This window comes from Camelus dromedarius, chromosome 3 (assembly GCF_036321535.1).
Source record: "Camelus dromedarius isolate mCamDro1 chromosome 3, mCamDro1.pat, whole genome shotgun sequence".
In the NCBI taxonomy this organism is placed as follows: Eukaryota; Metazoa; Chordata; class Mammalia; order Artiodactyla; family Camelidae; genus Camelus; species Camelus dromedarius.
The window spans coordinates 49,218,404-49,289,450 of NC_087438.1; the positions used below are offsets into that span (position 1 = coordinate 49,218,404).

The following is a 71,047-nucleotide window of genomic DNA, read 5'->3' on the forward strand; positions in this document are numbered from 1 at the left end:
CACAGGCCTAATTATACCTGTGGACACCACATAATAGAAGCATTAACATGGTGCCCAGTGACCCGCCAGAGAGCCCCCCCTCTCCCCAGCCTGAAAGTTCCCAAACCAGTCAAATCAAAGAGCCCATGAAATTTGGCTGACATTAAGGAATTTATTGTGGGGTTGTTTTAGATGTGATAATGATGTTGTGGGCATGTTTAAGAAAGCGAGAGAGTCCCCAGCAAGCTCTCAGAGGTACACGATGAAGTATTTACAGATGGAAAAGTGGAATGTTTGGGATCTTCGGCAACATCATCCCGTTGGGGGAAGGGGGGTGTGGAGAATCACTGAAGCACAGTCCACCTCGTATTGATGACGCTGAGGCCGGGTGATGGGCGGATGGGGGTCAGTCCACAATGCTCGCCTTGTGCGTGTGTTTGAAATTTTCCATGATAAAGAAGTCCTTAAAATACCACAGGCGTGTTCTTCTTCTTCAGAGATGGCTAGGAAAGTCAGGCTTTTGACACCCAGAAACCCCTTCCTTGAAGCCAGGACAGCAATATAACCGTGCTGGTGTTATCATGTGCTCTCTGTGTTTCGAAAACATCAAATGTTGAACTCTTTGCCTCCAGAGAAAGGGAAACCTAGAAATTAGACCCTCTCTCACTCTGTAAAAATATGCATCACATCAACATTTTTTGCTCACTTCTGAAAATCATGCGTGCCCCCCGCCTGCCAGATGTTAACCAACTGATCAGTTTCACAAGAATTTTTTTAAATCCCACTACTGTCATCATCAGGTACAAGGCCCTGTGGGTAATGCACTCAAAACAGGAGCAAACTGAGAGCCGGTTACAAATTCTGGGCTCAAAATAGCATCTCTGCAGAAGCCACAACCACAACCTCCCGAGAAACCTTCCCTGGGGTGGGGGTGGTTTAAGGAGTTCTCTGGCCAAAACTCAGGCTCTCGAGGTTTCCCTTAAGTGGCTCCAGTTCTCAGGCCCAGTGTCTCCCTCCCCAGCAAGAAGCTGAAAGCACTCTTCTGGAATTTTCTTCCCACCCTTCTGGTTTCTCCTTCCTCTGCAGCACAGCACAGGATAACGTCCTGGGGCCTCCTGCTACCCCCACTATTCAAGTCCAGCACCTGTCCCCTGTTGACTCAGGTGTTCTCACCAATCAAATCAAGCAAAATCAAAAATTACAGATTAGGAGTTTGAGATTAACAGGTACACATCACTGTACATAAAATAGATAAACAACAAGGACCTACTGTATAGCACAGAGAACTATATTCACTATCTTGCAATGAGCCATAATGGAAAAGAAACTGAATATATATATATATGTATGTATGTGTGTGTGTATAAAACTGAATCACTTTGCTGTACACCTGAAACTAACATTGTAAATCAACTACACTTCAAAAAAAATAAGAATTAAAAAGTATATAAATGTAGAAACTTCAGTGTGCCCAGAACTATCCTATGTCCTAAAAGAAAGGGAAAGAGAGAGAGAAGCAAAGAAAGGGGAAAGGGAGGGAGGGGGGAGGCAAGAAGGGAAGGAGTGGGGAGGAAAAAAGGGAGGGGAAGAGAAAGGGAGCAAACAGAAGGAAGAAAAGAAGAAAGACGAAAAAATGACTTCCTAATTAACTATGTTCAGTTACTTTCAGACATAAGAATATGTTTTTCTAGAAAATGCTCTCCTCAGATTGACTAATACAAAACTTCAAGAGCAAAAGAACTAAGCCTGATAGTCAAAATTTGTCTTTACTTTTTCTTTTCCTCCTCAACCACCTTGGGTTCAGAAGGCTAGTTCTGCAGGCTGCATCGTCTGGACCTGGACCATTTGATGGAGGCAGCATCCAACTTGATGATTCAATTGACTCTGCGGGTGACTAGATAGCTTTAAAAGCCCTTCGTGTCTGCACAGGTCATTTGTCTGTAACAGATGCAAAAGGCAGCTCTGCGGCCGCCCCCAGCCGCCCTAGAATGCTCTCCCAAACGGACTGGATGCCATGACTCGTCAAGAAAAATGGAACATTCCCAGGTAAAGTTCTTCCTGAACAATGGGTCCAGATGTTAGCTTGAAAAACATCCCTCGGGCTTGTTTCGTTTTAAAGCGTGTGGTTAAAAGACTTTGGCATGATTTATTCGTTGGTCGGACATGTGGTAGAGTAGAGGGAAGGGGGCAGAAATTATACGACAATTTAAAACGTAACAGATTCTGTTTGGCACTCCTTGGTGGGAACTTGAAATCAAATACAGTAGCAAAGTGATATGTCAAGGGCAACTTACTCTGATGTCCGAGAGAACTCCTTAAAAACCTATCAGTCATCGCTGCAGGAAGTAAATGACATTTTCATTTCTTCCATTCTTCATGTCTTGGGGATGTAAGATGCAAGAACGAGACCTTGGATTGTAAATCATGGTGACTGGTTGTTAAATCTGAGACCAGGCCCGTAGATTCATCTGCATGTTCCATATCATTCATCTCCAGGTCTCTCTCTTCCCACCCCCGTCACCTCCCAGACGCCCCAACCCCCACAGCCTTGTTATCCACCTTCATTTATCTTGGTATAGATGACATAATGGGAAATTGTTAAGGCTTGAAGGAATTGCAAAGAAATGGTCAACTGAAAGACTAAACGGAGTCCTTCCACTTTTTTTGGACTTGAGATAAAACTAAATGATACATTGAGGGGTAGGAACTGAATTAAACCAGCAAGTTTCCTTCCTATCCTGAACAAATGCAATCTAATACAACAAAACGAAATCTTCGTTGTGACTGTGACTTGACATTAGCATCTGCTTGGAAGCTCTTTAGTAATCTGATGGCTCCACCGAGGATAAACTCTAGGCCGTGGGAGGAAAATAGAGGTTGCTTTATTTTACGTAACACCAGCCTTGAGTCCTAGTTAGAGAAGTGTGTGTGTGTGTGTGTGTGGAGGGAATGTAAAGAGAGAAATAAGAAGTTGGGTCACTCTGATCAGACCCTGGCCTTTTCCAGTGTGTGCAATTAGAGCCCTTCTGCCTGGGTTCAAAGTTTCCAAAGTTCTGGAGCGTGTGCTCCCAGAGGCTGCCAGCCCTGGATGTGCAGGTCTCTGCTCCGTTCAGTCCCAGATCCCCTCAAGCCTGAAATCCAGGAGGGGTGGTGGCAGGGTGAGGGAGCAGTTGTCTCCTTCCGCAGTGTGGGAGGGCACACTGCTCTTACACCTCCCCAGGGGAACAAGGAGGGTCAGTCTAACTCCATCTGAAAAGCTCTTTTTTGCAGAAGGGGGAAAAAAAAGTGATTTGAGTCAAGAAACTGACACATTGATTTACATTGGTTCTGACAGGGAACGGGCAGGAGAGTGAGTTTTTACAAATGAACAGTGGACACTGTGGCCCTTAAAATGGCCTATAACCATCAGTAACTCACAGCACCCGCATCCACGTGTGGCATCCCCACGAGCAGGAGCCTTGCAGAAACTGTATTTTCACGTGTGATTATTCAGGTCTCAGAATGATAAGAGAGGGCAAAGGAGGTCAAAACGGTGGGTGGAAAGAAATGGTACTAAATGCAAACATACACGAAACTAAAGCCCAAGCCGGCAGGTGAACGCAAAGTCACTCTCTACGTCCAGCCCATAGAATCAGAGTGGCCGGCAGCCCCCGGGGAGCAGGGCAGCCCCAGGCCCGTTGACGGCCCATCTTCTCTTCCAGACCAGGAAGACTCAGGCTACAGGTCTTGCTGTTTTTTTCGAGTCAAGGAGAAAAGCCTGGTCTTCTTCCTCTCCTTACCCTGGATGCTCTCCTTGTCCTCCTCAGCAAGATCACAAGAGTTGGGCCGGCAGTCCCAAATTCTGGTTTATTACTTCAGGGATAAACAGAATGGTCAAGAGGACTGGACAGCTCATGTCAACCTCTTAGAACCTTCTGTTCCCAGCAGGAAAATCAAAATAATAGCAGCAGCTTACTTGGCGAGTCTAATCAATACCAAGAGAGGTGGACTCGAGGAATATTTTTATCAAGATATTAGAGCTCAGGAAATCACCTTTTTCCTCTAAAGGAATTCATCTGCTACTTGGACCAGATTTGATCTCTCCTTCCCTTGAGTTTACAGCCCGGAGACTTTTAGATTGTCCTGCAGTTAGAACACCCCGGATCGTTGGGCTGAGAAAAGAGTCAGGGATTTGGGGCAGATAATCAATCTATGTGGGGAGAAAAAAGTTCTCTGTCAGAGGACCACGTGAAACAAGAGTGTACAGAAGTATAATTGTGATCGCTGTTAAAGGTTCACACTCTGGGGGAGGGGTAGGATACAGCTCAGTGGCAGAGCGTGTGCTTAGCATGCTCAAGGCCCTGAGTTCAATCCCCAGTACCTCCATTAAATAAATAAACCTAATTACCTACCCCCCCAAAGAAATAAATAAATAAAATTGTTTTGGAAAGTTCACACTCTGAATGCAAATCTAAGCTCCACCACTTGGTAGCTGTGTGACTTTAATCTGGTTATATATCCTCTCTGAGAATAAGTTTCTTTCTATATGAAACGGGATAATAAGGTTGCTGGGAGGTTTAAATGCACTATAACACAATCTACAATTCCTGGCCCATTGTCAGTAAGATACACGTGGGCTAATATAATCATTGGCATCGTCTACTGTTTTGATTTTGCCATTTTCAACTTATACCCTCTCTACCGTGCTTTGTATTTCTATTATGCAATGATCCCTCTATTTTAAAAGATGGGCTTCCCTGACCCACTACACTATCCATAACTTTCTTATCAAAGGTAAAAATAAATTAAATATTCGACTGGAAAGGAGAGGAGAAGGGGCATTCCTAGCACAGTGTTCCCTTTTCCCCAGGGAGGATGCCTACGACCATGCTGCCCATCCCTTGGCTGCTTCCCAGGAGGCTTGGGTGTCTCCCCGAGTGGCATGAAGGCCTTGGAAAACTATCCTCTCTCACTTGCATGTGGAATCTTAAAAAAAGAGAGAGAGAGAGAGAGCTCATAGATACAGAGAACAGATGGGTGTTTGCCAGAAAGGGGTGGGGGTGTGCAGTGGGTGAGAGGGGGAAGGGGGACAGAAGATACAAACTTCCAGTTATAAAATAAACAAGTCATGGGGATGTCATGTAAAGTATGGCGACAAGTATAGTTAACAATACTATATTGTATACTTGAAAGTTGCTAAGAGATTAAATCTGAAAAATTCTCATCACAAGAATAAAAACTAACTATGTATGGTGATGAATGTCTACTAGACTCAACTTACTGTGGTGATTGTTTCACAATATATACAAATACTGAATCACTATGTTGTACACCTGAAACTACTATATGTTAATTATACCTCAATTTAAAAGAAATTTTTAACTGACCTCCGAGTAGGCTCTCCGTGCCTCCCAGGAGCCAGGGAGCACAGCCCTGCCTGCCATCACCTGGACCCACTTGGCTCCCGAGAAGAACACTCTGCCTGACCTGGTCCCACTGTCCTGTCATCTTCAGTCACCTCTGCCAAATCAGAACAGGGAGAGCAAAACATTTTCTGGCTTTCTACAAGTATGATTTTATTCAAAGGAGCTTTGTTCCCAGAGAAACTATTCATCTGGGGGTATCTCTGTACGTTGCTTGGTGTCTTCACTGCTGAGTATCGAAGACTCTATAACGTACTCTTGGGATAAAGTTATTTTGAGTTCTGACGTATTCTTCAGGTGCAGATGAACACAAGTATAACCCTGAAGGGGGCTCAGGAGGAAATGATTATGAAAACAGAAACAGAAACCAGAATCTCTTTTATCACAAAGAAAATAGTCATCACCATGGCAAACATGGAACTTGTTACTACCTTCCCCTTGGTCCCAAAAAATTCTTCATATCCTTCTATCAGAAAATTCCACTTACACATTTGACAAGTATAAGGCTATTCACTGTAGAATTGTCTTTAATGATTAAAAAATTGGAAGTCTGAGTAAATTATAATAAATTATAATAAACTATTCTAGATCTATATTTTAGAACACCATCTAATAGTTTAAGTTTAAAAGAATGACATAAATCTTCATAAAGTGATTTGGAAAGATGTCTAAAATATTCTAAGGGGGAAAAAGTAAGTTACTGAGCAAATATAACCCCATTTGTGTTAAAATATGTACATCCATATACCAACAAAAATAAGATATATTCTTCTACATACATCTAAATGTAAATGCATAGCCAAAGGGGGAAACAGAGGTCTGATTCATTAGAGTGAGAGAAACAGCACAATTTGGCAGAAGGGCTTTGATTTTCCTGTACTTTTCGAATATTTTACAACAAGAATATATTTGTGCATTACCAGTATATTGACATCTGGATTGCATAAGGGATGTTAAATTAGGCAGTTTAACAAAATACATAATTTCAGTTGTATAAGGAGAGTGCGTAGGGCCGCAATGTCATTTACAGCAGAATTCCCTTGGCGTTTACCAGCCCTTTCAACAGTGAAGAGACCATTTTGTTTGGCATAGAGGAAAAGCCTGAGGCAAAGATTTAAGGGAATCAGAGAATCACATCCTTTAATGAAATCAGGTTTAAACACCTGGTCAAGTTAAAGATAACCCATCACCTGTTGAGAGCCGCAAATCATTTACTAAATTTGAATCTACCCACCATGCGGGCAAAGAGTAATTTGCCCAGCCCAGCAGTGATCCAACCCAAATCACTGCTCTCCCACTAACACTGCCTCACTGAATCATTTTCCAGTTCTCTTCTGTGTATAAAGTGGAGGCAAAGAGCATAAGTCACATCTCACACAGCAGGGTAGCCAACAGGCAGGAGGGAAGATGAGCCATTCACATAAGGTTTTCATAAACTCTCCACTGTTCGTTCAGTATCCCGTGGTGGAACATAATGAAAGAATGATTGGAGCTGTAAACACAGAGCTAACTAGTATTGGATGATAACGTTAATATTGATCAGCCACTTTTTCAGCCATTCAGCAGCAAAATCTCATACATATTCAAAGATAACTCTCTGATAAATAAAATGGTAAAGAGACATTCTATATCAAGATCAAGTGTGAAAAACTCTCATTCAAGCCTTGCCACTCTCTTCCCCCAAAAAGAAAAAAGCAGGGAGAGAAGAAACATCACTTCCATAGTGAAGACTGTACTTTTCAAACTCTTTCCCCTAGGATGTTGTCAAGAAAAGTTTGAAAACAGAAACAGACTCACAGACATAGAAAACAAATTTATGGTTACAAGGCGGGGGGAAAGGGGGTCGGAAGGGATAAATTGGGAGTTTGAGATTTGCAGATAAACTAGGTCCTACTATATAGCACAGGGAACTTTATTCTGTATCTTATTAATAACCTATAATGAAAAAGAATATGAAACGGAATATACGTATGACTGAAACATTATGCTGTACACCAGAAATGGACACAGCATTATAAACCAACCATACTTCAATTTTTTTAAAAAGTTTGAGTAAATTCTAAGAGCACAATGGACATAAGTGCTTTCATTATTTCCAAAGCATTTTCACGTCTGTTGTTGGTGATACAACAACCCAGGGGAATAGGCAGCCAGATAATAGTGTTCCCAAATCGCAGGTGCAGCAATGGCGATAGATTTCAGAGTGCAAGTTCACACGGCTAATTAGCCACAAGGCCAGGGTTCAAATCCAGGCATGCTGACTGCCAACCAAGGCCTTGGGAAATTGCTTAAGAGAACTATCAATTTTCCAAATGCCAAAGGCTACTTACTCTCTAAAAATGATGTGAAGGGTCTTAGAGAAATGAGCGTGGCTTAGGGAAGGCCTTGAGCTCCCTCCCCTTAAAGAGGCAGGGACCACCGGATCCAGTCTGGGCCATGCACTTGTGTTTCGGCGGATCAGGTCCATGCTTCAGCTTCCGGCTGTTTCAGATATTTACAGCAAACAATTGTCATAGCCCATGATGTTCCCATCCACATCATTTGAAGGTCAGAACCTGTGAGGTCAGAGCACATCGGACAGTGGGTACCACTTGCTTTCTTGTGTTAAGACCCACGTGCTGCCCACGGGCTCTCCAGCAAGCCTCGGAGTAAGCAGCAGCAGATCTTACTGATGTGTCTCTCAAACTTTTCTGCCAAGATGAGTCCACGTCCCCATCCATAAAACTCCTGAGTCTCCCAGACCTTAGAAATGAGAGCTTCCCAGCTCTGGTGAGGACTGTAGTCACCTGGTGGCACCACTCTTCCCACCACTCAGCAGGCGCTCTCCTTCCCTGGAGAAGTGACCCGCACAGCACCTGAGGCTGTTTCCGCAGGACCAGTCACCTGAATATATGGGAGTAAAACCCCCTCGAGAATCAGATTCAAGAGACTTGAAGCTTCCCCAGAATCTGAAAGAAACGGCATTTGAGCTTTGATGGCCCACTGCAGCCAGTTAAGAGGTCAGAAATAAAAGGTTATTGACCTGGGAGATTTTCTTGGGGGGGAGAAGGGCACAGTGACTATAGTCCCTGGGTTGCTCCAACTCGGGGATCAGAAAGGAACTTGCAGGTCACTGACTCTGGAGAAAACAGAAGCGGGGAAATGGTTGGAAACTCTATTTTGCGTTGAGCATATACCAGCTCTGGAATAAGCTGTATTGGTTTGTCTTGAGTTGTGTATTCCAGTTGCTATTCGTTTAATAATTTCTGCATTGGGACTGCCTGACGTCCACACGGTTCAGTTTCTGGTCTCTGAGGAAGTAAGGAATTGTGATTCTGGCTGGTCCTCTGTTATCTCCTAAAAATTACCCCCTTGCCTTACAATCAGGAAACATAGCAAACATAAAACTCTCCTTAGCTTTGATCAAGACAAAAACGCCGGTCATCTGAAACTGCATTTGACAGAGTGGATGGACAATAGGAAGTGAACTCGTAAACTGGGTCATGAAATTGGAGAAAAGGAAAAAAAGAGAAAGTTCACTGATCAAAAAGCTGTCACAGCCACTAAGATGAAGCGTCTCCAGACATGACACTGGACACCCTTTGGGAAAGACCAGCCTTGCGGAAAGTGCAGCTGTGTATTTCCCTAGCAGACCTGAAACGTTCTCCAGCTCAGAATAACCCAGAGGCCGGGAAAATGCCACTTTCCCTCAGAATCGACAACAACCTGGAAGAGCTCTGTTCCTGGCCATTGACTCGACCTGGCCCAAGCCATTAACATGCAGTTTCACACGCTTCTTGGAGTTTGACACTGGCTGAGCTTGTTTTTCTGGTCCCCTGGGGCGAAAAATAAGCACTAGCCAATAGTAATTTCCCAATTTAAAATGTCCTTTTCTCTCCCAAACATTTCCCCCCAGTCACCTCGCAGTGCCTGAGCTCATGCTCAGGAGAGGAACACAACGGGAGACCCGACACAGCTCAGCAGCCAGTGCTCCCCAGGCAGACAATGGGGCCATCAGTCACGGACAGTTGGCCGCCAATGGCCGGACCAGGACCAGTGAACAACTGCACAGACCTCTGAGCAAGCATTAAGTGGGGGTGATGGGGGCTGAGTTAGGCCTGAATCAGGTGACTTGTTAAGGCATCTTAGTCCACCATCAATCTCAGGGCTTGTAGTTCCCCATGCCTTGTGATGGTTTCTGACCAGCGCAACATGTCCAAATTCAAGCTTTTCCCTTGGGTGCGTTAGAAATGTCAAGGGGCAAAAAGTACATACACTGTGTGGCTAGCAGTCTATCCAGTGTAACAGTCAGAGAGGAGTCCTTCCTACAGCGGCGCCACCAGGAAGCTTTATGAGACAAATCCACCAATGTGTCTGTCTACAGCATTCCTTTTCTCTCCTCCAGGCTTAAAAAAAAAAAAAAAAAAAGTAGCTTTTTTGCCCCTCCAGCTCTGGTCTCTGTTCTTCTGTGATACAGACTGATGGAAATGGATGGAGAACTGGAGAGGAGAAGGAATCAAGGAGACAGAAAGAAAGGAGGAAGGACGGGGCGGGGCACACTGGGTGTGGGAAAGAGTTTGCTTGTTGGTGTTTGGGATTATCTTTGTGGTCAGGAATTAAGAGGGGGAGAGAGACATAAGGAAGGACCACTCCTTTCTGTAAAGTCCCCTAGGAGAGGCTGAAATGGGAAGACGAGACGTGGAAGATAATCTGGCATAAATTAAGGGTGCATTTCCTGCTGTCTTTTGTGGTTTCTCTAGACACAAGTTAGAAATGAAGTTGCTGTTAGTTACATTTTTCTGATAAACAATTGTTTCTTTAAACCACCCTGAGAGAGAGCCACGTGACACCCCACTTACAATCAAGTTACCCTTGAAACCAGGAGGGGTAAAAACAGAGCTCGAAGGGGACTTTATAGTCAGGGCTGATTAGAACACTTTGCAGGACAGAAATCCATTTTTGCCAACATTCTTTTCTACTGATAAGAATGACACCTGCCTGCCTGCTAGCCCTTGATGTACTTGGAAGATAAAAGTATTGTGGACTGACACTGACCATAACATTACCCTGATAAAAGTGTTCAATCAACCAGATGTCTGCCCTTGAGTAAACAGAAGATCTACATGATGAACTGGAGTTTGCTTTTCATCTGGATGTTTGCTGTGAGGGAGATGTGGTCATTGACATCTCAAGTGTCACAACCTTGGTAGGTTTGATGCAAGGCATGCTGGCTTTTCAGCAGAGAAATAACCTAAGACTAAAAGGACTGAGTAAAACAGATGATGGAATGGGTCCCTTGGGGGAAAAATGTGGTCCACAGTCCAAATCGCAGTGTTCAGGAAGCACAGAGAACTCAGACTCAGCATCAAGAGAATCTGACACATTGAGTGAAGTATCTTTTACCCCCCTCCCTCTCTTCGATACAACAAAATTGTTTTTACTAACAATCATGAAATACATCTAAAAAGAAGTGTGGCCAGAAAAGAAACAAAAACAGTGAAAATGCTCTTTTCTTGAACAGCCTGTATATAATTGTGCCTATGAAAAGTAAGGACAATAAATAATAAAATGCATTCAAGTATATTAAAAAGTTAATGCATTAATACTTTCCAGTTTACATTACTGCATTTTTTTTTTTGAAAAAAGAAAAAACTCATACATATGTATCAGTCTGTTTCAGTAATGGATCTCAAGGTTTACACTCTGTTTCACTGTTTAACATTTTCAACACAAGGAAAAACTCCAAGCAATCATATGTTTCTTCTTGTTGACAATCACTGTGCCATCATTTTGAGTTTGAATCTACTCTTTAAATGCAGGAGTATCTGTGCCTGCAGGGGCTGGAGACACTAGCTGGTGCTCTGAGCCACTTCAAACGAGTCTAACTTGTTACAAACTTAGGAAACAAACATACCCCTGATTCCACCTCTTGGAGGCCAGCTGTAGAATGAGTAGTCCTCCGAATTCAATTCCATGCTTCCATGCAATGTGTAGTGAAGGAAGATAATAAAATATGGACTCCAATTGTATTAAAATGTGTATTTTAACTGCATTAAATTACAGTGTGTGTTAAAGAACAGTAACAAAAATGTGCTCATTTGACTCGTACAGTATTAAAAGTCAATTGTTTACAATTTGGAGCATGTAGCCCCTTAACTTTTGGCTCCCTGGAGGAATTGCTCCCCCTACTCTAACCTTAAAATGCAACTATTCGGACTCCTTTAGACCTGATGTTCTCTGTTTTGATGAAAAGAGCCCAGCTGCAGGAATCTGGAGGTGGTGTTGCCATGAGGGAAACAGTCTAAATCAGAAACCGGACAAACACAATGGGAGTTGGAAAGGCGGTAACGCCTCAGGTGCTCAAGACGGACTCCACTCTGTACCTGCTCGGAAGGACTGGATGTTTAATTTCCTGCCAAGTTTGGTCCAGAAGGCTCAGGGTGGGTGGGGTGGGGCTCTGAGGGAAGTTCTTTGATCCGAAGTTGAGTGGGTTCAGACCAGGCAGAGTCAGCTTGGAATGGTCCTTCAGCAGGGGTTTTATCAATGTCAGGTAATGAGGAAGACAGTCAAAGCTCTTCCAATCAAGCAAGGATGTTCACATGATTATTCCAAAGTGTGGCTATTTATAAAGTGAACATTAATTTGGGGCAGTCCTTATCTACCTGTCATGGAAGAACTGAAGAAATAAAAGGAATGAATAAAAAGAGGCTACAGCAAACCACTTCTTGGGCTGCTTCTCCTTGGCTTTCTGATGTGGCCACTTTTGAAAACCTTTCAGAGATTTCCCAAGTTATTATGTGGCAGTAGTTCTTCAAAAATCACCTGCCCAGCAGGTTCCTGAGCAAACCCTGATTTTCAATTATTATAATCACCATTTATTTATTGGGCACAAAGCACGTCCCGGACACTGTAAGCTACCTCTATAAAAGTAATACTAATAGTTGGTCTTTTTGGTGCAGATTTACAAAGAGATAGTCCCCCATCACAAATAAGAACAGACAGAAAATAGCTCAAAGGAATTAGCCATCATCCCAGCTGATAGATATAATCACACCAAAGTATGTCGGAGGCAGGAAATACCACGAGGTTAAGAAGATTACAAAGGATGAAGATGACTATAATTACTTACGTTTAACTGAATAGTATAATTGAATCACATAATTCTTTTCCACTATTTAAGTTCCTGGCTTAGTAGTAGGATGTTACTATGAGTTGGAAATGACCTCTAAGCCACTTCACTCTTCGCTAGTCAAAAACTACTGGGGATTGAGGGGGTGTGGCATTCAATGTGACAAATAAGGCTTTCCTGCCTATCCACGTTCCCGCAAAATTCTGTGACAAGTGAAGGCTCTGACATTGTAAACTACAAGAGGACAAGCCTTTGACGTCTCTGGAGTATGAAGAATTCTGGGAAACAACTAGAAAAGATGCCATTCGCATGACCATGCGCTGAAGCAGGGCTGGGAGTGGGGAAGAAAGGGGGATCCAGGAATAGATCTGACACTGAGTCTCCATTCATCCCTAACTGGTTGGAACCTTAGCAAGCCATAGTCTCTCAGGAGTCCGGGAAATGATGATCATGACTCTGTTCTGCCGGCCTTGCAGGTCACTTGTGGGGAGGGTGTGAGGTGCTGCAGGGGAGCACACAGTGGTAGGCCACTGAGTCTACAAAAGGAAGAGGCTGTAACTGAAGGCAGGTTTGTGTGCCTGATGCACCATGAGGCCAAAGTGGGACATCGGAGTTTGGTGCAGAAAAAGGTTTACTGCAAGGCTGAGCAAGGAGGACAGGGTGGCTCATGCCCAAGAATATCCCGAACTCCCCGAAGGGTTTCAGTAAAGTATGTTTAAAGCCCAGCGGGGGGGAGGGGGGCGGGTTGTTGCGGGGTACATGATCAGCTCATGCATGATTCTCTGATTGGTTGATACTGAGGTAAAAGGGTGGTCAACAATACCGACCTCTAGGCGCCAGAAGGTCTGGGCACCATGCACGTGCTCTCGATCATCAAGTGGTTAATTTCTTCCCTTTGGTGGTTGTTTTTAGCACCTGAAAAGCTCAGGAAATCTACATGAGGCACTATTGTCTAGGGACTTCAGAGAGGAGCTGCAGCAGAGGATACATGGAAGGGGGCTGACCCTCGAAGGCCCCACAGGGTCCTGCTCGTTACAAGGCCATCAGCCATACATGGGCTCTACCTTCCATCCCAAGTGTGTGCTAACGGCCAGTTCCTCCGAGCAATGGACAATACTAAATTCAAAATACACTTTATTGTAACTATTATTTCAAGCAATACAATCTTTTTTTGGTGAGGTGAGGGGCAGGAATTGCCTTTTATGAGAAATGGCTTAGTCATTTTGCTGTCATACAATCTGCTTTTAATCTTGTTATGTTATTCCACTGGGCCAAATGTAGAAGCCAGAAGTCAGGCAAGCAGTGGGAGGCTGAACGAAATGCTTGCATTTTTCCTGTTCCATGGAGTCCTCGGTGAGAATGACACAGGTTTCGGGGTGGAGAGGTGGGAGTGAAGACAAATTGAGGGAGAGTGGGAGGGTATTTCCAGCTCTGTGAAAATACCCCTGGCCAGGACCCAAAGCCTCAGGGCCTCGAATTCCAGACAGGCAGCAACTCAGTGTCAGCTGGAGCCCACCACCAACTCAGCGCTCAGCTCTGCTGCTCTTTGCCAGGAGTCCACTTGGAAAGCCCACCCTTTGGGTGGCAGAACGTGGTGCGTTTTGCGGCAGTCCAGGGCCTGGAGGGCAGTATCAGCACCAGAGCGTGTTTACGGCTCACTTTGTCACAGAGTAGATATTTGCTTAAGCCCTAAAGCTTATGAGATAGATTAGGAGGCAATTTGCTTACCCTGTCAACCCCTGGGGTTCTCATGTTTTGGCGTCTGGATGCCTTGGTGTTCTGTGTTCATTTGTTTGTGTGGCTGGAAGGGGGTGGGTTATAGACAACCTGTGTAGGGGAGGGATCTCTCTATTGATTAGTTCAAATAATGTTTCATTTCGATTTTTTTTTTAATTTTTAACATAAAATGAACTTTCCATTTAGAAGGATAAAGCCCTTATCTAAACTGTATTTCTGGTTCTACCAAGCTTCCTCTTGTGAGATTTGACCATGTTCAAAGTTTCTGATTTCCATTTTGCTTTGATACCATAAACATGATCTTGCCTGGGAATATGTATCATACAAAGAGGGGGAGATAAGTCAGGGGATCACCGGATGTTGATTCTCTGTCCATTTTCATTCAACACTGTGCCTAATGGAGGTGCCCCAGGATTAAAGAGAAGCATGTACATGTTTGGGGGAAGGCCCAGGTTCCCCCCAACCTCCTCACCTTACTCACCACCAGGCAAGAGAAAGCCCACTCACCCAGCGGTGACACGAATGAGCCCTGTGCCCAGACTCCACTAGGACCAAAGTTACCATGACAACCTTGGAGACTCTGATTGGAAGGCTGGGCATGTTGAAGAAAAGCGCAGCTTCGGCAAGGCACCAGGCTGCCTGTGTGCGAGGCCTCAGCTCACAGCAGCAATGAATTTGGTGGCCCCCAAGACTGGGGAAAAGTCACACTGTGATCACCTAACTCTAGCACAGCTCATCTCTAAGGTCCTTCTCAGGGACTTGTACTAGACAGAGAGCCTCGAACATTCCCTGCCTGCCCAGTATACGATTCTCGGAAATTTTTCTTCCACACTATCAATCATAGTGCTTATGAAGCATGTGCTCTGTCTCCAGCATGAAATGAGGTACTATGCAAAATGGGGCATTTCCTAAAAATGTGTGAGACACAGCTCCTCACCTCCTTGGGGGCTACAAAACAAGAACACATCATTTTAAGAGAGAAAGAAACTGTCATGGTCTAAGTCCAGAATATTTGATAAAGACCAGTGTGCTATATGAACTGAGGGCCCAAAGAGCACAAAATGCTTCCAGGAAAAGGTGGGGCTTAAACTAGGCTTATTTTACGGTATCCCTGTAACTACTGTTCTCATTAAAGTACACTTTCTTCTACTCTCCGCCACCTTAATCCACTAGAATCCGCCTCTCAAATATTGTCTTAGCAACCTGTTTACTGATTAACAGCAACGAGCCTGGCAGGCCAGCATCAATGCAGCCACCGAAACGCAGCCCTTTGGCTCTGGGTTGCTTTTATGCCATCACAGAGTTTCAAGGTCAGAAGGGACTCCAGAGGTCACCTAGCCTAAACTCCCTTCTGTAGCTTAGGAAGGAGACATCTGGGGGCACATTCTCCAAGCTTCCTAGGACAGTAAACCCAGTGGCTGTGGGATCTGGTCAACTGTGGAAGCCTCATGCCCACAAAGATGCAGGAGCTGTCAGGACACAAAGCACACGTGGACAGTCTCACTGGTGTGCACAGAACACAATCAGCTCGAAGAGTCAGACCATCGCAGCACTGAATTATCCCTTCAACCAACCAAAGTTCATCAGACCAGCCGCACTAGCGCCATCAAGCTGAATCTCAAAGTCGGTGTGGAGGTGTGGTGGTTTGTCCCCAAGCTAGCTCTAGCCCAGCTTAGTGCTCCTGGAGCACAAGGGCCGGACCTCCCTCTTCTGCACATCTCCAACCCTAATACAATGCCTGACACACTGTAGTGAGCTGAGTGTGGCTTTGGTGAACAGAACTGAATTGCACAAACTAAATTGTACTGAATGACACAGACTTCATCACTGTGAGCGAGAGAAACATCAGGTACCAGGAAATGTGACAGTGGCCAGAAAAGGATTAAAAGATGGGTAAACCAACTCCCCTCCTCGCCTCCCCAGCACCTCAGGGTCTCTCAGTCCAGAGAGAAATAGCCATTCATCAATTCGGTGAGACGGAGATACTGACTGCATCTGGAAAGAGTATTTGTAATAGCCAACAGGTATTAAGAGGTCCATACATGGCAGGCACCCTGCCGAATTCTTTCTTGAATCCCCACACAATCCTATGAGGTAGGCTCTCTTAGGAGCTCCATCTCTCAGATGAAGAAAATGAGTCTTAGAATAATTAAGGGACCTCAAGTAAGTACAGAAATGAGCTTTGGACTTTTGGAAGAAGGAGGAAGTGAGTGGGGTTTCAAAGGATAGGTCAGACTTTGATAGCAATATATGGATAGCAAAAGAGGGAAGAAATACGAGAAGGCATGGTCAGAGGGGTAGGAAGAGGCCAGGACAGCGCCATCTGTCACCGCAGCCAGGAGGAGAGGAAGGACGAGTTTCGATGGCAGCGGGCTGGGCAGACTAGATAGGACTGATCTTTCCAGTGCAGGTGGCAGGTAGGTCAGAGTTGATGCTAGCAGGAGCAGTAAAGCTGGAAGTCAGATCACAGTGGCCGGAACAGGAATGAGAGTCAGAGGTCCCAAGTGGAGACCTGCTTTTAGGTCGCATGGTGGAGGTAGCCTGGCTGGCTGCGGAGCAGAGTCAGGAAGGGTCTTAGTAAGAGAGCCGTGAGCTTCTTTCGTGGAAAAAGCAGCAGGAGCCCATGAAGTGGGAGAGGTCGGGGATGCAAGAGAAAGAGGGATGGTGTAGATGGTGGGGGTGTGCCTTACAAGGAACGAGCATATAACACAAGGTCATGCACCTGGGCAACCATCCTCTCCCTGCATCCTCTGCACAGATTTTTATGAAAAAAATAAGTCATTTTGTATTTTTGCCTCTTCAGAAATGGCAGTAAAACTCACCCTTAGCAAATGTGTGTTCTCTGTCAGGCTGGGTACTAGGTAATCTGACGCTTAGTGGATCATTGAAAAGTCTCAGAAGCTCAGCCAGTGACAGGAGGCGAGATGCCAGCAGGGAGACATCTGGTCCCAGTTCTGTGAGACTGGAGTGCAGGGCATCAAAAATGTTTGTGCAGAAGGGATCTGACAGAGCAGCAGCCCACTGCCATCTGCCCACCGAACTTTCCAGGACCCCAAAGACAGAACGACTAAGCCCCGGGCTCACCTCCAGTGACCCTCCTCTCCACTAGTCAACTTCCAAGTTAGCAACATGATCACAAAACAGCATCTTCTTTTTTCCATCTTGTAGAGGAAGATGAAATACCCTCAGGTATCTACCGCTTGCTTCTTCTAAACACTTACTAAGCACCCGTTATATGCCAGGCTGCACCTGTTTGCTTTCACTGCGTAACAGTTCACCCCCAAACAGAAGCATGTAGTATTTCTCAGGATTCTGCAGGCCCAGGTGAAAATTGAGGATCCTGATGAAAGGACAGTGGGAGGCACAGAGATGGGAGTGGCCATTTCTTCCTGCTCAGGGAAGGCTCTGAAAAGAGAAGCACTTGATGGAGGCCTCAGACCTCAGCTCTGACATGGGGTAGAAGCTCATCAGATGAAAGGGTGAGGGGAAGAGAGGTCATTGGAAGAAAGAGAAATAGCAGGTAAAGTCAGAGCAGCATGAAACAGCAGGGTGAGATGGGGGAACCATCCAGAAATCAGTGTGAGTAGAACCCAGGGTGAGGCAAGGGAGGGAGGAGATGGCAGGAGAGGTTGGAAAAGTCAGGCCTAGAAGGATGGTCAGCAGCACCAGGGTTGTCTTTGCTGAACCAAGGGAAAGGCAGTGGAGAAGAGGAGATATTTCCGAAAGCTATTTTGAAGTAGCTTGAAAATTGGATGTAAAAGTCATCCCAGAGAGAGTCAATCTCAAGAGAGAAAGAATGGCGAGTGCCAGGCTTTGGCCCGTGTGAGCGGGTGGACAGCAGTACCAGCAGGACCAGGACTGGGGAGGGGACTCTAGAAGGACGACAGGAGTAATGATGATGATCTTGTGCCTCAGCGACACCAGGGAACGCCTGTGCGGCGGGTGGTTGTAAACATTGGTTTGGACTCAAAAAGAGAGTTCTGGGCTGGAGAATTCAATTTGCAAGCTGTCAGCATATGCAGCGCTCTGGGATCTGATATTAAAAAGAATACATCTTAAACATGGCTCATCCCAGCTGGAAAAAAAGGAAAAGAAAAGTAATTTCTTTTAAAAAAAAAAAAAAAAAGGACAATCATTTTCAAATTCTTTTCTCTCCCAACAAAGGAATCAGCTAAGGGTTTGTTTCAAAACCAAACAAAAACGGAGAAGTGATGGGCTTGCTACATGAACGCAATGGGTAATTCACGAGGCTCTGAAAAATACAGCTGCAGTTTTGCCAATCGTTTCCTGTGCCTGTGTAAACAGTACCATATTCTCTGAAGCTTTCTCCCCTCCTTCAAAAAGGTAAACTGTGCTTTGCCAATAAGTAGGGGCAGAACAAGTATTCAGTCTCCAAACTCTTTCTGGTAAGACTGTTCTTTCAGAAGAGTTTTCAGGTAGTAAACAGATGGTGTCCCACTTTGGTTACTGCTAAGCTGCGGAACTCGTTAGGAACATGGGAAGTCCAAGGGGCCAAGTGTAGTTAGCTGTTACCACTTACGTAGCTGAGGAAGACCGAAGAGCAGAAGGAAGATGGATCTGGCGACAGAGTTCATGCGGTGGCATGGCTCTGCCTGGTAGGAACTGGGTGCTGCTGTTTGGGGAGCATTTTGCTACAACATCAAAAAGAAAAACAAAAATAACCTGCTGTCCTGTAAATTTAGGGAGTACTGGACACTGAATCAATCCCCTTGTAGAGAACCACAATAGTGAAGAAACTTAGTTACCTTTATTTTGTCAGTGTTTCCCCAAGTTTATTTGGCCAAGGAAACTTGGTTTCACGGAGCTCTTAATATGATCTGACGATCTTAATGAAACATGAAAATGCATCTTAGGAAACCCCATCTCCAGGGCCTCCTGCCACTGGCTCTGCAGAGTCCCCCAAGCTTCCCACTCCGTCTTCCTACCAAAGCAGACATAGATTTGTACCAAGAGGCGGCGCCTTCTCCCATCCTCATAAACCCGGGGACAGCATCTCAGCTCCCAGCGTCTCTCTCAATTTAAATTCTGCATTTGAGTGGTCAAAACAGCTGCCTCCCCTCCCCCAAACCTGCCCAGCTCTGGGAGGGATCCCTCTCGAAGAGGAAATCCACCATTTCCTGTCCAAGCAGCGCCTCTGGCAAAGTGGGCCTTTGACCTGCTGAACTGGGGGGTCTGTCTTTGGGATTTTTCCAGGACAGAGGTAAAACTCCTCTTAGAAAAGGTTCTTTGTCCTGGAGCAGCGCGCCTTGAGGGACAAATCAAAAACAGTCAGATTTTTGTAGCCTTTTTATTTTTCTATTTTATTCTATATATTAGGTCAATAAGAAGTGCTCTTTTAAAAATGAAATCTAGTTCAGGAAAAGGAAGAATGTTTATGACAGCTTCTTTTCTTTCAGATATTATATCCTATTTTAGATCAGGAAATGCAACATCTGCATCTACTCTTAAGGGTTCTCTTTTTATTTCCTCATCACCAGAGATTTTCTTCTTTGGCTAAAATGTCAGACGCTATAAATTTGAATGCACCTTTGAACTAACTTTGTGTAAGATGAGACCGGGGTGCTGAGGGAAAGTACTTAAGAAAAATGAGAAAGATGGAGGAATTGAAAAGGGGGTATAAATTGGCATCAGTTCAGCTATGACAAATAAACAAAGAAATTAGCAAATAAACCATTGCATTGACCTCATTAGGAGATTCCAGGTGCTGGAGAAGTAGGAAGAAAGAGGGGTGTCTGAGTGAATCAGAGAATGGGTCCGATGGGGTGCAGGGTCCTGCAAATACTATGTATTAAATACTATCTGAAGAGCTGACTTTGCACTTTCATTCAAAACATATAAGATAGTTAGACTGCAGCATTCTCATTGCATCATTTCCCCCATGTGTGTAGTGGAGGCTGAGAAATCACCTTCAATCTTTCTTCTTAGGTCTTTGACTTATTCCTTCTTCCTACACTATATCATCCATCCTGTGCTCAGACCCAAAGGCTTCCTCCCAGGCCTGCATGGATGTCCCAACCCATGGGAGACCCCAGGTGCCATGGTGGAGGAAGGAAGTTGACTGAGTTATTCAATGGAGGAAGACTTTCTCAAGGCATATACAAGTGCATAGGGTTTATATCAATCAGTTAGTATTGCTCTGGACTGCAAGTAACCAATCAGGTGCCTTGAATAAATAAGAAACCTAGAGGGAGGCGGCTGTTGGTTTTGGTCTAGTACCTTAACCAAGTTCAAGTTGATGTCTGCAATTTTTATAAGCTTTCCCCAGTGATCATAAGATGATTGCTGTGCTCTAGACATCACATCTACATTCAATCTTTCTTTTAGTATCTAAGAAAGAGAAAGAAGTGGGTCTGGTGATGTCTTTCCTTTTTACCAGGAAGGAGAAATGCTTCTCAGCAGCCCCCAGCAAGCTTTGACTTATAACTCAGTAGCCAAAACATGTGACGTAGCTTCAAGGGGGCCTGGAAAGGGGGTGTTGAGGTTTCCCAGCCTCTAGAATGGAGGCAACAAGAAGATTGAGTAGGTCTATGAGCTCAACCAATGATAAGCATCTGCCACAGGATTATTATCCATTCATTTTATTATTACTGGATGCTTATTCCTGCAATAGATCAGGACCCATCATGAAGCTAGTAAGGCCACATTCTGCTCATCACTTGACCACTTACAGTTGAGCTATGGTGTGAGTGAGGTAACAGTAGGCAATAACTTTGCTCCCATTTAAAATAAAAGCTTTTAAATTAGCTGGAAAAAAAAATTTTAGGACCACTCATGTCTTCCAAAAACTCTCAAGTTTCTTTGGTTTACATCAAAGTCCTATCTAATTTGCTCCCAAGAGGAAACCTACCACAATAGTAAAGTTGTATATTTCCACAGGGATTTTCCCTAAACTGTTAATGAGTTGTGACTTCCTTATATGTGCATGCAGACGAGACTGGTGCTCTCCAAGCAGGTAGACAGAATTTGAACCAGATGGTTCAAGGAAAGGAAACTGGATTAGCAGATCATTTCAAACACCTCCATGTGTTGACTGAAATCCATAAGGGGAATGACAAAACATGTACCTTATTTTCTCAACAAACTGTGCACCATATTGAATGTTAAAGATTAAATTGAGGGAGGGGTAGAGCAAGCTCTGGTTTTTCTTTCTTTGTCACTAGAACCGTAAGCCTGGTTTTGCCTGATTAATGTATCCGGAGGGGGCAGGGAAGAAAAAGAAACGCATGGCTGGTTCATAAACTCTTACCACTGAGGGACCCTGTGGTAATCCTATAGCAAGAGCCTTTGAGTAAATCGGAGGTGGCAAGGGTGCGTCTAATTTCCATGAGTTCCTGTATGGAAAGCAAATCCCATTTTGCTTGATTTTCCAGTTTAAACAATAAACCATGAAAGTCTCTCATCCCCACCCTTAAGCCAACTTCATTGAAACAGGGGTTGATGCAAATTAAGGCACTTTCCAGTATTCAGGCTCCCAGTTTAATTAAAGCCCAATTTGGTCAAGGAGTAAACTGGTATTTGTACACCAGGAGAAAATCTGGTTCCAGTAATTAAAGGGATTTTCTAAATCTTGTCCCCCATGTTCGAACACCCTTTTTAATAGTTAATTAAAGACTCCTTAACCATCCTTTGAAGGAAATTTGAAAAAAGAAAAGATTAGGGACCTGCCACAAAGACATTACTGAAAACAAGGACTGAAATTCTTTGTTAGTCCCTTTAAGGGAAACTAAGGTCTTCATTTACCTAAAATACTGTATGTGGACTTTTTTTTTCTTTTAACAAGAGGAGGTACTTAGTTACCTCTGTAAATAAGTACAAGCTGGGTAGCCACGTGAATTTCACGGCTGTTCCACAAGCATAAGCCAGTTTGCAAGTCACCTGCACACCACCGCAGTGAGGGTAGGTTGGGAGCACAGATGTCTTCTTCCTCTGGTTTCCTAAGGTATGACTGGTGCCAAAATGGCAAATGCCATAGACAAGCCCCCCACTCCCACCCAGTTGCAGGAAAGGCCAACATCCTCCCTTGGCAATTCTGCATGCTGTCCCTATTCAAAATGCATTTAAACTAGTTAGCTAGATCATTCAGTGAACATTTAACCAGCCCCGTGCTAGGTGCTGGGAGGTACACAGTTGAATGCAATATAGTTCTTGCTGCTCAGAGACTGGACCCTGATTAAGAAGACAAACACTTGTCCAGGTAATGCTAATCCAAGTCGTACAGACATGGAAGATGTACTAGAGGTACAAACGAAGGACATCGTGATAATGGGGCAAAGGGAGAGAGACACTGAATGGCAACCCCTCCTGGAGGGTATTAAGCACTCCCCTGACAGGTAGGAGAAGCAGATACCTGGAGAATAATATTCCCAGACAGAGAGAACAAGGATGCAGTGGCAGGAAGGAGCAATGCACAGTCAAGAAAGAGCGTGGAGACCCCTGGGGCTGGAGCAAAGGGCTCCCGGTGTCGGGGGCTGGCAGGAGGGAAGACATGAGGTCAGCAAAGGCCAGATTGTAGAGGGGCTTTCCTACCTGGCCAAGAAGTTCATTTCATTCTGTACAAAAGCGGGTAGAGGGGATGGAAGTAACTGGGTCGAAGACAAAAAGAGACTTAGGCAAGAAACCGGTTCAGTTGTTTTCACTCAAGTCTATGGCAGCAGCGCCCAATAGTGCGCTCAAAGGCAAGAGGTCTTCAGAAAGGGGTACTTACATCCCCAAGGATCCACAAAGGCTTTCCAGGGGGTACATATGCTAACTGGATTATTTGAAGGGAATCGATTTCTAGATCCTCAACTCCTATATTTTTCCTAAAACTGCCTGATAACCAGAATCACACTTGAAAAAAAAAAAAAAAGTCATGCCCCTGCCTATGCCAGATCTTCCAGTGGTGGGCTAAGATTCATCAAGGCACCTTATACGTATAGGCTTCCTGTCTTTCCTTGTCCTCTTGGTTCTTTCTGTTAAGGATGAAACTTGACCCTTGAGGGAGGTTCTGAATTCAGAATGATCAATGCAGTATAGATTAGGGACATTGATCATTCAAATGTTCTTAGAATCTCCTCTAGAATTATCAACCTTTTAAAGATAAAACCCACAGGTTAAAATTCGGTTTAAATTCTTTCCAATTCAAACAGCATTTCAGGAAGTTACTTAAAATTTCTTTCATCAAAGCTGTCATAAAACATTTATTTTAATTACAGTAAGTTCTCATCTTATTTCATATCATAATATGCTTAACATTTTCTACCTCCTGCCAACAAGGTGGGAACTTTTTAAATCCAGGATGAAAAAGTTTAGATGTTAATGTAAATGTTTCCAAGAGAGTACCTAGTTTTTGAAAAACCTTTTGGGTGTGCCCAGAAAAATGAGTTTTAAGAAACCCAATTTCCCCGGGATGTCAATACAAGTTGGGAAGGGAAACCAAGCTGGGGGGGAGGTTGGTCTCTGTGGTAAATGAAGTTTGAGAGGTGCTGAGTTACAGGGGAACAGGCCTCAGAAACTTTTAACAGGCTAATAGTGCTAGGATTCTCTCGAGAAAGAGCTATAGTGTTCAGTTTTTCCCAAGCTCTGACCGTAGGAGAGACGCAGCAGCAAGGGGTAACTTGAGAGCATTTTACACCTCATCCCAATGATCTCCATCTCTCCAGCTTCCCCCAGCTACGCCCCATAACACATAAACTAAGTAAATACAGCATCTTACTAGAAACACGAGCTTCAGGCAACGGTGTGCTGGAGCCTGTTAGCATGGGCTCACACAAGCAGTTTGGGCATAATTGGCAACACAAATGTCCTCCGAGAAAAAAGTTCCGGAGCAGTAGGTCCAGAAGTAAACAACTGAAGCAACTGTGGAGATAACGCCAGACCTCTAAGACGTCTATGTACTTCCCTTATGAGATCCAGATGTGCAAGTCAGATATTTATCTACTGAATTATCTGCAAACTTGCTTCAGCTCTTAACATCGTTTCGTATGAATCTGTTCATAGAATACTTAGATCATTCCTGATTGGGACCTTACTAGTGACAGATTTCTCCTACCACAAAGTGTGCAGAAAGAAGCCAGTTAGCTAGAGGCATGGACCAGAAGTGGAGACAGACCAGGATAGAGGACATCAACCTATATCATCAATTCATGCTAGAGATCAAATCCAGTCCTCTGTGTCTAATTCCATGGTATGTCTTTCCAGAATGCTAACAAATACTGTCTTTGCTCGGCTTAGACAAGACTCAAAAAGTGTAGTTGGTTGTCCATCAAACACCCCCCAAACACCTCCAATTTAGTTTATTCACTGGATAAAAAGGTGTCTTTTCAATTCCAAGATTAATAAAATTTCTTGTTGATATCAGTTCAACAAGATTAACCTATTGATTGACTGAATCTTCGACCTTTAAACTGAGTATTTTGCCTTTGTGTCTGATGATGACATGTCAGTGTGCCAAATGGACAGGCCATCTGGCAAGAGCTGCCCTGCGAGATAAGGAAGAAAGGCAGGCTCCTTACAGCAGGGGTGCTCAGTGTCAAACTGCGTTGAATGCCGTGACAATGAAAGCTTCTCCAACAAAAAGTGTCCTTCAGATGCCAGCTTCATATCTCCCCGTCACATCTGTGCTGTCTCTGTGCGAGGACGAGTGATTCTGACCTGGCCTCCCCTCACCCTCAGAGTCCCCACAGCACAGTGCAAAGGATGTGGGTAATTCTCTAATACAGGGCCAGCAACACCGAATTTGAGAGATAAAGTGAAGGCCCTTTCCAACCTCCAGTCATAAAAATAAATAAGCAACAGTGATGTAATAGACAGCATGAGAAAAATGGCCAAGAACATTGCAATAACTCTGTATGGGGACAGACGGTTACTAGACTTACCACGGTGATCATTTCACAACGTCTACAAATGTCAAATCACGGCGTAGTACACCGGAAACCAACATGTCAACTATTTTTCAATTTTAAAAAGATGTAATTGTCTCTGAACTTTCTCTTCTCACAACATATCTTTACATTACTTTGTAGTTTGTATTGTCCAAGCCATCTGTTCTGTCTGCCTGACCAAGAGCTCCTTGAGAGCATGTGCTATGTGGCCTTTCTTCCCGCTGTATCCTCCAAGCCAGCTCTGGGCCAGACACAAAGTGGGCACTGAATGAATGCTTGTTAATGAATAAGTGGAAGGTGGAATGAACGAATAATGAAGGTGGGGAAGGAATTTGAGATTTCATTCCCTGTCTTCTGGATGAAGCCAACTGTTAAATCAAAGAACCATCCTAACAGCATCTTTTGGTCACACTGGCTATGATGACCTGTCTACACCACAGCATGACAAGCAATGACTGACATTTCTAGGTCTTAGAAACTTGCTCTGCTCTACATTCTCTGAATAATTGGACTGAAATGTATAGCCCATTCAAATATTGAGCTATTCTAGGCTTAGCTGCACTTTGTATATTTTGACATTTAACCTCCCTTCCTTCCAGATACTAAATACTGTTAAGTCTCGTCTGATGATCTCTGCTTTCCTTAAATGAGCATCTCTCCCCTCTTTATCTTTTCTGTCGCTTCTTGAATGCACAAATACTTCCTATCTTTACAGCCTGATATTGTTCTAATTCAATTCCTTCTTTGGAAAAAATTTTATCTTTTTGGTTTCCTTTATTTTCTATAATTTGTTTCCCAAGGCCTCAGGTCTAAGAGCTGTCCTTGACCCCTGAACTTACACTGAGTTCCCACCACCACCTCCTCAGCTGGCCGTCCTGGTCCTATCTCTAAAACATTCCTAGAGTTGCTCCTTGCTGAGAAGGAATCCCATGTGCACACCTAATCTCAACTTATCTTGGAGGTTCCATTTTTTCCATATATGGTCCACATACCTCCCTATTGTCTGCCAGTCTGCAGATGAAGATCCTGTGTCTGTTCCAAGTCCAAGACGTGCACACATCACTTTCCTGATTGTCCTCATCTCCTCGGACATTTGGGACTTGTCTAGGCGAGCATCCATCTTCAAATCTGAGACCGCTCAAATCATTTCTTTAGAACCAGGGATCCCATGTGGAGACTCGTGTTTTGTTTGGTTTTCCCCCTCCGGCTCTGCTACTGACATGATAAAAAGCTAGAGACAAGGTATAGTACTTGGCTCTCTCAGGGAGTATAAAGCAGGGATTTAAGATACTTGGCATTCATCCACTTTGGAGCATAGCGCTAAGGACAGATGAATGAGCCTATAACCACAGTGAAGAATTTATTGTAATGGATCTCGATTAGCAGTGCTCTAACTTTACTGGTGATGTGAATGGAGCTCATGATTATATCAGAAATGCATCAGCAGGCGTGGGAGCCCAGGAAGGCTCTACTGTCACTTGCTTTAAGAATTATCTGCCTGCTGTGCTCCCTCCCTTATCTAAACCCCGCAGAGTTTTTTTTAGCAAGTATCAAACTGCCCAGCGATCAGTTTTTATCTTGCCATTTTCTGTGGATTAGCTTTGTCCCAATGAGATGATAAAATCCATGTTTGGTCTTTCTCCTGAAACTCTGCAGTACCAGCTTCAGGACAGGACATGTAAATTCTCAGTAACACTTTTTGATTGGCAGTATAATTTCATCCTGATTATTCTCTTTATCACAGTGAATAAAGGACAGCTTATGACTTCTAATGAGGTTGAAAAACTACTATGTTCAATGCCTTTTTAAAAATATATCTCTGAAAAAGGAGATGTTCCACGCCCTCCCAAATCCCGGAACACCGTCCCCAACCATCCTTGGTACTCACAGCCGAATTTCCCCAGAGATTTCCCTGCTCCAGCCTGACTCCTGCTCTCAGGAGTTGATGCTGAGTGGGAGCGCCTCTCTTTTCAACTCACCCACGTTTCCCGGTCACATTCCTCTCCAGCCTCCTCCGTTTTATAGGTAAACCCTGAAAATGCCACATTTATCAGAGATGATAGGCCAGGAGCCAAAATACTCCCCCAGCCCCAGTCCCAGCCCCAGCCCCAAGTATAGCTATAGTGGCCTGGTGGTCTCGCTTCCCTTGTCTGCTACTAAAGAAAAGGAGGAATTCGTATTCACAGAGCACCTGTGTGGGTCAGGGACTCCTCTACTACAGGTGGGGAAGTGATGACAAATGTGTAACGACCCGTCTGGTGGAGGGAGCCCTGATTTGAAGCACTGGCTGATGGTCCTGGTGTAATTAACAGCACGTTAGCCAATTTCAAGCTATGAACATGACACCACTGAAAGTAAAAGAGGTGTGCGCGTCTGCTCTGGCGAGCAGGGGAGAGCAATACGGGGAAGGGTGTAAGGAATAAGGGTAAGTTGCTCTGCCACTCAAAACGGTCTTTCCCAGCGTGTCTGTGAAACCACCTCACAGAGACAAAAAAGCTTTGGCTTTTTTTTTTTTTTTTGGTATCTCATTTTTAAAATTTGTCTTGGCTCCCTTGTTATACACAGAAGACCAACTATTTACCCAGAAGGGTAGCAAAATATGCTGGCCCAAAATATGCCACCCTCCAGCCAGGTTCATTACAGAAGGAGGGCTGCCCCAGCTTGCAAAAGACATTTTTCTCCAATTTCCACAATGCAAAGCATGCAGGGTAGTTTTAATAAAAGGCACTTAATAAAAAATAAATAATACCTTAAGACCATTCATGCAGACACTTCCTGACAATCCCTGGAAGTGCCTGCCGACTAGCCCGTAAGCTAATTATCCTGTAAATTTCCTTTTCTTCCCCAGTGTGGAGGTGAGATCTAATTTGAAAGATTAAAATCTTTGCATGATTACGGTATCTGGTAATTGTTAAGCTCTGTAGTTACATGCTCAGTAGCTACCAACTCAGTGCAGAGAATTACAAGGCGATTTGTGCTTGTGAGATAAGTTCCAAGAATTTTGCTTTTACAGAAGGCAAGGACGTCGAGGTGGCAGAATAACAGACATACTAAATGGAGTAATTTATTGTGAACTTCAGGAAAGAGGGACTTAGGGGTCTCTGATTCATAGACAGGCCAAGTCGCAGAATGCCTTCCTGTGCGTGCATTTCTGAGGTTGTGCTGAACTTTACTTACATAAAAGCACAGCTCAAATGGGTAAAGTTATCCGAGGAGTATTGAGTCTAATCTTCTGGAGGGCTTCCAAATGTCTGCTAGCCTCATAGCAGAGGAACCAAGCAAACCACTATTTATCCCTTCCAAGCACAAAAAGCCAAGACCAAACTTTTCGAACTCAATACTAGAGTGATAACAGGAGATTGTGTATATGTGTGCATATTGTAAAATCAGAATTTTAAAGAAAAAGAAGAGAAAAGAATAAGGCTCTTAGTGTTTATCTTTCCAACCTCACCACTATTTGATTTTGTGCCAACCATTCTTTCTCTGCTTTAGTAGATCACACCGGAAAATTCATTCATTAAGCAAATATTTATTCAGCACCCGGTGCATACCAAGCTCCTGTTCTTGGCACCGGGGGCATGCTGATAATAAAACAGATAAGGACTCTGCTCTCATGGACTCAGTCCAGCAGGAAAGAAAGATTTACTAATACGTGCAAGTATTCGTTTCAATTACTTATCCTTACAGGCAATACTCAGAAGTCCTGGGAGAGAAAGGGGCAGCCCACCATGGAATGTGCAGGGTCTCTCGAGCCTAGCTTGGGGGTTAAGGAAAGCAGCTGTGAGGAAGTGGTGCTTAACGTGAGACCTTAAGGACAAGTAGGCATTATTAGCTTGGAGAAAGGGGAAGGGCAGAGACAATCTTTTCTCCCGTCAAGTAACGTATAGGGAACTTTCAAACCCATTGTCTTTGAAAGTCTTTCTCTCTCCAAACCTTCAAGATCCCCAACCCAGTTTGTTTGTTGTAGGTAAGATTTTTAAAGATTTTTTGACTTTTAACTGGTGATGTTACTGATAGCTGCAGGCATAATTCTAAAAGAACCGGAAATATCAGATGTGACGAAACCGGGCATTTATGTAGACAGGCAGTAGTGAGTCAGTAGATATTAACTCCAAATGGCCTGGGAGTGGCCTGCTCTAGCATCCATTCTGTGGAGTATCCAGCAGTCAGGCTTCCCTCGTAAAGAGAAGGGGACAGACGCAGGGACAGCCAAAGAAGGAGGGGCTGGTGGACAGGGGCAGAGTCAAGCTGAGCTCACACAGGACAGGCTGAATGATGGCTCACGGCTTGGTCCACAGGACTATCTCTGGCAACCAAAAAGAAAAACGCAGAATAAAATCCTTTCCTTGGAGGCTCACATGTGCAGAACGATAAACCTAACGTGACGACTGTCAACTTTATGCCTCATGTTTTATCATAATGTGTCAGCTTAGCCCATGTCAACGTCTAGAATTTTTGGAAAATGCACCCAACTTCCTTTAAAGGTAGAATTTTTCATCTGATACCAGAATAGGAGCCTCACCATTTACTTCTTTTGGTCTATAGTCGTAACCTGTTACTATTGATGGTTTTTATATTTATAGCCTTGGATGTTGTTTCTGGTTTTTAAAGAAAATGAGAAAAGTTGAAAAAAAGGAAATGCATGCTCCATCACTCAAATCATCATTCAAATAAAAATCATAGTTTACATTTGGGTATTTCTTTCCAATCTTTTTTCTCTTACATCATTTTTGGGTGGTACTTTTTCTTCTCGTTAATATAATCAAGCTAATGTCCCACGTATGACTCTGAGAACTGCTTAATTTTTATTTAGCATTCTATCATAAACATTTTCCTCTGTTATGACCTAACTTTTATAAACATGAGGTGTAATGGTTGCACAACGTTCCATCGAGTGGATGTACCACTGTTTCATTCACCAGTCTCCTCCTGTTGGGCGTTCAGGGCTTCCATAAGCCTTTTAACCTCACACTTTTTCAATAAGGAGGATTACTTCCATAGCAAGGGCCCTTTGGGTGTGTCATAATTGGCTCAAAGTTATAAACTTCTAAAGATCCCTAAAATTTATAGTCCAGACTGCATCTTTAATGATGTCGTTTTATCCTCCCACTGACCATGTATGAAGGCACTGTCCTGTGCTTGTCAGTTTTCTCTCTCTCTCTCTCTTAAATTTTACTAATTTGTTAGGCAAAAAAAAAAAGAAAAGAAAAGAAAAGAAATCATGCATGACCTCTTGCCTTAATTTGCATCTCTGTGTTTGGACATTTTCCCATATTTTGTATTAGTTGTAGTTTTCTCTTTGGTAGGTTGTCCATTTGTGGTTTTTGTCCACTTTCAATTAGCCCTTTTTTATGCTTTGTGGGGAAAAAAACTGCTCAGTTTTTGCCTTAAGTATTTTTAACATATAGAACCTTTTCATTTTTGTGATGCTGTTTCTCAACTATGACCATAACAGAAAATGCAATTTTCATTTGTGGTACTATTTAAACACAGTTCACTTTTTTTTTTTTTCAAATTAATCCAACTACTCTGAGACTGATTCTAGAATGTATCTTTTTACTAGGCTTATGTCTTTTCTTGCTTATGTTCTTATAGCCTGCCTCTTTACTTTTTTTTAAGTTTTTTGGGGGGCGGGAGTGGTAATTAGGTTTATCTATTTTTAATTTAAAGGAAGTACTGGGAATTGAACCCAGGGCCTCATACATGGTAAGCATGTGCTCTACCACTGAGCTATACCCTCCCCACATCCTTACTTTAATGTATACATGTACTCACATACACATAATGTGCAGGCAGAGATAAAAAAAGAGGAGATAAACTATAATTTGCTCTTTTTTTGTTTTAGTCATCAGCCCAATAAGATATTTGGCTAAGGTTAAAAGTCAATTATAAATGATATTCCTGTCCTTAGAAGCACAGAAAATTGAGAATTGAATGCAGAAAAAAATTAAGTACTGAGAACCTTTTATTTTTAAAATAAAGCAAGCATGTAATTTATTTTTAGAAAAATAACTATTTGAAAAAAAATCACTTTTTTTTTAGAATCCTTGTTTGAAATTACCTTCAGATTAGTTTCTGAGCCTCCTTTGTTTTTATTGCAAATGATATTACCCAGATTGATTACAATTCTTTTGACTTAACCTACTTTGGGAGGGTTCCAATGGTAAAGTCTCCCTCATCTCCAGGACTAGAGAGGTCCCACAATGCCTCTGTCCACATCAGTCCATGTTTCTAAGAATCTAAGTGCAAATCTGAAAACCAAAGTAGGGAGGAGGTCTTGGGTAATGAAATGTCCTTGGAATCAGCATAATGCACTTAACGGTGCCTCCTATGAAGGAGTCTGGGTCCACCTGCACGTGCTGGTTGTGGTTGGGGTCTCCAAGAGCAGTTGTGCTGTGCACAACCTGTACTGCTGAATGTGATGTCCCTGCTTCTCAAGAGGGCATTTGAAAAATCCATTTTGCTTCCTTACCTGAAGCTCAAATACTCAGAATTGCTTTTATTATTTTTTTCAAAAACTAAGAAACGTTGCATAAAATCGAGCTCAAATTGAAATGAGAAAGGCGGCACCATATCAGATTTAACAATCAACTGTGTGCAAGTAATTTTGAGCACTGCTTTTTCTGATGAGATGTGAACGAGTCAAGCCTACAAAGGTGCAATAGCACAATTTAGAACATTACCACTCTGTGATCCTTGGAGTGTAGGACGGGGCTTATGTCAACATACTCTTGTTCGAAAATTCCTCAGACGCTCACTTTCAGAGGCAGAATCAGCAATGTGGTCGATTATCCATTTAAAAAACACCCTTGGGCATCTCAGCAACAATGAACTAACGTCTTTGGTAGATCAACAATTGTTCAGTCTAATTACAAGAAGAAACCCAGCGCAACAGAAAAGTTATCAGCAAAAACATAAAAAGATACATGCCAGCTGTTTCTGGCAGCCCGTTGAAGAGGGGACAGAGCAAGCAATAAGAAATGTTTGCCATATGTTGGGAGATGAGTGGTAATGGAAAATATTCATAAACAAATGACTAACACTTGTCTGTATGTTACTCAGGTGCGCAGATAAAACACATCCCTCGCCTTGCCTGGACTCTTCTGGATGCAAGTTACCCTAAGGTTCAGGCAGTCATTTCCAGAGTCATGTAATTCCTTATGCTGACGGCGCCATCACTGGTGTCAGCAGTTTTGCTGTATAAGCACGTTAAGTTTAAACCTTAACATCGGAATTAGCATAAAACATCCTGTGTGAAATAATTCACGTTAGAGACTTTCCTTTTCAATTTCAACTGGAGTTGCTATTGTCTTGTACTTCAGATCAACTTAGAAATCTTTCCTCTTCTCTCTAATCCCATTTCCTTGGTCCTTGGCCTGACGTTCCTCATCCTCCCCTCCAGGCAGGCTGCTTCCCCTGTGTTTGCTGGGCCGGCTGTTTGGTGTAGGACGAAAGGAAGAATCAGAGTCTGCCCCAGTAAGGGTCAAATCCAGCACATGGGAAAATAACCATTTCCCTGGCTTGTATTTAAGCCGGCATGATAGATTTATTTCTCCTGAAATTCACCTTTCCCACAGCAAGAGGCAGGTGAGCAGCCACGGCAGGCAATACAAAATCCAGCTAAGGGATGGGAGCCCGCGACGCACACAGCCCTTCCTGGATGTTAGCCATCCGTAAACCAGATTGTGGTTTTGACCATCTACTGGGGGTTCAAACACTTGAGAGCTGCATCCCCAAGCTTTGTGGGAGAGCCCAGGCGGTCAGCACTCAAGGCTGTGGGAGCCCAGGAGTGACTCTGGTTTTGCCCATGTGAGCACATAGCCATGCTCTGTAATTTGGACGACTTTGCTGAAATAGGGACCCCCCCCCCACCCAGAAGCTGCCACATCTCTTGCTGACAAAATCTTGAGAAAACAGGTATATTTAGGCTAGAAGCAGAAGGTTGACCAACTTAGTTTTCAAAGGAAGGGATAGTACCCTTTGGGGAAGTTTGGAAATGTGTGGGAGTATTTTTGATTATTGCAGTGATTGGGAGGCACCACTAGCATTTAAGTGGGTGGAACCAGAGGTGGTAAACACCTTGCTGAGTGTGAGACATGGTCCACGTGACAGAGAATTTTCCCATACCCCACCCTAAATTTCATATGAATGTCCAATTATATAAGTGAAAAACTTGATAAAGATCTGACTCCATATAACACATAAACACAAACTATTTCTTCACAGACTTAATATACATTGAATTTTTCTAGACTGTAACCACCATGTGCAAATACCTGTTTTGCTTGGAATTTTACCAAGAACTGATCACCCTTTCAGTACGTCTGTGATGACGATATATCAGCCTGCATATGTAACTGCTGCATTCAAGTATAGATCCAAATACACTTACTGGGACCTTATTTCAAAATGCCAAATACAAAGCTGGCAATACTCAGCTGAGTATTCTTTTCTCTTAAACCCCAACTAATTCATTAGAAATAGTTGTCTCATGGTTACCAAAGGGGAAAGGGTGGGAGGATAAATTAGGAGCTTGGGATTAACAGATATGCACTGCTATATATAAAATAGATAAACAACAAGGAGTTACTGTATAGTACAGGGAATTCAGTATCTTGTAATAACCTATAATGGAAAAGAATCTGAAAAAAATATGTGTATAACTGAATCACTTTGCTGTACCCCTGAAGCTAACACAACTTTGTAAAGCAACTATACATCAATTTAAAAAAAAAAAAAAAAAAAAAAAAAGAAAACCTCACTAAGGTGAGGGTATAGCTCAGCGGTGGAGCACATGCCTAGCATGCACAAGGTTTTGGGTTCAATCCCCAGTACCTCTGTTTAAAAATATAAACAAATAAACCTAAAATTACCTCCCCACATTGAGGGAAAAAAGAAAACAATTTTTGAAAACTGAGTAGTTGATAAACAACAGTTGGAAAGATAAGATTAAAAAAAGAAGTAGTTGTAAGTATGGAATTACTTCAGAGTATCTTTTAGTCTAGTTATGCCAAAAATACATACGCTTTTATTATAAGTTACTTTCCTATTTTTTTCCTTCTTATTACAGGATGCACTAGACCCTGTGTGCCCCACCCCAGCCCCCGTTCCAGGGTTTCTTCTGCTGCAGGAGTGTGGACTGCTGCCAGCCCACTGCTGAGCGCCCCTACCCTCTCCCTGCAACCCTCCCATATCCAGAGGGCTGCCAATGCCAAGGTCCCACCCTGTGGCTCCTGCGGAGGAGCTGTCTGCGTCCACTGACTGTTCGCTGGGGGGTAACAAGGCTCTGCTTTGGTGCAGTTCTGCAGGGTCACCCCAGCTCCAGAGCTCCCATGGGATTTCCTCAACACACACACACACACACACACACACACACACACACACACAGCCCAACGTCTGTCTCTGCCCAACCCTGCTGCCTTCTCTGTCCCACCCGGGCTGTTTCTGGGAGCGTGTCCCACATACCTCCCGCCCTCTGCTGCTGTCTCAGGTTCTTTGCTGGGGATCTGAACTGTGACACAGCCCCAACACTACAGTGGTACTAGGACATGTGGTGGTAGGTCATCTGGCAAGTTTTAGACAGTAAAGGGGGAAATGACAAAATATTTGTAATGAGGAAAAAAAGAAGCACTGAGTCTGATGGACAGGAGAACCTCTGGACTAGGTCATCTCTTCAGGGTCCCTCTGAGACAGGAGGGAAAGGGGCAGGGCACAACCAACAAAGGAATGACACAGCAATTGAAATTAGGACAAAAACTGGTTAAAACCCAACTGGGCCCAAGATGGCGGGAGCGCTGGCTCCCCCAGTAGACCTTGAGCCTCATTACGCTCACTGTGATACATCAGCATGCTAAGTGGCACTCCCACAGGCACCATGACAGTTTCCAGGCCGACCACAAAAGGCCAGAAAGTGGGCAGTGGCCCAGTTCCTGGGAGTCCCTGCCCCTTCTCCCAAGTACCCGGAATAACCCTCCCACTTGTTAGCATACGAAGTTACTGAGCCTACAAAAACCATTAACCCCGCACCTCGGGGTCGCCCTCTCTCTCGCCTTCTGAGAGGCCTGCACTCTGTCTGCAGAGTGTGTATCTACTTTTACTTTAAACCAAACACTTCCCTGTGCATCGTGGCCTCTCTGACCTTCTCAGACGGCCTGCACTGTCTGCGGAGTGTGTATCTCTCTGAATAAATCTACTTTCACTTCACTATGTCTCACTCTTGAACGCTTTACTGTGCAAAGCCAAGGACCCTCACTTGATGGGGTGCGTCCCAGGGACTCGCCCAAGACCTGGGACACGGCCATCCCGTCTCGCCCGGTTTTCCTACACCTCCACCTTAAGACCCACTCCTTTAGGGCAGGAACACAGCTTGCCCCAAATGGGCTGCAAGTAACCAAGACTCAGAATGATGCCGTATGTAACCCTTTCTCACACACTTGAATGAAGTAAGTGGTCCTGTGCAGCATCACTTCACATCAGCACTTTTCTTCCCCAGGTTACCCGCCTAACAGGCCCTGTATCTCTCGGTGAGCACTCGCTGTCCATGATGTGACCAGCAGACCCCAGCCGCGCGTGCCCTTCCCGCATTCCTGAGGCCTCACGTGCCCGTGGCCAAGGGCCTCTTTGGCTCTAGGACAGACCCTAGGCGCCTCAGGAAATAATAAACTGGCTCAGTAGCAACAGGCGCTTTGTCCTCTGAGGCTTTTTTAGAAGAAATACAGTTTTAATTTAATTCTTAATATCCTAGTATTGTAGTTCTCCTTTACCTGTCAACTGAAAAAGAGTCACAGAGCCAGAGGAGAGCTGGATGGCGTGCGTGTGTGTGTGTGCGTGTCTGCGGATGCTCTGCGTCTGCATGGGAGACAGTGCCTGCTGGCCTCGGGGGCGGAGGGGAGGCCAGTCCAAGAGCAAGACCACTGAGCTCTATGTCTGCTCTTCTGGTCTAATTTACCCATCAGGCTGCCCCAAACCAACAATTCAAAATCCTTTGAAAGAACTAAATTTTTCCTCGTGTCACACAAGTATTCCTTTATAATCAGTCAAGCCAGAATGAAGCTAATTTACCAGGTTCTGAGACTCCATTCACATCGCCTGCTGACGCAATACCTCAGGAGCCACAGGGTCACTGACTGTCTCAGTGGCTGGACGTTCCACACAGAAACACAGCCCTGTGGCTGAAAGTGTGACCCCAGTTCCTCAACGCTGGCGTGCTGCCTGCGGGCTGTCTGGGTGTGGGGGCCATCTAGTCGCTCAGTATGTCTTCCTTACCTCCTTCACCTGTAGTACTGGACTGCGGGTCAGAGTTTCCACCTCAGGTTCCTCTCAGGGGTGTGGCGATGATTAAAGCAGTAATGGTTTTCAAGTGCAGAGACATTCCAGATGCAAGACCGGCATCATGAGACCCACGCGGCTCCTAGTGACCTAGGCTGATGCCATTGCAAGCTAGGAAAATACGATGAAGCCAGGCTTCCCTATTACAGCAGCAATGCCACTGTGCCTTAGGGCCTGCCTCAATATAAAAAGAAGCCCTAGTGCCCACGGAAGAAGGCATCAGAGGGAGAAAGAAACACTTTCATTTACTCAACTTCCATTTCATCAATCAACAAATGTGTACAATTCTATTCTAGTCATTTATCCCAAGGCTAAAAGTAGTTAAAAAAATAAATGGCACATCTATTTGTTCATCATGTCGTCTATACTTCAGAGAGAGCATCTATTAAAATATCCATGTTGCTGTTAAAGACAGGAAGACGGCGTAAGGTCCGCCAATTAACCTGGGTAAATGCTTTGCACATTCATCGTCTCCTCTTGCATTTACGATCAGCAGACCATGCTGTTACACGTCTGCTCTGCTTCCCAGTCCATCAGCTCTTAGCTGAACATCTTACATCCTGTGACAGTATTGATTGACATAGATCCCAGCACATGACGGTAAGAGGTTCCGCAGGGCCAAAGCGATAGACCACAATGGGGTATTAAATGCACTGCAAAGAGATCAAGGAAAGTCGTTCGGAGGTCTGAGCTGTTGGCCAACAGACTATACTTCTGCAAAGTAATGCTGATGAGAGATTGTATTAAGAAGTTCTGTCCATAGTCAAGCCACTGAGAATGTATGTTCTGATTCCATTCATTCAAAATGCTTGAAGTTCCAGGTCTAAACTGGCAAAGGAAACCCAGAAAGAACAGTTAGAAGTGAAGTACAAGTGCTTATTAGGCAGCTTGGACTGAGGAGGCCTGCAGCACGTGAAAGAGAAAAGAATAAGGTCTCAGCCAGAAAGAGAAACAAAAATGCCATATGGTATCACCTATATGTAGAATCTAACAACAACAACAAAACCACAAATGAACTTATTTACAAAACAGAAACAGACCCACAGAGATAGACAACAAACTTATGGTCACCAGGGGGAAAATGAGGTGGGAAGGAATAAATTGGGAGTTTGAGATTTGCAGAGACTAACTACTATACATAAAACAGATAAATGACAAGTTTCTACTGTAGCACAGGGAACTATATTCAGTATCTTGCAGTAACCTATAATGGAAAAGAATATGAAAATGAATATATGTCTGTATATGTATGACTGAAACATTATGCTGTGCACCAGAAACTGACACAATGTTGTAAACTGACCATACTTCAATAAAAAGAAAAAAAAAAAAGAACAGAACAGAACAAGTCCTGTTTCTGGTTGGACATGTCTGCTGATTGAATGATATGGAGAGCTCAGCCAGGGTGTCTACAATGGTCCTAATGTCCTGATGCCCAACCTGCTTCCAGAGGAAAAGAGAACAAGATTAGAAAAATATTCCCATGGAAAGAACTCAATGACATATTAAAAGAAAAATGCAGGGAGCAGATTAATTCGCATGACTGCGTATGATTGATCCTCCCGGCTCCACCCCCATGACCAAATTCATCAGAATCCAAGCAAGAACGGGATTATGGGTCAGCTACATTTGGGCCACAAAACTTCAGGGGCCATCATGGGAAGTCTCCCCATCAAGGATAACACCTTCTCTGTGAAAAGGTGTGTCCCAGATGCCAAACAATTCTTGCTTATTAGCTTTTACCCTAGACATTCTCAAAGGCTTTCAAAATTGTATTACACAATGGCTTAACTGAGGCTCTTCCTTGATTCATCTTTCTCAAAAGCGGAATGGTTTTAAAAAATCACTTCCCAGTAGCAAGCTAGCATGTTTTCATCATCTTTCATCCAGGCCTTCGGTGCACCTCTGTGGACCCTTGCACCCACCACAGGAGCCACAGAAAGCCCCACATCTCACCTCCAAAAATATTTTTTTCAAATTCCCTGGGAAATATTCCCATCTGGAACTATGACGATCAGGTTAAATAACAAGCTGAATCTTTATTACTATTTAAATCAGTCTAGTGTGAGGCATCGCACCCTACCTGGGACAGCCTAGATTACTTAGATATTTTCATTTTGGTCAGAAGTTTGAGATCGTTTTCATCAGTTCTCCGGGCAACTTTCTCTAGTTTTAAAAAACGTAGTCTTCATCATCTGTCATTTCTCCTTCAGTTAAACTCAAAAGAAGAACTGGCGACAAGGCCTGTGGCTGCCGGGGATCCTGTTTTGTCCCCTCGATGGCATTTCCAGAGGGTGAAGGACAGCATGTGGAGGGGACTCAGCTTCCTCTCCTGCTGTTAACATTTCAGCAGAAGGGGCTTTTCTCAGTGGAAGTCATTCAAGGACTCTCCAATTACAATTAAGTTTACTACGGAAACAGGGAGGCCCCAACCTTTTTTTTCCCTGTGACTAATATAGTTTCCTCTCCTCCTTCCTTAAGACTTTGAAGTGAATCACAGAGACGACCTGAAGGCTAAAAACAATGTGTCAGCTTTTTCATGAGCTTTAATTGTCACCGCAGAAAATTAAGCACAGGCCGCGAGTCGGGATTCCAGGTTGACTAGAAACCCCAGACTGGTAATAGCTCTGATCCCAGGCTATTGTGAAAGCTTTGCCTTTGGAGTAAAGAGAGAAAACCCACATAGAGCCCTGAAAGGGAACTTTCAGCTTTTGGGTGGAGCCCCATTTGAGACCACCTTCATTCACCCCTACCCTGTCCAGTTTGCCCCAGGCGCCCTGAGGCGGGACAGGAACGCAGCTCACACCACCTGTGTCTCCAGCTGTCCTCAGGCCTGGCCGGTGGCATCGAGATACCTGCATCCATCAGTGGTCCTTTGGTCGTCTCCCAATTCTATGCATCAGCACTGGAAAACTGACCTTGAAGAAAGACACTTGCTAGGGGGTCAGGGTGTTTCGTAAACTGAAGGTGACCGGCGTGGGCTTCCTGCTGCTTCCTAAGCTGGAAGGTCCTCGCAGGCACATTCCATCAACCTGCTGTTCCTGAGGAACATTCTAGTAATTTGAGGGGAAAAAAATAGGAGGAGAAATAACTGTGGAACTCAGTGTGCTGGGCATCTATTTCATAACAATGCTCAAAGGTCTCTGGTGGAAAATCTTGAATAGACAGAATAGGCCTGCTTTTAAAACCCATCAGAAGGGAGTGGGCCATGGTGCAGTTATAGCACATTCGATGGCTCTCAAATCCTTTTATTTAACACCCCCAGATAAAAGGAGTAGTTTCTTCTCCAAGAAACCAAGGCTGCTTCTTCCTCAGAGAATAAGCTCTTAGAGCTGGTAGGACATTAGCAAATGGCCCATCTGAGCTAGAAGGAAAATAATGGTTTGGTTTTGTTAAATGGAGACGTGCCATTACCTTGAAGGCTTTGCTGTTGACGGCCCCTGGATGATGGCTGCTGTTACTAACCAGAGTGTTCTAATTGGACATTAGCTCACTTACGGGGCAGAGTGAGGAAGAGTGTTTGCCCAGGTGACTTGTAACAAAATGAAATAAGCAGATGTTATGCATCCTGCAACTACCGCCCAGTTTCCAGGAGTTGTTAGATGCGGAGATGCTCTGTAGATCCTGCCTAAAATTGCAGCTTCGTTGTGAGCAGAGCACTCGTATCACTCTGCTCAGGCAGCTCGTTGCCAAATGCTACGACGGTTTCAAAAACATTCAGGCATCTCCCCCAAAATGAAAGAGTAAGTGAAGAAGCTACCCCTCTGGAAGTGAGATACCAAAAGCTGGGCCACTGGGGTGATCTCGCCCCTTTTCGAAAGCTTCCCTCACCTGCTCCTAGGCCTGCCTGGCCCACACGCAATCCCAGGGCCCCGGGGTGAGAGAACAGGGAGGGGTGATTTCAGTCTTAGTCTTCAGCTGTAACCCTCCTGAGACAGTCGGGTCCTCCAAGAAGCAGACGTCAAGACGGGATGAGACCAGCAGGAGATGTACAGGAGCAAGGCCTCTGTACCAGAGGCAGGGAGAGCCTTCAGACCACATCCCAGGTCTGACCCCTGTGAAGCACGGCAGGAAGAAGAGAAAACGCTTTTCTAAACACACATTTCCCACTGATGGTGGGGCTCCTGTGTTGGGCACCAGCTTCTCTGTCTACTCATCTCTCTTTCCTTTCTGGCAGGCTCTGTCCAGTGCCATAGGTTACGCAGACGGGTGCTATGCCCATCACGGACTCGCTGACGCCCCTCCAGGCCCACCTGTGAACTAGGGTGTCCATGTGTGACCCAAACCCCAGGAGGGGGGGATGGACAGCTCTTCTCCACTCTCTGGTTCTCCCGCTCTGCTCTCCACCGAGGGCTCCTGCCTGGCCCCTGGTTTCTAGGTGCAGTTACAGCCACCCCTTCCGACCTCGAGGTTCTAAAGAGCACCTGCAAGCTTTCTCCAAGATGCAAAGGGAGGAGTCCTGCTCATCCCCTGTTCTCAGAGGCGGGAAAGGATCGGCTAACGACAGCTCACCACCCAGCCTGAGTAACTCACTGAATGTTGAAGGTCTGAGCACAGGAAGTGCCAATCCGAAGCCTCAGGATTCTGCCCTTGGAGGCAGTTGTGTTAGAGCAGGCAGGTAGCTAGATATGAGCATAGAAAGGGCGGTACAGGCCAAATACAGGAAACCCCACATCCTGTGAACAACAGGGTTCCTTGGGCAGACAGAGAAAAAGGCAAGAACCTCCAGATTGATAAGAAATCACACATTTTTGGATGACAAGTGTCCTGGAAGCAGGCAAAGAAAGGTGGGAAAAGGCAGGAATCTCCAATGTAACCTTTTGCTCAGTGTGCCCTCATTACAATGGAATTAGCCTTGCAGATTACAAGTACCCATCATGCAATGACACGTACTTCTGACACTTCCGATCCAGACTGAATAAGGACAAAAATCCCTCCTCCCTTCGGGAAGGTGGAGCTGGGACAGAGATCAGGGAATACAACCCCGAACCTTTCCCTCCCTAATGAATATTCTGCCCATTCATTTTTACACCGAATGCAACCAACTTGCCATAGAAACTCAGGGCAGCTGCTCACTTGAAGCTGCCTGCTCTCCCCTTGAGAGCATCCTATCTATAGCTTAATAAATGTCTCTTTACTTTCTTGACCTCTGTGTCTCCTCTCTAAATTCTTTCTGCGATGAGACAAGAACCTAATTACCCGTTACTTGCCTCCATCGTGCCTCAGTACCCCCACCCCATTCTCCACACCCAGGGACCCCCAGGCTCCAAAGTGCCTCCTCACAGAGACCTTGAAGAGCCCGGCCCTAGCGCAGGCCAGCAAGGCCAGCCTAGTGTCACCCGAGAGAGGAGCAGTCTGCTTCCCCCCGGCTATCTTCAATCAGCTCTACTAGAGCTTTTTTAAAGAGCCATTGTTTTTACCAAATGGTCTGGTTTATCTCTGAACATTTCTACATTTCCACCTGGGATTATTATCCCTCCCTTCTCTGTTTTTGAAAAAAATTTTTTCCAGCAAATAAACCAATGAATGATGAAATGAATTTCTAGTCCTATGGGCATTTGTACACCCATACTGTCATTTACAAAGTTACTTTCTGCTCCAGAGAAATACCTGAAAATGGAAATTAAAATATGTTACAGCACTTAAATTTCAAACACGAGGTCTTGTGGAGAAAAAAAAAACTAGCAGAAAAAAAAAATCTCTGAATCAGCATTGACACTGTGAGTAGAGGTATTCACGTGTAGATATTTGCCAAAATACACACTGTCATTAACCTGTGATTGCGTCGGTTCTGACAGTGTGGATTGTAAGTTCGCAGCTAGAACAGGGGACGTATCCTCCCAGCGGCGATATTATAATTGATGGTTAGTTCCGTGGTTACCCATCATGGCTCGTTTCCTGATCCTCCACTGGGCCAGCCTTACCCTGAGTCCTGGGACAATGAACGCAAGCATGGGAGGAAGAGCTTTCTCTCTTTCCCGTGCATGGCGTCCACCCATGGTAACAGTTTTATATATATATAAACAGTTATATATATATATACATATATATATATATATACACACATTATACTTGATTAGATTAAACAATTTATTTGATATCCTTAAAAGACTCCTTTTGTTTCTTTTTATTTGGGAGTATTTAATGAACTTTATTTTTTTAGAGCAATTGTAGGTTCCCAGCAAACTTGGGTACAAAATGCAGAGTTCCCACAGACATGCTGACCCTCACACAACACACCATCTCCCCTCTATCAGCATCTCCACGAGAGTGGTCCATTAATTACAACCTGTGCCTGTTAGGAACGTACATTGACACACCATTATCACCCGAAGTCCACAGTTTGTGTTCGAATTCACTCAGTGTATGTTCTATGGATTTGGACAAACGTCTAATGACACGTATCAACCATCATAGCATCATATGGAATAGTTTCGGGACCCTAAAACTCTTCTGTGCTCTGCCCGTTCATCTCTCCTTCCCTCCTAACTATAACATTTTGAAGTAAAATATTACCTTTCTCATTCTTCTCCCACTCCCACTGGCTGCTAGCACACCCCCAGGCCTCCCAGCTCCCGTGTTCCCCAGGGAATGTCGTGGTACGAGCCCCACTCAGGCAAGCACCCTTCCAGGGTTCCCTGAGGAAGCTTCTCAGCACTCCCAACCCCTGCCCACCCTTCAGCAGGGCCTGATTCATACAAAGGGTTGAATGACTAACAGCTCCCAAAATGGAGCTTAGGTCTTTCCATTTTGAAAAAGGGTGCTGACTGACCCCCATCTCTTGAATAGATGCACCCTCACAAAGTACCAGGAAGGGATGTGAGGTGGCCCAGCATCCACCAGAGACCTCTCTCCAGGGCTATCTTCTGCTTTTTCCTCTTTCTCCCTTCCTTCCTTTCAGAGCAGACACATGATCGCAAAATTCCAAGATCTGTTCTCTCAAAATGGTACTCCTGGCAGCAATGCCTTGGCCAGAACTCCGTGTTTGCAATTTAGAGCTTGTAAATATACTAGTCAGACCCTAGTCAGAGAGAGAGACATTTGAGTTCTCACTTTGCAAGTGCCTAGTTTGTGTCTACTGATTTCATCTTCTTTGTAGTTACAATATTAGCATGTCTCGTGAAGAAAAAAGTACTCTCAGCATTTCTAGGATCTCCCGTAAACACTCCCAGCACCATCTCAAAACGGTGTAAAAGCACTTTTCGTAACACGCCCAATCATCTGATAACACAAGAAAGGGATTTGTGACAGACTTTGCTGAACTTCCAACTGCCTTTCCTCGATGCAGTCGCCCATCTTTGCGCAGATAAAGATTATGGTTGCCAAGGAAACGGGAGCAAAGAGAGAAAGACAGAAACTTTGTCTCATTTGGTTTCCCTCAGACTCACAAAGCAAGCTGGGCTGTAAGCAGAGCTGGACGAGATTATGGTAGATTTATAATTTACTTAGTCAAATTGCTTTTAATTCGCAGTCATGCCTCAATGTACATGTTTTTTCTCCTCTGAAAGTTAGGTCTCTGCACTTAGTTGTCCAACGTCTGGCAAATAACAGAGCTTTGAAATTCATTGTCTATGATTAAACTCAAATGCAGGACAGATGGCTTGTCTGAGTATGTGTCAGACAGGCAAAGCACTTAAGATTTGTGACAGGCAAGACCAGGAATTAACTGCTAAGTTTTTGCATTTATTCATACATTCATGTGCACCATGAATACAGCTATAAAACTTACTTAAGGGTTCTCACTTTATTCAAAATATTCCCAAACAAAGCAATTGCTCTCCTTTGGCAAACCAGACGCCCTAATCTCAACCCCATTAACTCAAAATCCATTTCTCTCCTATTCCATGTATTGTGTACCCTTCAGTTTGCTCTGAAATTCAAGCATGAAAATAACACCCAACTTGCCCAGAACCCAAACTGTTTGTTCCCACTTCATTTGTATGAAACTTTTAATTGAAATACTGTATTTTTTTTTTTATTGGACGAACATTTGTCTGTCAAAATAAACAAAGACTGAGCCAATGAGAACAGGCAAGGGCTGTTTGGTCAGAGCTTGCTCTAGCGGAGGAGCTGCTACTGTCACGTGCGTTTTGACAGAGACGCCAAGGCAGGCACAGAAGTGGGAAAGTTTTAGAGAGGAGAAAAGGGAAGGTTTCGGATATTCCCTCATCAGAGGCTGGTGGCCTGGGGAAGCTGGAGGCTGGATAACCAGAAGCAGGCATCCCAGGTGATGGTTAGCAGGGGCTTACTTGATTTTTTCGGGGTGGTTCTAAACTGGAAGCAGGAACAAAACTTAAGGAAGCTGGAAGTTGTTAATCAAATCTTGACTGTTTGGGCCAATTGTCACACAGGTTATTGTTTGGCTTCCAGGACCAGTTGCTAGAGATAGTGATCTGACTTCCTGCAAATATGACTTGTAGATTGCAGGCTGACATCCTGGGCTGCTTGCTGCAGATTGTGGACCAGAGTTCTATTTTCATTATGCTCCAGCCATTGTCCATTTGTATATTCAATTGCTCAGGCCATAAACATCGGAGGATCAAGAAAGGACACAGAGAAAAGGAGACAGCTAGTGAATTCTCAAGTGTAACAAGCACCCAGGGGCCCCATTTATTTTAAAATTCTCCACAGTCACAATTTCAGAACCCTGTGGTCAAGGAACGTTTTGAGTTGCTGCGGAGTTTCGTTCCCTGCACTCCTTTGGTCCTTGTGTCCAGGGCTGGGACTCACAGCTGAACCTCCTCAGCCCTTCTCAAGAAGTCAAGTCTCCCCAGATGCGGTGGACATGGGCAGCTGTGGGTTCCCCACAGTCAGGCTCAGCCCTGAGGATCACCTTCCTCCCCATTCCTGGATAGGTCGGAGAATATGCCTTGAAATCCAGGCTTCACCACTCCCTTGGGCAAATTAGAGAATCTCGCAAAACCTGCTTCATCTACAAAATGAGGCTAATAATGGTGCCTCTTCTCACAGGGTTGATGGGTGGATGAATTAAGGCAGTGGACAGGTAAGCCTTCAACATGAGCCCTCACACAGAATAGGCACTCCTATTTAGATTTACTGGATGTTTAAAATGTTGGAAAATGACAGCTAAAAGTCAGTGAGAACCTACTATGTGCCAGGCACAGGGCTCATTGCTTAAATGTATGGTATTATGCAATGTTTCTATTAGAGACAATCATCCTTATTTTAGAGAAGGAACTGAGGCTTAGAGATATTAGAAACTCTCTGTTCTCACCTGCATCTGTCATGAGAGCTAAGAGATTAAAGCATGTGCAGCATGTCCTCTGCGCAGGGCTCAGCTCATCGTAATCACTCAGTCAGTGGGGCTCCTATTGAAGATGACCCTTGGATAATCCACTGCAGCAGACCCTGAGTAGCAATCACCCATCCAAAGTCTGCTCTCCTTTTCATCCTTACTAACATCACATTTTTGTGCAGAGTGGCATCATGCTTGATAAAAGTACTCCTCTTATCAGGCTCCCTTATTACTTTGGAAGTTCATGTGACCTAATTCTGGCCAATGAGAGATAAGTGTAAGTGTCCTAGGTGGCCTTTTGGGAAAATGATTACTGTCCCAAGAAAAAGGAGGTCTCATCTGACACATACCTTTTCCCCTTGTCTGTCCCCATCTTTGCTGCCTAGGAAGCATATGTAAGGTCATGAGGTACAGCTGCCATCCTGTATGCGTGAGGACCAAAGGTCCATGCCCAGGACAGCAAGGCAGAAAGAAGAGCCCCAGACCCCTGATGGCCTTGTAGGGATACTGTCCCAGCCTCCAAATGGTTCCACCACTGTGGTTAAGCCAGCACGGACAGATTTCTGTTACCATGCAGCGGAAGGCCATCTCAGTTAATACAGCCACCGTTTGGAGTGCTGTGAATGTCTGAATGAACTGCAATTTCCAAACGAATGAAAACAAAGAATTTGAAGTGTCTTCTTTAATCTGTTTCCACATCCCAACTGAGAGGACGAAGAAAAAGAACTCCAGAGAATGGAACGTTGGTTTCCAGTCCTCTCTACATGAATTATCCTCAACCCTTCTGAGCATGGACACCAAGGCTTTTTCCTCAACATCCAACTCCCATGTGTCCGCTCCCAACTGCTAAGTCTCCCCTCTTCCCTGTCACCTGGTGTCATATATGGTGTCACCAGGCGGGTTTCCACAGGTCATTGGCACCATGCGCTCAGAGACCCGAGGACATTCGCCAGTCATTTGTCCTCAAGGCTTGGCTCTGGACCAGCCTCACCCAGCACGGGACTGAATAATCCTTCTGTAAAACCTGAGGCATCTGCTCTGGCATTCTAGTCAAGGTCTAAGGGCAGAAATTGCATTCTGCCTAGTTGTCAGCTCTCCTAGAGTTCTAATTAGGTAGGACTTACTTTCTCTCCAAGGAAGGTGATGCCCCACATGGCTCTGCACATTAAAACAAGGGGTCCAACCCAAGTGGAGCGTTGCATTGTGACAGGAAGCCATCATGAGGTGAGGGTGAGCGGCTTCCTCTGGCCCTGCGACGAGCCAGCTGGGATGGCGGCTTTCAGCTTGGGAGCAGCTGAGTGTACCGGAGGGGTTAAGCTTGTGGTTTCCTGTGCCATTTCAGAGAAATAACATGCATGTATTTCCACTTACTTTCAAGGATTTCTAAGGTGATGTCAGACGAGAAGAGGACTGAACTCCAGCCCCTTCTCTCACAGCTTTCCCATCAAAATATAGCCCACATGAGGAACACAAAAACTCAATTCCTGCTGTATATTACATACGCTGTCTCAACACTGCATGGGACATGACTGTTCATATTCTAAGCCATCAATAACCCTCATGGAAGTACTTTGCTTTGCTTAAATATTCTAAAAGGCCAAAATTTTAAATGATTTAATGTGCAAAATTGCCTTCATAAAAGTGTGGGACTAAATGGTGAAGCAGAGGACATCCAGAAAAATCTGAAATGATCCTCCTTTTGATTAAACTAGAAAAAGCACAAGTTTTCAACACGTAAAATCAGGTTTTAGTCAAATAAAGACCCGGACACACGATGAAGAGAAAATCTCTAATAATTTATTTGACCTTCAGTTTCACATTGTGAAAAAAAAAATAACAGTTTTACAAAACCTCAAAAACATAGTAGCAAACAAGTACATATGAACACGAACACTTCACTTCTTCAACTTACACAGAGGTTTGTACGTGAACCACATACTCAATAGCCAAGAGAAGGATGTTATTCAGCTCTAATCATTCTCATTCAGACAGGTGTCAAGCCCAGAGAAAAGGGGGCTACACAATTATACCAGAAGTGGAAGGCTGCCCTTTGTTGTCCGTTTCCACGGCAACCAGTCCGCAGAATAAGAAGAACCTTCTCTGTCTTATGCCAAGGTTTTTTGTGTGCACTGTGCTGTGAATTGTATTTGCTTCAAAGTGTGGGACGTTTCACAGGGTGAGAATGGTCAAGTAGTGAGCCCAAATGCCTACATCAATTCAAAGAGCGGGAGTCCAGAAAGTTCCCTGCAGGCTGGGGGCCCACCCTGACCACAGCTCCCTCTGGCTCACACACAGCAATTAACAGAGGATTCAAGGACAGACCACAACTTTGAAACAGCTGCAGAAAATTCACCCTGCTTTCAGAAGCCACCCAGTGACACCCCCATCCTGGCAGATTTGCATCATAAACTACACAAAGCTGTAACTGCTCCAATACGGCGACAGCGACTATGCCACCAGGGTACAATCAGACATTTGCATTGCCTAGAACACATCTAGGAGCCAGGGACTGACTGCTGGAAAGTATTGTGATTTTTTGATTCCAACGGCTCATTTATTTTGGTCCAACTATAGCCCATTTATGCATGGCACAGACGAATGCTTACAATTAGTTGAAAGTATTCAGGTGAAGAGAAATGTGAAGGATCTATCTGTCGTTAGACACTGCAAACACACGATGTAAAAGGTTACTGGTCTTAAACTCTATTTTCTAAAATACAGTAATGTGAGAAACAGCAACAAAAGCAGCGCGAGTTGCAAATTCTGGGCTTCCCCAGACACCTTAGAGGAATAACCTATTTGATTCTACCACTAATGCCTATCACAGCACATGTTTAGTAAACAAGCACTCGAAGGAGCAAAGAATGTATTCACAACTCTCCCGGAAAGCCTCTCAGCAGGGGCCACTGCTTACAATTCTTTGGTGTTTAGGGGCCATACGTGTCACTTTTGTGCACCAAAGACTTCTTTTAGAGACTTACCTAAGGGGGAAGCACTAAAGTATACATTATACCAATGGGAATATTGCCTTGGAGAGCTTTTAGCACTTGCTAAATCGTACAGCAGGAATAGAGAACAACGAATCCAGGTCAAGCAAATCTGGTGAGTGAATTAATTTCCATCTGTGAGGGTTAACTGTGGTTACGGCAAAGCATTCTCATCAGGTAAATAAATAGATAAATAAATAAACTTTGAACAATGCCTTTACCTGTGCCCTATATACAGAACGATCCCATAGAATTTTCCAGGATTTCAGGATATTACACAAAGAAAAAAAAAGCTGCAAAATGATTTGGTCCTTTCCAAATTTCAGTAGCTGAGATTGAAGTAAGCGAATCAGACAGAAGGGAGAGGGCAGAAAGCACCCTTTCCTTGCCCCACGAGCCATCGGCATGATCAGAGCCCACGAAACCTCACTAAAAGTTGGTGAGTCTAAGAAAAATGACCTTCATGCTTTCTTTAACTCTAGGATGTAACTTAAGTTTCCGTCTTGTAATCCTTCCCTGTCTTGACATTTACAAAATCCCTCCCCCCAACCCACCGCCCTGCCCCACCCGCCCTCCAGTTATACTCCTAATTGTAACTCCAAAGTTTTCACTTTTGTGCAGCCAAGCACATCACAACAGCCACAAAATTGTGCAAAACGTACCACCGTTCACACGGGTCCAAACACACAAGGACGACTGTAAAGCACTGTTTCAGCATGCAGGCCTCGAACAATAAATAGCTAAACCTAGAACAGATTTCTTATCAGCCAAGGGAAAGTTGAAAGTCACTCATAAATAGCAAAGAACATCTACCGAACAGCTACCAACAATGTCCCCATTGTTCACGAACAGTCCTGGGGCCCCTCAGAGATCAGCAGCGAGTCCAGGGGTCCTCACTCTGCAGCAGCCCAGCCAGGTCCCCTCCTGGCCCCACAGCTGGGCTTTCAATCTCTAACAGCAGCTGGTGTGGAGGCTTGGAGCCTTGCTCCTCAAAGAGTGGTGACAACCATTTCAAATTTTAACACATAAATGGCGGAGCCCATGGACATCAGATGCTGAATATGCTACAGCGAGGGAAAAGGTCGGGCTTTTCTCTCCCTTGGAGGGGCTGATTAACGCTGACATTAATCCACAATTACAAGACAAGGACTAGATCACAGGTTCGTTCATTCATATTTAAACCCTGTGCTACTTGCACAGAAAACCCCTCCCCCCCTCCCCCTCCCCTACCCCCATCCTTCATGTCCAGTTAGAGCATTTACAAGGTGCCGCGGATGGTACTCAAGAAGCAACTTCGTTTTCTTCTTCTTTTCTTTCTCTTCATTACATTTGGCCTCTCCAGAGTTGAAGTCTCACCTGGTCTCACTGAGGAATGGAGTCAGCTAAAATAGAGGAAAAGGAAAATTTTTTGTTAGCTGTCTCAGATCTAAAAAAAACAAAAAACGAACAAAAACAAACACTCATAACAGTCGATATTGCTTCTAAAGGTCTTAATTACATATCCTGTAGGTACCGTGCATAGATATTTAAAGGACTTGCCCTAAATGCACACACACATGCATTCACACATCCAGATGGCTCCACAAAAACAGTGGTATGCAAAGAAAGACCTTCACTTCTTTCCTAAACATGTATATGTTCAAATTCAAACCTATGCATCTAGTGTTGTAAAAGTTACGAGTTGCCATCTTCTGCCTCCAACATTCGTAATTTCTCTCCACGGTTAAACAGAGCCACTATAAAGTGATCACCAGAGTGTCACAAGAGATTCCTGTGCCAACCCCTCTTTTTTGGCCCCTTTACCATAAAGGATTCCAAATTAAATTTATTCACCATATAGAAGGCAGACATATTAATCCTCTTATTTAAATGCATCTCTGCTATTCATCTTGGCAGAAAATCAGTCTCGCTTCCTTTCACATGACAGCAGACCAGGCGTCATCAGCCCCAGGCTGGAGTTCATTCTCAAAGTTCATCGGTCCACACTTGGGAGACACCGGCTGGGGTGTGCAGTGCTTGTTAGCAATCGAATCTACCGACGTCCAACGTGAAAATACATTCAAGGTGCCCACGTTTCATGGGAGCTGGCATTTCCTCACACTACCCAGCCTTTCCATTTGGTTAAGTCTAATTTTATAGAGGGATATTTTGCAGAGGGCTTTTGGCTTTCAAATACTCACCCTATCTGTTCTTGGAGCACATTTCCAGCCCTAGACTCTGCAGCCCCAATGCCTTAACTCTCAGTACAGACAAAGGGAATTCGGGAGGGGCCACCCATCACTTGCACTGAATTCCTCTTGCCCTAGTGTGTTCAGAAGTCTGATTCATTTCATTAGTTGTTTCTTTTGGCAGTTCCGTAACAGTGATTCAAGCTTTCAAGGCATTCCTTAGACTACCTTGTCACCCCTCACCCCCACCTCCTTGTAACCAATACATCAATATTAGGCCAGAAGAATGTATCTTGTAATAACATGAAATTTCAAGATGTTGCATATTCAAACAGGAAGAAAAAAAAGACCCAAAACAAAAAACACCTCTAAAAAGGGAGGAAACAAAGCAAACCAAAATCCAAATGGTGTCAGGCTGGGGCCACACAGCACCATGAAACTGGAGCGTAATCCAAACTAATTTCCTTTTTGTCCCTCCCGCCCACCAACAGAGCAGCAGGAGACACTTAAAACCTCCTTGGTGGATGAGCTTTTAGACCCAGGGAAGCTTCTTGTTAGCACTGTATTAACCCATTTAGCACCTACATTTGGAGAGCAAAGCGAAGTCTGCGGAGGTCTTTGCAGCTTACGACTGATACGCACACAGCACCTCTTAACTCACTCCGTCCAGCTTAAGAGTTTTAACACTATCTTGTGTATAAGAAACTTCAGAAATTTAAACCAGCATTTTCCCCATCGGAAACTGCAGGAGTGGCTCTGATCAGGCCCACCCCGCCTTTCAAAAAGGCGAACCTGGCCCGTGTCGAATTTCCTTGTTCTGTGCCTGGCTCTCGGGCCAATGGCACCAAGGGCAGAGAGGATGTTGTTTCGAATACAACCTAACACTTTTATTTGCTCCATTTCCGTGTGTGATTAGGTTCAAATACCCAGGAGAGGGTGAATTCAAGTGTTTGCGAACATACTCACTCTGGGCTGAAAAAGGAGGTACCAAAAATGATGTAGAAAGATAATAAGCAGATAATAGTCAAAGAAACCTCATTTTCCCATGACACACAAAGCTAATTCCACTGCAAGCGAAGGTCTAAATTGAAGGGAGAAGAGAAAACTAATACAAGCATTGAACACTTAACATGTGCCTGGCATGGATTAGGGGATCTCATTCCTTTCTTTTTTGTCCCCTCATTTATCAATTTACCCAAGTCTGAACTGGGACAGATCTGAAGGAAAGCATAACTCAAATCACTTATTTGACCAAGAAGAGCTCTCACGTGCAGAGTGGTCCAGATTCTACAGCTTAGCGCTAGAACAAGAATGCACACACGGTGTCGTCACTCCTTCTGCCTCACGCTCCTTACCCGGCTCTAAGGATGCCAGCCAGGTACCACTGTGATGTACCGCCAGCATCACTGGCAATTTTTAAGGCTCTCCTATGCAAATATAGTCGGTTCTGGACTAACACCCAATTTAGTGTGCTGTTAATTGATGCTTTTGCCTGGAAGGTTCTTTAAACCTGCTTGAGAGTTGAGTAATGCATTCATATCGCAAATGAAATAAGCTCTTTCAGAGCATTTGTTTATTTAGGATTACTGAGATGCCAGCAAGGCTGCAAAAACCAGTTTGGCGTGGGACACTGTGAGCCCCACTTGCTCCCCAGAGGATGGTTCTGACAGTTCCTGCTCCTTTGCAGGAGTTTCATTCCAGGTAAACATTGCATTTCTAAGAGATGTACTAACTGGAAGAGGCTGGAAGAGGTAACTGAGGAAATGAAAGAAACATGTGAAAGGGAGGCCAGTTTTACTGGTGTTTCTAAATGAGCTGTAACAGAGGAGGAAAGAAAAGACAAATGAGTCAAAACCCCTCTTTGCTTAGCTTACAACGACCCCTAGGTTTCCTGTTTTCTCTTTGAAGGTGTGAAACATACTAGGGAACACAGAACCAAGTGTCTCCAAGCAATGGGTTAGTTTCATGGCTGTTCCTCCAAAGCAGATTTTTAAAAAATTTTTATTCAATTAGTAGTGAGCCCATGAATCACCAAAACAAATCAACCCATTCGGTGGGCTCTGTGCTACACTTAGACATGCTTAAGTGATTCTCAGGCCAACCCGAGAATGCTTTACCAGCAGCAAAGCGGCCATTAACTTCACAAACCCTGAACCATGCAGACCTATTAATTATTTGAGCCAAGAGTATTATACACTCTTATATACACAAGACAACCATTATGTACTCAGACATATGACACAGAAACACAGCTTTTGGGAGCCCTGACATTAGGGTCGGCCTGGCTAATTAACTCTGAAAAGCTGCCGTAGGGCGGTCTAGATGGCTCAGTGTGTCTTCACATCAGACAGGTTTATAACACGAAGGTTGCAACCTTTTACAAGGACAGACCTAGATTTCTCAAAAGTTAATACATGCCCTAAAGGGGGCTATTTTTTTTGAAGAAAAATATTTCAAGTAAGTGAATAAATAATTTTAGAGAGAATATACCAGGAATAACTTTAAGCATTCATTTTTTTTTTAATTTTTTATTGGCGGGAGAAGGTAATTAGGTTTATTTATTTATTTTAACAGAAGTCCTGGGAATTGAAGCCAGGACCTCGTACATGCTAAGCACACACTCTACCACTGAGCTAAGCCCTCCCCACTAAGCATTCAATTTTTTAACTCCTTCTTCATTCCAGAAGGGGGTTTGAGGAAGTTAAATGTGAATATCAACAACTATGTCCTGGGGCAAAACCAATGTGAAGTTTATTAAGTAGCAGCTGGGCATGAGGCTCACGTGCTTATACTCTGGAGCCAGCCGGCCAGGGCTGACGTCTGGACCATTGCTTCTGCCTGCTAAGCTCTACGGCCTTGGGCAACTTCGCTAACCCCCGTGTACATCAGGCGTTTTCATCTATAAAGTGCTCTAGTAATAATATCCCCCAGGGTTGTTGTGGGGACCAAATGAAACAATCCATGGGGAACACACAGCCCAGCGGCAGGCACCAGGGGAGGGCTGAGCAGACATCAGCTGGCGTTAACACAGGTCAGGGCTCCCAACCTGGCTGTGATTAGAGTCACTGAAAAACTTTCTTAAAGTGCTGATTCCTGGGCCCCACCCAGACGTATTAAAACTAGGATGGGCAGGTTTTAAGGAGCTCTTTAGGAGAGTCTAAGGCTCAGTAAAGGCTGAAAACCAATGTCTTATGCTATAGGGTGGGTGGCCGCTGTGGTCAGCACAGGTGTTTAAGTTCTGGGGTGCATGTGCTTTTATCTGTATAGTTTGTGCAGTGCTTCCGGAGGATGGGCCATATGGAGCATGTCTCCCTCCACACACGAGCTCACACAGCTAGCTCAACCATATGGAGATCTACAGCTAAGCTGACTTCTTACCTGACCCTCGCCCTCTTTTGGATGCGCTGCATTTAAGAAGGCAGGTGTTTCCAGGTGCTGACAAACGCAGTAGGGATCAGCGAGTACGGGACCGTGGTGATGCTGTTCCACACATCTAACGTGGGATCGTAGCAGTCCAGCGTTTTGCATCGCTGAATGCCAAAGTAGCCTCCAACCACGTAGAGTTTGTTGCCGGAGGCCACTGCGTGGCAGCTCATGCGCTTTGCGGTCACGTCTCCCACCTTGGTCCACTGGTAAGTCTCACTGTTGAATTTATAAGCAGAGCAGGCAGAGAACTCGGTATCTCCCCCCATGATAAAAATCTGGTTCCCCAGCACAGCTGCTGCCGTGTAACGCCAGGGCTGGGGACAGGTGGCCGGGACGGTCCACCTGTTTTCACACTGATCATAACACTGAACCTTGGGGAGCTTGTCATGACTGACACTGGTACCTCCGAATGCAAACAGCTTGAGTTTGGCACTCACCACTGCGGCATTGCTCACCCCTTCCCGGAGGGGGGCCACCATGGTCCATTTGTTGGTTGTGGGGTCATAGTGTTCCACCTGCTTCAGAGAGACTGAGGGAGAGGCCGGGAGGCAGCCAGTGGCAGCAGTGTGCCCCCCGACCACGTACAGGCAATGCTTCAGTTCAGCAGAGCCATGGCCAAATCTGGCCACCAGCATGGGGGCAGCCTTGGACCACTCCTCATGCAGGGTATCATAAACCCAGACATCTTTTGAGACCCCATTTTCAGACCCTCGTCCCCCAGTAATGTACACCTTGCAGCCAATTGCACACGCACTGAACTCTTTTCTTGGGCTGGGGATGTCGGCCTTGGGAATGATTTCTTTGGCTTTCTGGTCAACCAGATACAGCTTGTCACACATGAAAGTCTGCCCTCCCAGGAGGAAGAGGGCATGGCCGGTTTTCCGGGGCCGGGCACAGAGGCTGGTTACCACGCCGTCGTTCTGCAGGATCTTCAGTTTGCATCTGATGGCCTCTTCCACAATCTCCTTGCTCTTTCTCTGCTTGGTGATGAGTTCCTCCATGGCCACGTTCTCCATGAGATAGATGGCCGGCAGGAGAGCCAGCCTCACGGTCTGCAGCAGCTCTGGGAGGTAGCAGTAGCGCTTCTTCAGGTCGTAGCTGATCCAGTTAATTGCAGACTCGTACACGAGCCTTTCATCTTCTGTCTCCAGCTCTTCGCTGGATAAGAGCTGCACTACCATGTCCTGGGGCAGCTGGAGGAAATCTTCATTCTTCCTGATGGTTTGGAAGTTGCTGAGACACATCCTCCAGGAGAGTTCGTACAGCTTGGTGCACTGGTGCGCATCAGAGAGGAGCAGCATCCCCAGGCAGTTGGTGGGGTGCAGGTTCTTCTCCAGGAACTCTGCGCACGCATCCCGGATGTCTTGAAACTCCAGCATGTCGCCGGCCTCCAGGAGAGATTCTGCATTTTCTTCATTGATGATGACCCGGGAGGAGTATGCATAGTCAAGAAGCAGCTCCAAGACTTCTGGGTGGATGGAGTTGTCGAAGTTGACTTCGCTGTCCTGGCTCTCTTTCAGGCCACCGCTGAACATGGCTTCAAAGTAGCGGCTGCACGCGGCCAGCACTGCCCGATGACAAGGGAAGGTCCTATTTCCGGCATGGAGCAGGACGTCAGTGAAGAGGCGCTGCTGGCGTAAAAGGTTCAGGTGAGTGAGGACGCTGTCGGCGTAGGAGGACTTGTGGAACAGATAGATGTTAATGGAGCCACTGCTGGCCCTGGACTTGCGGTTCTCATGCACACTGACAGACATTTTGCTTCCACTCCTGAAAGACAAAACAAAAATGACTGAACGTGATGCTCTGGGTGTTCAGAACAGCCGGACCAAAGGAACCACAGCAACAATCGCTTTCGACAGAGAAAGTGGAACACTTCGCTGCTGGCCCGGCTGCCTGCTGTTCTGAATAGCAAATGGCCAGGCCTATACAGAGACAATAACCTATGAGGAAAGACACTTACTATAATACTGTTGAGCTATTTAAACTGTACATTGTTTAAAAAAAAAAAAAGTCACTGCTTAAGAGCAGGTTCATCTTGGAAAACCTGATTGCCAACTTTCAAGATACTGAAGTCCTTGAGACTGTAAGTCAGCGAAAGCCAAGAGGAGCGAGGTCTCCGTCTCACAGCTCCCTGCCCTTGTCCAGCTGATTCATTGCTGGCCACTTGAAATGCCAGGCCTCCAGCTCTCGTAACGCTGGGATGGGCACAGGCTTTAATGCCCTATGCAACATAAAGCCACGTATAAAACAAATACCTACTAATCAATCCCATTAAGAATTCCTTTGGTAAGACCCAGTGTCCCTGCATATACAGTAAATGGGAAAGGTGACATTAAGATCACAGGCTCAGGCCAACTTCTGAAATGATCAGACTTTAAGTTAACATTACAAGTAATTTCTAACCAGACAGCGCTACCACTGCAGAGTCCTAAAAGAGCTGCAATATAAACATTACCATATATTGATCAGCAAGCTATCATGGAAACACAGAACAGATTCTGGCCACAAATCACCACCCACATTTCTTGCTCTGGACAGCTTCCAAAATGAGGATTTGGGCACATAAAAGGGAGAATACTTTGAATAGTACACTCATATGTTCTGTTTTTCTCTTCTTCCTGCTGTAGATCAATTCTTAGAAAACCAGTTGCAGAACAAAGGTTCTATCTACCCCTCTCTTTCGATTAAAGAGCTCATCATCAGGGCCATTCTTGTGCACCTGCAAACAGTGGCACCTGCGTACAGAAAGTTCAAAACACACACATCACTTCATCTAAGTCAGAAAATACACAAACACACACGTGTATATGTGTGTGCGTGGTGCCAGCCATTGTTAATTTAGGGCCGCTCTAGAATTTATTTGCCGATTGGAGTGCTTTCCTCAGCATCTAAATTGAAATGCTAGCAGACCCGAATGCTACCTTTGGCTTTGCTCAGTAAGTAAACTGTAGGCTACAGATGTAGGACATGCCTATCACCTAGTTTCAAAAATTCAATCGTATACTTTTCCTTTTTTCTCTCTTTTTAATCCTACCCCTCTGTTACTTCAGAGGAATCAAGGCTTCAAGAAGCTGCCTGTCAAAGGATACCTAAGGAAGCTGTTTATCCCAGGAGGGTAAACAGTGTGGTTACAGTATCTGTTCCAAACACAGAACAGCCAGTCCTCACAGCAGAGCTGAAACCCTCCTTGTTTCCTTGAACCATTCAGGTATTTATTTTTAAATGGATATCGCAGGAGTTATTAACAAATGCAAATGAGTGATTTTGTACAGATTTCACGGGCTGGATACTCAACTGCACTTCCCTGCCCAACGGAGGTGAAGCAGGCACAGAAAACAAGGGGCAGGTGCCTAACTTGTCTTTTGGCACAGGCCTCACGCTATTAGGGGTTGCAACTTGTTTTCTTTTATTCTGGGCATGTACTTTTCATTATGAGTAAACACAGCTTAGTGGAAGAAAGTGAACAACAAAGTCCCTGGACTCTGGTGTTAGGAAGACTTTACAAAGCCCCCGTTAGTCTCCCTGGTGACTTGGGCTGGGACAAATGGTGAGGAGGCAAGTATCACTCCAACCTCTAGCAAAGCTTCTCCAGTCAGGTCCATTTATTCAATGCCTAATGCTCAGGAGAACAGGGGACAGGATCCTACGTGAATGTACCAGGTTTTCCAATGTGTTACAATATGCATTAGCATCCCTGATGCTCTACCGCTGCAGTTATCATGTGAATTAGCACATTCAATCTGAAGTACTGTCAGGAAGATATTAAGCCCAAACCTTGGAGGGGATGAATATTCCTATGCCTTATTTTGAAACTCATAAAAATTCCAAATGAGTAGCTTTGCTTTTTTTTTTTTTTTAAGCTAATGCTTCCAAAGCAACCTCAAAAGCTGCCTCCTTTCCAGCTAAGAGTGAATGCAGCTCTGAGTAAAGAATGAGGCTCCTGCACAAGGTGTGTAAGTACCAAAGTGCCAGCACATTGATCTGGAATCACACTTACAGGGCCCAGAACACGTTTCCCTGAGCCGTGGCAAAACCACATTTACAGCCAGGCTTACACTTAAGAAAACAATGTACAAGACCCTGGGATACAGGACCTGCATCTCGATACATTCTGTGTTTATGCTCCTGTATTTTTCACGTTGGCTCATTAAAGCTAGTGGGAAGACCCTAGCCTGTCATCTTGGATACCATCCAAATGGAGAAGTGGGTCACAGTCCAAATCCAACAATCATGGAGCAATATTTGACTATAAAATGAAAGGTAAATTTGAAGACCCAAGGGAAAAGACATGCTTTCCGGATTAAAATTATGCAAACATGAAAACATCCGCAAAAACCACGTATACAGTCACTAAACACACCTTCAACAGAAAAACTAATCACCATTCTTGCATTTTTTAAGTCCGCAGAGAAATATTTGCATGCCAAGTAAGGGGCCAAAAAATGCACACGTCTACTTAACCTGCCTCTACAAAGAAAGAGAAAAGGGCTGCTATTACTGTGAACATCAAAAGGGATTCTAGTTACAGTAACTTCAGTTCACTTAATACCCTTTAACCAGGCTCTCTGGCTCCAATACTTAGCGTCCAGTCACATTTCTTTGGGTTTTGAACCTGATCTCAATGCAGAGGAGAAACCAGGCAGATTTTCTCAGGCATTTACGTTATTAATAACAACGCAACATTATAAAGAGACTGTTACCAAGAAAAGCATTTTACCATTCAGTCCTCTATAATACTTGCAACGTTCTTCAACACTCTGGCCATGCCTGTGAGGGCGACCCCAAATACACGCCGACCAAGTTCAACGGTTCATCTCCATCCCGCCCACCAATTCCTATCCCTAGAAACTAATAACGTTAACACTAAAGGCCAAATATTTGCAAGAGAAGAAACTAATTTTCATTCATTTCCTACAGACATCTGGCCGCAGTGAACGTGCCCTCACGAGGAGTGTCTGCGCGTGGCCCAATGCTCCCCTTGCCAGGTAGGGCGCAACGCAAGCCAACCGTCCCGTGCGATCGGAAAGCGCTCTTTCCGCGGAGCGGGTATTGAGAGAACCCAGGCTCTGCTCCTTGCTCCCCATTGGGTCGAGCTCTGCTCTGCGAGCTGTAGGCGGGCAGCCGCGGACACCGGGTCTCCGCCCCAAGAACAGCTCCCCACCGCCGCCTAAGTCGGAGCTCCGGGCTCCCGGGCGCGCACACACCCCTCGCGAGCACATCCCTGCAGGCCAGGCAGCCCCCGAAACCCGCGGCGCCCGCAACAGGTCCCGGGCAATAGGGGAAACTTACAGCAGTGGCGACCGGCCACAGAGCACAACCGGCTGCGTTCTCGCCTCGATCACCGGGCGGGGAGGCGACGAAGAGGACGTCTCAGCCCCGGGGAGCAACTGCGACTGCTCGGGCGAAAGGAGCGCGCATGGAACTCTGGCTCGCTAGCGGGTTACCGCGGGCGGATCGCCGCGGCCTCACGATCCCCACGCGGCGGCCTCTGCGACTGCCACCCGCGGAGCGGCTCCCGGAGTGCGCTCTGGAGCGGAGAGCCAGCCCGCGGCTGCAGGCGCCGCGGAAGGAGGCGGGTTGTGCACTTGGGGGAGGGAGCTGGAAAGCGCCGTGCGCGCCGGCGGCCGCCTGGCGTCTCGACTCGGTCGCTGCAGCGCCACCGCCGCGCCGCCTCCGCTCCGGCTGCCAGAGCAGTCTGCGCCCGGCCGCCCAGGGCCCGGCTATAAGCGGCGCGGCGGGGAGGGGAGGGAGGGGAGGAGAGAGGGCGCGTAGGCAAAGAGTGACACCAGGGGAGGGAGGGAGGAAGCGCGTGAATGCGGCCGGCGGCGGCGGAGGAGGAGGAGGAGGAGGAAAGGGAGGAGGAGAAGAAGAGCCAGAGGAGAGCGTGTCGGGGGAGTTAATCGGGAGAGGAAGCGGGGGAGGGGACTGCGGCGACTGGAGAGAGACAAAGCAGACGTGAAAATCTCAGCCCTGAGCAGCTGCAACATTGGGGGACCGCGAATAAGACAAGGTTTCCCTGGTCAGGGTGTCTGCGCCTCTCTCGCCAGCCCGATGCCTGGATAGCCCCAGAGCTGAGGGACCCTGTGCGCTCCTCGCTGCCGAATCCCGCCTGATACTCATGAAAGGGCGGCGGGGGGCAAGCGGGGTGTCCGCGGCACGCGCCCTGGGCACGCACAGCCCGCGCGCTGGGTGGGACACCCGCAGGGAGGACAGTGGCAAGTTTGGACACTAGTTTGGACACTCTAGGGGCTGTAGGGTTTCTCCCTGGCAGAGAACTAGATAGACTAGACTCGAGCTCCAGGCGTTTCTCCCGCGTTCTCCCTCCCTGCCCCGGGCGGGTGCGGCACCGGCGGCCGGACTCTGCCCCGCGCCGCCGTCGGTAACAGCAGCCCGGCGCTGTCCGGCCGGACGCGCACCACGTGCTTCGCAGCCAATCGCCGCGGCCGCTTGATTCAAAGCGAACTGCTCCAGGGAGCTGCCACGCCGCCTCCTCTCCGTTGCGATAAAGCCTCAATCGCCCTCGGAGACCAGGTCCTTTCCTGTCTTTTATCGCTAGGTTGTGTTAGTTAGGAGTTCAGCAAAGAAATGGTTCAGCACACACGTTTGAAGCGCCGCGTGCCACGAGAAAGAAAGGTGGTTAGAAAAATAATCTCGCACGGCGATCACTATTTATGAAACCCATTTTTGATCTTTGTACCAAGGGCTTGCCTTTCGAAGGGGAACTGAAACGCCTGTTTATTTTGTTTTATGAGGTATTTGGAATAAAGTAAATGAATGAACTGTATAGATTACCGGTCCAGCTCCCTCGTTTTACAGGTCAGGAAACTGAGGCCCAGGGAGAATCGAATTGTCCAGCTCCAGGGCACACCGCCTCGATGGAGTTTTCTCTCCCCACTCCCCCACCTCCCAGGTTTCTTTCAAATATTAGACGCAGAAATGGTTTAAACCGGCCGGGGAGGTTCCACCTGGCGCGCCCAGGGACTGCCGAAACCAAGACTCCGTGGGTTCTTTATTCTAATTCCACTTTCCTTTAGCCCCGGTGCCTCCTGGTATTCGCGCTGAGAAATTTCGCTCCTTGCAAACAAAGAAACACACTGCCCTCTGAAGTCCTTTGTTAGCATTAACTCGTCAGCTTCACGAGAGCCTTTACAAAGCTGTTTCCTATTTTGTTACGCAGTCTTCACAAAGCCGGAGAGGCCCGATCAGTTCCCGGTCTGACCCACGTGCAGGGGTTCTGCCAGCTGCGAGGTGAAGAGAGGCAGATCGCCGCAAGCTGATCCGGTTCCTGAAGACATGGATAAAATCAGCCAAGACCAGACGGACAGAACCGCTGTAGACGCCAGAGATAGGTGCTGAAAAGCCGGGTGGTGGAAACCTGTAGCTATTGCGCATATGTCTTTTAAAACATGTTTCTCTAGCCTGTGGCAAGGTGTGGGGGACGTTGATCGGGTGCAGCCTTTGAAGACACCTCCTCCAAGCGCTTTGTCTGTCTGGGTTGTGGGTCAAAAGCAAGTGCTCTGGTTCTGAAACAGCAGACTGGTCTTTCATGGGGTGATGGAGCTTAGGGGGTGTTCTGTATAAACTGAGATTAACACTTTTTCTCATTAGAGAGAAGTATTTCCTTCTTACTTCAGTTCCTTAAGCAAATCTACCTGGAATGGTACCTAGATGACCCTGCCCAGGAATGAAACTTGTCCTCAGTTCATTTCGTTGGCTGAGAATTTTGACACAGGAAGTCACCCAGCTAGGAACAGGCCGTCTGTTTCTGTTGCCTCTTTATCACCAGGAAACTGCAGCGTGTCCTCAGCCAGGAGGGACAGCAAAGTTTATGTGTCATTGTCAATAGCTTTACCAAGCAGACAGCGCTGAGAAAGGAATGAACTTCTCTGGCCACGTTTCTGTGTCTGTTCTACACAATGTTGCCACCTTTCTAAGCTTCAAGAAAAGAGAAAGGAAAAAAGTCATAGACTAGAAAATCTTGAAAGCGTCCAGTGAACATACACATTTGCTTCATCTGCCTCAGGCAGATAAGCAACTTGGAGGCAGGGAAAAGAAATTGCTTATCATCTGGGTTATAAAAACTGGAAGACATTCCTGCTGAGAGACAGGAATGACATTTGCTTTTCTAGGGCAAACGTGCATGCTTGAGCCCATATATGAAACGTTTTCAGGCCCTTGGGCAGTGTCTACTGTTTATTTCACAGCTGAAAGGGATTCGTGAGTCAGCGTATTTAGGATCACAGCAGCTCAGACTGTTACTCCTCCAGCATCTCTTAGCCAATCCTAATGGTAATTCTTATCACTTCACTTACGGCGAAGAAAAGGTAAGTCTTGCATCTGTACAGGAGGAACTCTCTAGACAGACTTGTGTCCGGATAGATACTGTAGATAGGCGTCACAAACATCTCGGGAAATACTGCAGACATCGTGTTGTACATTGGCCACCGCCTCCCTCAAGATGCTGGGCCAGTCCCCTGGGCGCTGGTCTTCGCCTCTGCCTTGTGACACCAAACCGAGGTCTTGTTTTTAATGCTATTAAGAAGCTGTGCCCAAGGCTTTGGCCTCGTTATCTCCCTTAACAACATTATTTTGTTAGGCTGCAAAATAAGCAGCATGGGGTTAAATGTATTAGCTGCCTTCGAACCTAATTTATCTTCATTCCTTCCTAATTTACACTCAGGCTGAATTAATGAGAATGATTTAATTAACACGGTGCGACCATAGTACCAGGGACAGGACAACTCCAGGGATTAGACCAAACAGTGAGCCAAGCAGCTGCCGTCCTGCCCCCCGTGGTCCCCCGAAGCCCCACCCGAATCTCAGACACATTCCCTGCCAGTCTTCCAAACGTGTCCTCTTTGTTCTTTGCACCTCTTCCTGGATCTCTGTGAGGAAGATGGCGTGGCTTTGCCTCCTTGTGTTATTTGTGACATGGGCCTCAAGGTGGTGGCCTGCACAGCCCAAGTGGCTGAGGGCTCAACGCCCATCAAAGACCTGTGCTCTTCCTCCCCTGGTGTCAAGTCCCTACAGGGAAAAGAACACCCAGCCAGGATCGACAGCCCCCACCCCTGCCCCCTGCCCTTACATCTTGGGGTCAACACCTGTGGAAGGAAAGAAAGGGAAGCCGGAAGGGCAAGGGAGAAGTCCAGCTGGGATGCATCTCAGTCTACCCCAGGCGGAGCTCAAGAGTGGAAATGACCCTGCAGAATTGTCCTCAGGTAAGGCCAGAAGGCCAGGCTTTAGATGGCTGCATTACCTGTTGCCAAATGCCCACTCCCGGGAAAGGGGCCATGGCCATGGTCATGTTCCACAGACTCCATTCTGAGGAGGGCCTGCTGCTGCCAGCACCCCCGGGGGCCAGGAGAGAAGTCCTTAATTCTTGAAGGAGATTCTGAGGCACTTAATCCAGTGCCCACTTCAACACTTCACCCTAACCCAGAGATAAAAACTGAGGATAATGAGGCCTCAGTTCCTCCCAGCAATCCTCTTTCCAAAAGGGGAGAATTTTTTTAAGCTGGCTATTTATTAAAAATACAAGGGTGGGGAGGGTATAGCTCAGTGGTAGAGCGTGTGCTTAGCATGCGTGGGGTCCTGGGTTTAACCCCCAGTACCTCCCTTAAATTTTTTTAAGTAAATTATTAAAAAATAAAAATACAAGGATAAGGAAAAAGATCATCAATACAAGAAGTCATCGGTGTTGTCTAGGTCAGTTTTTTGTCTCTCTGAGCACAAACAAGAGGTCTAAACTGATACTCAGTTGTCCAGATTTTGGTTTGCTACCTTCTGCGTTTATGTCTTTTTAACTGTGTATGTTTGAAGTATGTTATGAGAAACTTTGAGGGTGTTCTTAAAATTGTGTCCAAATTGGCATGGTCATATTTTTAAATTTCAGTTGCTTCCTAAATCTGTTGTATGTACTACCACCGTACATGTATTTTGTGAATTGAATTGGATTATAGTGTGACTTTTTAATTTCCAATTTCCAACTGCTCCTGGCTGGTACGTACAAGTACAGTGGACTTCTGGATAGTGCCATTTAGTGGAAAGTTGTGTGTAAAAAAGTATTTGTGTCCTTTGAGTGCTGGGCACCAGCGTCGGGCTGAACTCCTCTATTCTGGGTGATTAGAACTGGGAATTCATTCATCCTTTGTGATCCTGTCACTTTCCACGGCCCCAGGTGACATTGCAAGTGGCAGATAGTTTATTGGCAAATGTGACCACAGCGGGACACATTTGAGGCACTTTTCCTTGGCATTCCTCGAATTAGTAAATCAAGCCATTTTAGCCTGCTTTGGTCATTTCTACCCCAGGGCTCTTCAAAACAATGATCTTCACAGCCTGTGGCAGGTTACATAGATTTTAGGGTCAGGCTTTTAAAGCCACGTTTATTATTTTCTCTCTGATTACAAAAGCCATGCATGGTAGAAAGTTGGGGGGGGGGCAGGGACAGAAAAGTAAAAGAAAAAACTAACCATAAACCCACCAGTTAGAGATAATAACACTTTGCATTTAGATTCTAGTCTTTCTGTATCCACCTAGTATTTTATTTTTAGTGGTTAGGTGGTTAAGGGCAGAGAGAGACCCCAGCTGGAATTCCTGCTTTGACATTGCCTGGCTAAGTCTTTGAGGGGGGCAAATATTATAATGTCTGCGTGCCTTAGCTTCCCAGTTGGCTATATCAGATAATAACCTGGCTCAGAGGATGCACTGGCTCTTTAGTAAATTAGCATATATGAAGCACGTAGACCAGCGCCTGGCTAGTGGTAAGTGCTGTATGATGTCTCCTTTTATGATTCTGTCTTAAGCTTTTGAAGGAGAATGATATTCCTGCAACTCCACAGCCACTTCCTAGACAGGCTCCTAAATGAAAGTGACCTGAATTTTTATCAAAGTTGCTATTTCCACGAGCTGCCCAATAGTACTGGGTTAAGGAGCGCTTCCTGTCTTCAATGAATTCACATACTCTTTTGGAGGGTTTATCTGAGGCTCTGCTTGTCTCAAACGCAGGAAGTTGACAGCTTGTGCAGTAAAAGCTCAAATTCATGGGAACTCCCTTGGCTTCCTTCCACCTCCTACTGACACTGTCTTGGCTTTGTTCTGGGACCTTCGTTCTTCAGTTGATGATGGAGAAACAATTCTTTACTCTCCATCACCTTAAAAACTAAGCTGCTGAATGGGAGGTGTATTTAAGAAATCACATTTAAAAAAAAAAAAAAAAAGGCAGCTAGTTGTATTGAGAAGGCAACAGGCCAAAACAGTGAACATGGAATACAGGCCCCTGCCTCCCCCTGCCCTGAAGACCTTGTAGAGGGCACTGGGTAAAAAGCTCACTCTTATCTCTCAGAATCACACCAGGCCTCTGTGGGGTGTGGCCTTTCACAGCCCAGAGGCATCTTAAACCATTTCCCCCCTCTTTTCCATAGTTTTTGAGTGCCCCAAGGCCCCTGGACCTAAACTCTTAATTTGTTCTAAGTAATTACATTAAAGAATTGACCGTTGTTCCAAGCAGTGAGAATGAAGGTTTTGTTTGGCCTATAGGCTTTGCTTCCAGGGCATGATGCCAAGTCTGAGCACGTCTGGGCACGAAGAAGGGACCAGAAGAAGGGACCTTTGTGGTCCAAGGGCTGGTACCTTTGAATGAATGAATATTCAAAGGATTGCATGGCACCCTGTGAGCAAACACTTCACTCACTGTGTAGAGCCCCACTCAGGCAGGAGTCAGAAACCAGGAAGCTGAAAGTTAGTGTTACCAGAATGAAGAGAGAATGAAAAAGAGAAAAATGCTGGTGAGTGTGTTGTCTTAAAGTTCCCGTAACTGTTTCTCTACATAGTTTAAAAAAACCCAGCCTGAGGAAGGATATAAAGTCACAAGCATTTTATGGGTCACAAATTTCTCTTAGCCTCATAAGTGACTTCTGAGAGCAGGCACTATAAAATCCCAGATAAAGTCAGAGGACTTAACTATTTCTTTATTGGAGGATATTTAGAAATATTGAACTATCAGGAAGAAACGGTAACTTTGGAAACTTGTATATTCAAGTAGCTATAAATCAGTTCTTATACCCACTATTATCTGAGAAGTTGTGGTTTCATTCATTCATTCATTTGTCCACTCATTCATTCAGCCTGTCCTTCATCCAGCAAATATTTGCTTACCGGCATCATATTAGCACTTAAGGCGGGGGTATCCCCCAGTTCCATTAGGTCCCTTCCAGCCTTCCACGGTGATTTTATAGCATAGGCTTGGCTTGCCACCAGCATACTCGTGTTTGTGTTTCGAATGTGTCTCCTTCCAACTCTGAAACCACGGAAAGAAGTCACATAGAGAAACGTGAGAGGAATGAAGGGGGGAAGAACATAAACACAGGCAGAAAAGGAGCTCGACCTCTGTCACCCTTATTAGACCATTAGCCTAGAGGAGAACATGAGCACGCAGACCGCCTGGGTTGTGAAATGATGTTCTTCCATTGCCATTTTTCACCCAAGGATTATAAATTAAGTCATTACGGCCTCATTAAAAACTGGCCCGTTAAAATTGGTACAGGGGCTCAGAATGGCACTGGCCAAGAAAGGAAAAGGGAAACCTCCTAGGCGGGAGGTGAGAGTCAACATCGCACCTCCTTGCTTTTCACAAAGACTTCTGTTTCCAAGAGGCTCTGAGTTTTGCCCCCATGCCAGAAAACATCCCAGGGTTCCCATCAATTTCTTCTGCACCTTTTCTGGCTCACTTGTGGTGCCCAAAAGGAGCAGGAACAGCGAGCCACACTCTTAGTTTTCAGACAGTGCTGGTGTTCCAGGCAGATCCTTGATCAGCTTCGTCAGCATGCATATTCTCTGTCTCACCTGTGTATTTTTAAAATGCCATACACAATTTTGCATAACTTAAAAAATATTTTAAAAGTCTCAGTATTTGTTTCTATATATTTTCTTTCTTCAGACAAAAAGTTGGGGTTTCCCCCCTTGCTTTTTACCTAAGAAAGGAAACTGTCACCTGGGACAAAGCCAGGAATGGGACACTAGTGCAGGCCGTAGAGGCGGGAACCACTGTGCAGAATTTGGGTGAAGCAACAGTGCCCTCTTCTGGCTACAATGAAGAACGAATTATAAAAGAATCTGCCCAAATTCAAGATGTCTTAGAGGTCAACTGTACAGCGTAGTGACCATAATTAACAATATTGTCTTGTATACTTGAAATTCTGCCAGGAGGGTAGGTCTAATGTTAAGTATTCTTATCACAAAGTTCTAGTAATAAACAAAGAGGGTGGGAGGAAACTTGGAGGTGATGGATATGTTTATGGCCTAGATTGTGGTGATGAAAACATGATTATATACATACCCCCAAACTCATCAAGTTGTATATATTAAAAATGCACCAAAATATACAGCTTTTTCTATGTCAATCATACCTCAATGACATACTTTTTTAAGTTAAAAAAAAAAAAGAAGAAGAAAGCAAAGATACTGGAAAAGAAAAAGGGAACGTGGCATGGAGCCTTCTGAGCAGCTGCATAGCCCTGAAGTTTATGCCTCAGATGAGCAATGCCAAGTGTAACCAGGGGGCTGGCCAGTCTGTGACAGTGTGATGCCACTCCTGTGCTCTACAGACTGGCAAGCAGAGGGCCCAGCCGGGCCACCTGTCTCCTCGGCACAGACGGGGCAGTTCCTACTGGCGTATCCAGTGCCACTGTCCCCTCTGCATACACTGCTAATGTAAGTTGTCCTCAAGGCTTCTGGACAGGGACCCATTTGCCCCCTGGGACGCTCTTGGAGCTAATAAGAATGACTAGAATCCCTAACATTTATTTTGTCTTATCAAGTGAGCACGAGATATGCCCGTCTCGTTTAATCCCCACAGAAACCCTAAAAGACTGAAGGTTTCAGTGGGTGAAGCCGGAACCCAAAGTGGGCTTTATCCCACTAGAGTTGAGTTCCTAACGACTGACCCACCCTGCCTCCTCTGCTCTCCTGATCAGCTGGGGCCCCCACTCTTCCATCCCCGGGAAGGCCAGCTTTGCACACCTGGCACATCTGCAGTGAATTTACAAGAGGAGGAGGAGGAGAAGTGAATTGCTTGATTTGCTTTGTGCTACATTGACAGGTCTGATAATGATGTGAAAAATGAGAATCTGGAATCAACTAAAATTACCTGTTTTTTTTTAAAATTCATTTCTACCCTTTAACCATAGTTGACTAAACATCTTACCAGATCATTCTTTCATTCTGTTACACTATATCCACTAGAGATTGGTACATCAATTCACAAGCAAAAGAATGTCCTAATCAATTTTTTTTAAAGTTTAGTTCAGGCATAGTTTGTTAACTATGGAATGAAGCACTGTTTCCCCAGCAATGATTAAAGACCAAATATTGAGAGCTACATCTCTGCCTGCTTCAACATCTGCAGTCCAAATATCTGGGGGAGCTCTGTGTGTCCTCCTGGAAGGATCTGGAAAGAAAATGAAATGGAAGATAAAGGAAGCATTTAACGTCTTGGCTATATCCAACAGCTGTGACATTATGGTTACAAAACTAAGATACGCAGGTTATGCTAAAGTGTGAAGTCTTTATATTGGAAAATGGTTTATGAATGGGAAGAATGCTGTCAGTGAGGAAGCATGGAGCCTCCTTGAGAATGTTATTGTGCTTTGCATTCCTTGAAGAAGCCAAACACAATAAAAACCCCCAATTGTCTAGAAGTCAACTCACTAGAATGATTAATAAAACATTTTCCTATACTGAACCTTTAGAGGAAAGATGCTAAACACAAGAAAATATGTCCCTGTTGGAGCTTTCCTTTAAAAGCAAGAAACATCTACCCAAACAACAAATCAATAAGAAGTATCTCAAACTGAGAAATAAGAACAAACAGTATAAAGGCAATATTGACAGATGTGGGGTACAACTGAAGAACAGAAAACAGAAACCACTCCCCATGACGGTGCCTGCAGAGTGGGCTGCAGTTGGCAGGAGTGGGGACAAGGGACGGCTGCCTTTCCTCTCGTCCTTCTGTGCTGATCATGCAGCCACATGCTCTTACTACTTCAGTTAGTGTTAAGAATGTTTAAAAGTCAGCAACAAAAATTAAACTGTTATTTTTTTTTAAATACCCATTTATTATCTCACAGTGGCTCAGAAGTGCCAGCACAGCATGGCTTCACTGGGTCCTCTACTCAGGGCCTCCCCAGGCTGCAGTCGTGGTTCAGCCAGCCTGGGCTCTTATGCAGAGGCTCTGAGGAAGAGTCGGCTTCCAAACTCAATTCAGGCTGTTGACAGAATTCAGTTCCTTGAGGTTGTAGGACTGTGGTTTCAGTTTCCTTGACACATGACACTCTTCATCTTCAAGCCAATGATGGTGCATTGAATCCTCCTGCTGTTTCGAATCTCCAGCCCCCCCCCCTTTCTGCTGAATCTATCTGTTTCTCTCCTTTGTCTGCCTTTTCTGCTTTTAAGAGCTCATGTAATTACACTGGGCCCATTTGGATAATATAAGATAATCTCCCTTTCATAAGGCCAGCTGATTAGTAACTGTGATTATACCTGCAATTTCCCTTTTGCTACATAATATAACATGACCACAGGCATGACAAGGGAGGGCTGAGACCTTGGGGGCCAAAATTCTGCCTGTCACACAAGCTTAAATATTGAGATAAAATCAACATTCTTGGATACAATTGAAGGAACAATAATTGTATTATTCTCCCTTGAAGACAGATGCACGTGAAGAGAATTTACCGCCCAATATCAGGTACCAGGCTCCTGTTATTTGTCAGCTCGTGTCATGAGATGTTTTGTAGGCTTGGCAAGTAACCATGAGTATGGGAACTGGACCAGAACAAGAGTGGCCTGAGCTTTAGTCCCAGCTCTGTGGGTTGTTAAAAGAAGACAATAGGCCTAAAATGGAATCATTTATGCTAAGCCTCACATCACCAAACTGAGACTTAATTATAGCTTCAGCTCTCCCAGAAACGCAATCTTAAACCAGTCCATCAGGAACTGCCTGATCAGCACTGGTTAGGTCATCTGCCTCATAGACCTACCAGTCCCTAAAGGAAAGTAACCTTGCAATCACCAAGCTGCTTTCTGCCTAGTACAGTTTGCTTGTCCTCACTCCCTTCTGCCTGCAAGTCCTTCATTCTGTACAGCTCCTTAGAGCTCCTTTCTGTCTGCTAGATTGGATGCTGCTCAATTCAAATCGATTTTTGCCCGAACAAATTTTTTTAATATCCTTCAGTTCATCTTTTAACAGGGTCTTTTAGGAACTCAATCCACCTCTTGAGGCACTGGGTTCCTAATTTGTAAAAGAAAGGAATTGACCCAGATAGTGTCTCCGAAAGAAATTTTTCATACACTAAAGAATCAAAACAGAAATGGCTTTTTCTTTTTCAATGATCTAATGTTTGGACCATTTAGAGTGATATTTATAAAGCAATGCAAGGTTCTCAGGCATCTAAACAGCAAGGTCCTACTGTATAACACAGAAAGCTATATTCAATACCTTGTAATAACCTATCATGAAAAAGAATGTGAAAAGGAAGATACATATGTGTGTATAACTAAATCACTAGGCTGTACACCAGAAAGTAATACAACATGGGGGGTGGGTATAGCTCAGTGGTAGAGCATATGCTTAGCATGCATAAGGTCCTGAGTTCAATCCCCAATACCTCCATTAAAAAAAAAAAAAGGAAAAGAAATTAATAGAACACGGTAAACAGACTATACTTAAATTTTTAAAAAATTTTAATCAAAAAAATCAAATTAAAATAAAAAGAT

At 45.0% G+C, this 71,047-nt stretch overlaps 1 protein-coding gene and 1 non-coding gene across 2 annotated transcripts; both read right to left on the reverse strand.

Moving 5' to 3' along the window:
• Positions 1-30,777: 30,777 nt before the first annotated feature.
• On the reverse strand, positions 30,778-30,850 carry TRNAG-ACC (transfer RNA glycine (anticodon ACC)). The gene has a single exon. It is a non-coding gene; the product is annotated as a tRNA-Gly (tRNA).
• Positions 30,851-47,468: 16,618 nt separating this feature from the next.
• ENC1 (ectodermal-neural cortex 1) lies at positions 47,469-59,999 on the reverse strand. Its single transcript, XM_010974996.3, has 3 exons — positions 59,564-59,999; positions 54,227-56,041; positions 47,469-50,062 (listed from the first exon to the last, which is right to left on the reverse strand). Exon 2 carries the CDS (start codon positions 56,026-56,028, stop codon positions 54,259-54,261), a length of 1,770 nt encoding a protein of 589 aa, XP_010973298.1. The 5' UTR covers positions 56,029-56,041; positions 59,564-59,999; the 3' UTR covers positions 47,469-50,062; positions 54,227-54,258.
• Between the last annotated feature and the right edge of the window lie 11,048 nt (positions 60,000-71,047).

Excerpts from the sequence above, each read along its gene's own strand:
- ENC1 (XM_010974996.3), bottom strand. The coding sequence starts at position 56,028 with ATGTCTGTCAGTGTGCATGAGAACCGCAAGTCCAGGGCCAGCAGTGGC.